Here is a 72,089-nt window from a genome sequence, read left to right as displayed (position 1 = left end):
GGAAGGATATCTTAGAACCTCGAACCTCGAACCATTTGCCTTATGGAGCTCGTAGCTTAATAATACTATTGGGACCATGATTTCCAAAAGGTATGCATCTCGATTCACAAGATATGCATTGTTCGGACAGCACTTCCTAACATAGAAAGCTTCTAGCCTCTCGTGATTCCCGCTTCTACCAACACTATTTCATACTTGTGACAGCTTGGACACACTTTCCCAGTCAACAAGAAGTGAGAATGGGATAACAGTAAGACGGAATATGTTCTTTGCGACTCTTAAAGCGAGCTAGAAATGGAAGCATTAGTAATAGATTCAAACTCCCAGTGACAATCTCCAGCTCTATTGATTGGCAGGATGCAAATTATAAGTCATTCACTTGCTTAAAGCTCTTATTTGTCATATTCAGAAGGACACGGATGATTTTCCTTGCTACAGATTTAAATAGACAGGAAATCATGACACAGTATTCAGGTCTTTTTTGTTCTCTTTCACGGCTGACCTAGTCGATTATTGTTTTCAGGAAGCCTGAAGGTTTTCCTCAATGCTGTAATGTAAGTTGCGATGCTCAAAATAAATTGATCTCGTGATTAACAATAACAGAGAAGTTGTGAGTGTTGCGTACGTTCTGAGCTATACCTTATGTCATACATGTATGCATCTAAATAGATCAATAATCATATGGAGTGTATGGGTCTCATTTTGTCTTCTTTCCCTTTCTCCACTTGAGCACGTACTTAAATCAAGTAAGATCAAAGAGAAATTATACTCTACAACTAACACATGATTACAAACATGGAAACTAAAACTTTATAGGACCAATCTATGCAACTTAAAAAACAAACATCAAAGCAATAACAATCATATCTTTTTTCCAGCATTCCTAAACAATTCTACAGATAAATTAAATCCTGATCTTGGAAAAGAACCAGAAAAATATTAGTCCAATTCTTCGACTAGAAAAGAAAAGACCAAGCCCAAGAAGATAGTTATGCATTTTGTTGGGGTTATGGGGCCATTTAAAGGTCTTATGAGAGTATTTAAAACTATGACTATAGCGATATGATAACACCAGTAGGAGTGGGGTCTAGAGGGTTCAAAGGATTGCGGTTCTGAGGGACTAAAGGAGGCATTTTTTATGCCAAGACTCACTTGAGTTTCGGAGGGCTAGGCTCAGGTTGATGTCTAAAACCCTTAACCCTGGGCATATGGCACAACCGATAAGGGTTTGTAGAGTCATCCTTTGATGAGGTCGAAGAGATGTCCAGGGTGATTGGATAAGGGACTAGATGTGACCCCTGTGTACGATGGTTCGTCAAAGAGCAAAAGGGCCAAAATCCTCATCATTACCATCTCACGGCATGTAAACTAAATAGTTGTTTGGGAAGCAGCCCATTACGACATATCATGTACAAGTACGATAGAGATATCTCCCAGCAATAGCGGAATGTGTTGGAAGGTCAAATGAGATAGACTGATAAATGGGCCTTGGACTTACCCTAAGGAGGAACCTGAAATCCATGGAATAGAATCGGGTACTTTTCATTTATTGGCTGCATTGATGGACCAATCATGAACCCTACGATGGGTTGTGGGTCATGGGCACTATTGAGTAAGTTTGAGAAGATAACAGAAGTACACAATTTGCCTCAATAAATTTGTGTTATACTTGATCCTATGGATCCAATTCCAAACAAATTATCTATCTATCTATCAATATATATATATATATATATATCACGTATTATTTAAATTATGGAACATTAAAGAAAATTTTTAAAATGCCCGTACATTTTATTTTATCTAAAAGCGGTTTTAGAAGGATAAAAAATTGATTTTTCAGGATTTTAGAAATATAGAGAATTGTAAAAATACATCTTGGCTTTTAAAAATTCTTTTATGAATTTGAAAATTTTTGGGAGAGTGTGGGGGCCCATTTGGGATGGGGGCCACCACATGGAACCCACCTTGATGGGGGGCGCGAGGCCCACAAGGTGGCACGCCCCACGTCTCTATGTTTTTCTCTCTTTCTTGTGTGATCTATCTTGTTAACCAAGTTATTTGGGTTTGAATTTAAATATTTTAGAAATATTGTGTTTGAGAGAGAGAATGGTTTGATTGAGATAAATTTTAGTAAGTTGTTCCCTAACTAGTGATTTAATGACACACTTACTTTATATATATAATAAATATTTGATGGGAATGGGTTAAGGAAATTGAGGGATAATGATTCTAGTACCTTCCCTTATTCATGATGGATGATCCACATAATAGGTGTTAATATCACTTCATCCCCCAGGTCTCCATATGGCAAACCCTAGATCCCAAAACCTTAGTTTTGTATCAAAAATATTACTAATGATGTAGAGAAACGACATCTGTCTCAAAACCTCTCTCTCTCTCCTCCCTAGAGTGGGACGTCACTCTCACTCATTGTTTCAAAACGCGGATCGCCCAATGCCTAGGTAGTTCAGAAGGCCTGGGCGCATCGCCCAAGCCTAGGCGGCATAACGAGGCGAGGTGGTCCCTGGGCGGCCGCCAATGCAATACGACACCAGCCTAGGCAGGCGCCCAGCTCCCAGCCCTAGGCGGCTGTAAATCCAAAAGAGTAACATGCAAGTCCACTAATTTATACTCCTAGTGTACAGAAGGAATTAGGGCTCATTCTGAGTTTTGTTACAGTTCTATGACTCAAATTTATGGTAATAAAATTTCAGAAAGAGATCCGCAAGGTTTGGGAATTATAAAATCCAATGTGAAGGGTGCTCAGCCAAGAAAACTGCAGGAAATCAAAGTAAAGGATTGCATGATGCACTTGTAAAAGGCATCTTGACTGCTCTTTGTTTTGGAAAATAAAGGGACTTGTAGTGAAACTTAGAAGCAGCGTAAATCACCAAGATCAGTGGCAAAATCAATGGCGTTACTTCTGTAGTGATGGCATGTAAGGGAAAATTTCCTCGTTATAGAGTAAGGATAATTTCCTCGTTATAGAGTAAGGATAATCTAAAGGCCGAAGATTAGAAGCTTCGGTAACAAGTGAAGATGACCAATGCGATTCTCCCTCACTCGTATCTGACCTGCATCTGAAAACACAAAGTTTATCAGCAAGCAACGCAAAGATCAAGGGAGGCCCAGTACCCTACTATGCGACTTGAACAGTCGAAAGGTACAAAATCTATCCAACATTGAATGGTTAGGTCATCTAGAACAGAGGATTCAATAACTAAAAGCCATATGAGTGTAACCTGACTTTTATCTTTCTTTTGGTTACATGTTGGTTGTTTTTAAGTATGTATTGGATAGCAAGGAAAATAGTTGATAGGTGCTACAAGCTTGGAAGAGCCGGTTTTGAATACTCTTCAAGTGCATGTGCCTTCTTATTCTTGTGTAAGCTACTTAAGGTAGTGAGCATACGAGGATATTGTTTTGGTGTTTTGTTCAAAGGTTCATTGCCAAGTATCAAACACTAGAGATGGGTACGGCACAAACAAACATGTAGCACGCAGGGAGTGATGTGCCCATTTTTTATGTTATATGTCCTACTGGTAATGTTCAGTGATGTTATGCTTTGCATGAGAGCAAGATCTCATCCTCTTTGGGTTGCCAAGAAAATGTGTAGTTGAGTTAGATACGAAGAAAATGTGTACTTTGTTTGGATGTGGTGTTTTTGGTAACCTTCCATTTTTTAGTCATTCGTTTCTGGATAAATCATAGATGGCCTTTTCTTTGACTCATTTTTTAATGTGTGCAGTTTGTATAGGGCCCAGGCTCTAAACAATCAAAGTACAATGCACCTTCAAATAGTGTCGAGAAATGTGGTTTCAATACTGAAACTCTTTGTGGCAGCCTTAAAATATATTTTATCATTAATTATAAAATTTGAAGCTTAAAAAATAGTGTGAATCGAGCAGATCTATGAAAACTTGAAAATATTGAAAATTAATGGTAAAAAATTGTGTTACAAGATGCATTATTTCAAAAACTTGAAATCCATTTTTTCTCATGTCCATGCATCTTGATATCGAGATGATCAATTTGAGGATATTTGGGCATCAAAACAATGTCTTGTAGTGAAATTTTTGAGGTGGGCTCTAATTTGATCGTTTAGAGCCTCAACTCTATATAAACTTTTTCCTTTTTTAATGGCTAGGACATGACTTGGTTAAATTAAAGTGAATGCGGTAAAAAGTGACTTTTCAATTATTAAATACTGGTTTATCAAAATTGAATTAAATTGAGGACTTTTGGTGGTGAAAAGACTAGATTGATTTAAACAACCCATAGTCTTGCATGGTCCATCTTGTTTATGAAAACATGCCAAACTGTTGGGTTGTTTAGAGGTATTCCTTATGAAATTTATACCAAGTCAGAAATTTTGATGAAAAGGAAAAACATTTTAAGTCTTGAAATTACTTTTTTTTATAAAAAGGGAGGCATGTCATTCGTCATTGCATCTGATTTGGATACCCTTAAGTCTTGACTCTTGTTTATTATAGTATCGATTGTGTGATCTGTTAGTTAATTGGAATCCTCAACTACTTAAGACCAAGAACCATAGGGAATGTCTTGGGATGCTGGCCATGTCAGGCTTCCTTGGACAAGGGTTTGCATATTGCAAAACATGGGCAAGGGCATTGAGAGAAGTACTTTATGCATGCATTTCTAGCTTGAATGGGAGTTATTGCATGTACCACAAGTACTTTTGGATGCTCAGATATTCAGATATACATGTATTTTGTTATGAACTGACTAAGGGATCCAGATGACTTAACATCCCAGTGGCAATACCTGCTTATGCTTCGTGGAGCAGCCGGAATAACATAGAGTGATGTTGTCCACCATGGAACCTGGATATGTAATCAAGTTGTCTGGCAACGAAAGAAGCAACATGGTTGATGAACTTCCTCAAACTGCCGAGATAATACCCCATGCGATGAAGGATTGGCTTTATGTACAGATTTAAAACTTCGGAGGCAGTTAGAAAAACAGAGAATAACAGGGAGAAAGGAGTTAGGAGATTTCTGCAAACAGTTTGGATATAATACCCTACCCCCTTCAAAGCCTTTCATATAGAAAAACATGAAAAATTTAGAAAGAAAAAATTTAGACATTCTTCAAAAACAAAAGAAAAATTTTCCAAGAAATTCTTACAAGATAAACTATCTTTTAAAAATAGGGGAAAAAGGAAAATCCCTGTCTGTTATAATTGTGGAAAAATAGGCCATTACAAAAATAAATATAGAGTTAAAAGAAAAATTAACTATCTGGAGATAAATGATAATATTAAAACTAATTTGTTTGAAATACTCCAAATAAAAGATGAAACCTCTGATTATTCTGATTCAGAAGATGAAATGTTAATTGGAGAAATAAATGATGAGGATATCATTATTAGCTGTTCTGATTCAGACTCTGGTAATGAAGAAAACCTAAAAGAAGAAAATTGCCAATGTGATTTCTACAAGGCAATAATGGATCTGAACGGATTAAACATCAATACCCTTACAAAAGAAGAAGATCTGATTATAGACCTTATCGACAAAATATCAGATCCAGAGGCTAAAAGAGAAGCCTTAGTTCAATACATCAATATGTCAAAAAACCCCATCAGGAAAGACCAAGTACTCTCTTGTCCCAACAAAAGAGGATTATAGTTTCCAAGACATTCTTAAAAGAGTACAAAATAAAACACAAAAAGAAAAAGAACCTTCAATATCTGAGCTAGAATCCTATGAACGAAGGAATTGAAGGAGATAATATAGAAAGTGAGTTTGATAACCTGGTAACTGAATATAATATTCCTTTACCACCTGAGATTGAAGATACGCTTCCTAAACCTGAAACCTCCAAAGCCGGTATGAATGTGATAGAAAAGGTCCAGGATTGTAAATATGTAAACCTAGTAGACTCTCTACTTAAACATGCTCTATCCAATCAAAATTGATGACACCGGGATAGAAGCTAGTATTGAAGGGCATAAAGTTAAATTCACCTTTATTGATAAACCTAGAGTTCATGAGATCAATAACATTAAAAATAAGATTTCTTTTAAAGAAAAATTTCTTTATTATTTGAAAGAAGAAATAAAATACAAAAATGTGGAAAAAAAATTCTCTTCTTGAGATTCAAAATAAAATTAAATCTCTAAAAATAGATATGGAAAGAAATATATGTGCTGATATCCCCAATGCTTTTTGGGACAAAAAGCAACATATAGTTGAACTTCCTTGTGAACCAGATTTTCGAGAAGGAAAAATTCCTACTAAAGCAAGACCTATTAAAATGAACAATAGGCTACTCGAAATCTGTAAAAAGGAAATTTAAAAATTATTGGACAAGAAGCTTATCAGAAAAAGCTCATCACCCTGGAGTTGCTCAGCCCTTTATGTGGAAAAGGCCTCCGAGATAGAAAGAGGGCCTCCGAGACTGATTATAAATTATAAACCACTCAACAAAGTCTTAAGATTGATCAGATATCCAATCCAAAATAAAAGAGACCTCTTAGATAGACTGGCAAACGCTTGTATATTTTTAAAGTTTGATCTTAAATCAGGCTATTGGCAAATCCTGATTACCAAAAAAGATAAATATAAAACTGCTTTTAATGTTCCATTTGGACAATTTGAATGGAACGTTATGCCTTTCGGTTTAAAAAATGCACCATCCGAATTTCAAAATATCGTGAACGGAATTTTTAATCCTTATACAAAGTTCATGATTGTCTATATTGATGATGTACTTGTTTTCTTAGAATCAATTGATCAACATTGGAAACATTTAAGTACACTTGTAAAAACAATAAAAAATGTTGGCTTAGTAGTTTCTGCAAGAAAAATAAATCTATGCCAGACAAAAATAAAGTTTTTAGGATACAATATTTTCCAGGGAAGGATCGTTCCCATTGGTAGAGCAATAGAATTCGCATCTAAATTCCCAGATGTGATCACAGAAAAAACTGAATTACAAAGATTTCTTTGTTGCTTAAATTATATTTCTGACTTCTACAAAGATTTGGCTTTAGATGCAAAACCTTTATTCCAAAGCTTAAAAAACATCCTCCAGAATGGACCGAAGAACATACTAAGGCAGTCAGAAAAATTAAAACAAAAGCTAAGGAATTACCGTGCTTAGCTCTCTCGAGTCCTACATCGTTTAAAATAGTAGAGACAGACGCCTCAGAACAACGACTTGGTGCTATTTTAAAACAAAAAATGAATAATCAACAGCAATTGGTCAGGTTTACCTCTAAAACCTGGAACCCAGCTTAACAAAATTATTCAACAGTGAAAAAATAGATACTTGCTATTGCCCATGCTGTTACAAAATTTCAAAGTAACATGCTTAATCAATCATTCCTCATAAGAACCGACTGTAAAGCAGCCAAGAGCATCCTTCAGAAAGATATAAAAAATCTCGTTTCAAAGCACAATTTTGCAAGATGGCAAGGCATTCCCTCTGCGTTTGAATTTACTATTGAACATATTAATGGTAACACTAATTCAGCTCTGATGGAAATATATATATATATATATATATATATATGCATATTTAACACATATAGAGGCATATACCTGTGTTCGGATAGCACATATATGTATGCACGTGTATATTTCCAATCTCTAGGCACCTGAGGTTCTGAGTGGCTTCGCCTGCCTAGACGCTAGGCACTGGAGAACGTCGTGGGCGCCGAGGAACCGCTCAACGATTGTTGAAACTTTGCTAAGGGGGTAATCTTTGGTAAGGCAATTTAGTATTCTAATGGTTCCATGTTTCTTGATTCAATCTCATGTATTATATTAGTCTGAATGTAAGAAATGTAATGGCATGCAAGTGAAATCCTAGATTGTATTAGGGTTTATTTCTGTAAATTAATGTTGTATTTTTCGACACAGGTAAGTGCTCTAGCCAGTATGAATAAAACAAACGTGAGAAAAATTCTGAACGATATATATACTTGCCTAGATCACATTGTCCACCTTTTACATGTGAATTTCAACATGCCAATGTATAATTGTATGATCTCCTTTGTTCGATGGTTTTCCTTTGGGTTCCTTATAATACAACTTTCCTCAGTCACCTATCAGATTCAAGGAAATTCAAATTTTTTTACAAATTTGTTGATCATGCACAGTTAACAAAAAGTATTCATACGCGGTAAAGTATCAAGTCGCAGTGCGCATCAAATAAGTAGGGTTGGTTGCGGGAACAAGCAAAGAGTCTCTGCAATAATAAGCCGAATATGCCTGACAATATGAAAATATATGCATGCGTCAAACTTTATCTATCTATTTATCTGTACAGGGATTGTCTACAAAGAAAGCATTACCTTCTATACAAGGAGGTCACAGTCATTCTTGTTTTTTATATTTAAAATAGTTGGTTGTAAGAATGTCACTGATTAGACACAAAGTTTAAACAAATTTCTCGAACATCGTGACTCACCTCAAGCTATCCAATTTGACATCTAATGAGTGGAAATAGTTATGATCTCCTTGTAGAAAAGGTAAATGGTCTCTTTGTATACAACCCCATATATATATATATATATATATATATATATATATATATATATATATATATTTCTTCTTTAAGAGTCATATTATCATGTTCAGGGATTTTTGTTTTCCCTTTATCGTTATCTGGTATAATAATATTTTCTTTAGGTTTGGGCTCTTTTATTTCTAATTTGGATAATTTGAAAATTAATTGATCCATTAGTGATTTATTATCATCACCTATATGAAATTTTTCTTTATTTAATTCAGGAGGAGGTTTAAAGAATAATTGTTTCTTTTCTTTATATGTGGGAGGATGTAATAAGTTTTCTATTCTAATAGTTTGTTGTCCAATAGTTTGAAGATAGAGATTTGTATAATTGTTTTGTTCAATTATGTGTGGGAGTAATTCCATACGAGCTAAATTCGCGTTATTTAGATTGTATGGTGTAGCTATTGTTTCGTATACAATCATTTGGGTTGAGGATCATATATTATGCTCTGTGTTTGATTATGTTGTGGTGGATCCAGTAACTGTTTCAGCTATTCCTTGTATTTTCAGACTTTGTTCCGGAGGATGTATGGCTTTGATTGTGTTTCCTTCAGTAGTATTGAATAATGTATACTGGGTATCTAGTGTATTTATTTCAAAGTCGGGAATAGGAATTTGGTGTTTGAGTAGGATGTCTTTTAACCAATCAAAAAAACATGGTCCTTTATTTCCTTGTTTTCTCCATTTGTTGAATCTTTTATGAAACAAAGATACTAATTTATGATCAAAAGTTGCTACATACCATTCTTTGATATTTTTATTTTCGTGGGATAAATAATCATTTATGATAAATTCTTTATCCAATTGTTCTTCAAGTTGTAATACTTGAATAAATTCTGCTTCCTCAGATCCTTTCTGAGCCTGCTTATATTGAGGGATAATAATATTATCAGATGTGCGTAATAGTCCATCAATTTGAGGTTTTATTGGTGTTGATGGAATAGTTATGATGGGAGGAATTCTATTGTAAGTAGTAACAGATTTTCTTGCTGGTTTTGGTTCTCGAAAAGAGTAAGTACTTGAAGTACCTGAGATGGATGAATCATCCATTGGTTGTAAAGTTCTATTATTTGTGAATTGGATTTCAATATTTCCATCCGTATATTCAATAATTTTATCTGGAATATTTTGGATAGATGTTTGTGATGGTTGATTTTCATTGTGGATGGACCATGTTTGTGGTAAGATAATATCTGACCATGATATTGTTTTTGGTATAATCGTATTGAATTTTTTCATATTGGTTTGGAAAAATATTGTTTGCCCTCTGGTATCTATTTGAAGTACATTTAGACATAATGTATTCATAACTTTATAATAAATACGACAAACGATAGCTATATTTTGAGAACCTAACTTCATATTAAATCCTTGAGGTTTTAGATTTAAAGATAAAACATTTAAAATATTTGGATCCGTAAGAGATACAGAATAACTTGGAAAACAATTGAAATATATTGGTCCACTACATAAACTAGATTCGACCATCCCTAGTAACGAATCAGAAAATCTGTTATGCCTAGTATCTCATAAGCATACTAAGATAGAATTATTTAATCCTAGACGAGTTAAGGGTTTCACAGCTATTTAGATTAATCCTACGTATAAATATTTATAGTTTTTTGTTTTATGGACTTGTAATATTTTTTGGGATAATAATTGAAAATCTTCTTGATTACTTGTAACAGATAGAGTCTGTTCTACTGTTTTGATAGCATATCCGATTTTTAGATCGAATGTGCCTTTCTTATATACATCTGATATTGGTACTCTGGGTATGTTCCAATTTTGTATTTGATTTTAAATATCGTTAATAATAATTTCTTCTTTATTTTTTATCCTTAGAGTTCTATTAGTTGCATTGGTTGTTTTATCCGTCAGATTCTTAATAAATTTCTCCATTATTAGGTTGCGGTTGAGTGTTATCTCAACAGTCCTCTTTGACTACCTCTTACGTCTTCTAGACCTCAACGGCTCTTCTGGCCTAAACGGTAAACTGACTAGGTGTCTGAGCGTCTCTAACCTCAATGCACGGACCAACTTTCTTTAATGGATTAATTTGTTAAGTTTCTTAAGATAAAAGACCTAGTAATAACTCTTAGTACTCTAATACAGGGTTGGCTCTGATACCATAAATGCGCCAAGATCACCCTATAGATACTAACAACTCCTAACAACTCAAATACAGGACTTATCTAAAAAATTGAAATATTAAACTATGATAAGGTACTACTTGTTGTAATATGTTAACATAATATAAAAATGTTAAGATGATAACAATAACAGATACAATAGATATATCTATGACTATCCAAGAAGTATGAGTATAATTACGAATTTTTATGCTAAATACTAATTTAAATTGCATCGTGGAACAAACATAATATTCACATATATTGATTCAGAAAAGGAAATACAAGCAAACATACTTACGGATTATTACAAATACATAAGCTGGAAAAGGACTGCCATTCGTGAGGGCAGTAAGAAGGTAGAGTTGATAAATTACAATCACACATGTAACAAATAAAGAAGAGTAAGGAGTTACCGACTTGAGATACGGTAGATTTACAACAGTACTGAGCGAAAAGAGTAAGAGAACAGAAAGAAGAGAAGAGCAAAGGAGAAGAGAAGAAGATGGAGGAGAAAAGAGCAAAGGTTTGAGCTTGATCTTCTTTTGTTTGCTGGAAATCCTTGCCGACCTGTCTTCTGGTAAGCGAAGGGGTTTATTTATAGAGGGCGAGAGGTAACTTGGTGTCGAAGGTATCATTTCTGATTGGCGAGAGGTAACTTGGTGTCGAAGGTATCATTCTGATTAGTTTCTGGAGAGTTGACGTGACGGAGGAATCTTTATAACTGTGCTTGAGACTTCGTGGCGAGTATCCGAGGGAGGTGTGAATGTAGTTGAAGTCACATCATGCATAAAGTGGAGTCATGTCGTGCATAAAGTAGAGTCATATCACAAATAAAGGTAATATAAGAATCTGCTTTTCGAGTGGTGTCATGTCACAAATAAAGGAAAAGATAAGAATCTGCTTTATGTCATATCATGTGAGCTGCTGCTGATGCTGATTGTATTAGTCGGGTCACTGTATCGGGTCGCAGTATCGGGTCTGATTGTATTAGTCGGGTCGCCATATCGGGTCGCAGTATCGGGTCGCAATTATGTTATTGGTCAGGCCTTTGGCTGAAGTCTTCTAACAATGGATTGCAAGATTGAAATGTTTCTTTTGACGTAGTCGGTGCAATGGTATCAAGAGCAAAGATATTGAGAAGATTTTGCTCTAATTCTTCAAGGGTAGCATTAGGGTGTGCGAGTCTCATCTTTTTCAAATAAGCAGAGAATGTAGGTAAGCTGACTATATTATGTGCTTGTGGGTTCAAGATATTGTTTTGAGGAGGTATGAGTTGAAGGAGTAAGGAGGCAGGATCAGTACTAAGTTGTTTTATCCGTCAGATTCTTAATAAATTTCTTCATTATAAGGTTGCGGTTGAGTGTTATCTGGACAGTCCTCTTTGACTACCTCTAAGGGTACCATGGGTATTTGTTTCAATACCTGTATGGGAAATAGTAATTGGATATAACAGAGTGAGGAAAGGTACGCCAAGGATTATAGCCTGGCTGAGTCCCTTGACCATAATAAATGGAATAGGAAAACAATGTCCTTCAATACAAATTTTAGCATTAGATAACTTGTATTTAATAAATAGTCTACTTCCATCGGTAGTGTTAAGGATTTGAGTAGTTTTATCGAAGTATTTTGTATGAACTAATCCTTCATTGAGGCAATTAAGATCAGCACCTGAATCAACTAACACTAGAGATTGGAATTCATATTCATTACTTATGACAATGGTTACTAAGACAAACCATTTTTGTGTGATTACTCTATTTAATACATTTACTGATTTCCTGGTAGATGATTCGCATTGATTTATATAATCATTGGGATGATATGATTTGAGAAAGTGGTCAAATTCAATGACATCTGAATCAGTGTCTATTTCAGAGGTTTTGTTATGGAGTTCAAGGATTTGAATTCTATTTTTTAATTGGGTTACTTCTACCTTGACTGTATTTGCTTCAGCTTTGAGTTCAGCAATAGTGGGTTCTTTTTGTGTGGCTTCATGCTGACTGACACGTTTCATTATATCAGAAAAGTTATAATTATCAAGAGGTTTGACTAATGGCATATGTTTTGTTTTTGTTTTAGTCAAATTAATAAACTGAGTAATTATTTCTCTTTTTTCATCAGGATCAGCAATTTTTTCTATTAGGTCTAAAATAAGATTGTCTTCTTTTGTTAGCGTATGGATATCAGAAGTTGTAATAGGACATTTACATATTTCTTCATCTGTGTCAGAACTACTATTCGTGGACCAATAGAAATCATCATTATGCATGGTGCCTACAAAAGATGTATCACTACTTGTTGAAGTAGTGTCCGTATCTGAGCTAATAGATGAATCATATATTTGAATAATGTCATATATTTTATTTATGATGTTTTCATCTAATGTAATAGAGTCTAATTTTTGTTTGACTTTGCATTGGCTTTTATAATGGCCAACTTTTCCACATTTATAGCAAACAGGTAATTTCTTACTGTTTTGTTGGAATTTTTTAGATGCAAAACATTTAGTAAATTTCTTATATTTTTTATGTTTGGTTGGAAAAGACTTATGTGTTTTTTTCGGTTTATTAATGCGATGTTTTTTCTTTCTATATATTTTATGTATTTTATGTGGTTTGTGTTTATCAATATGATAGCCAATTGTTGGCAGAAGTCTTCTAACTCCTTTTTACCACTTATGTTTTGTTTATCAAGTTGCTTTTTAAGTTTCATATCTGTGCATAGGGCTAAGCCTTCAGCACATATTTCAGAGGATAATTCACCTAAAGTATATTGAGCGTAATTGATTATACCACTATTTTTATTTTTCAGACGTTCTTTGACCTTTTCAGCGAATAGATATGGTAATCTTGGTACGAACTTTTCTTCCCAGGGGTCAAGATGACTATCTTCTCGTATAAGTAAACGAGTGAAAAAGACGTCTTTATATCATTTATAGTGAGATAGTGTAGGACAACGTAAATTAGATAAAAGATCAGCAGTTCGAGCTGCAAGTGTTGAAGTATTTCCTATAAAATGAAGAGTAATTGTATAAATCAGTGAATTGACAACATCACTTTCAGAGTATACCATATCTTCGTTGTGTTCATTTTTTGCTGTCCATTGACGAGTATTTGTTAATATTTGTTGTTTTGTTTGTTCATTGAGATAGGAATCCCACCATCCTCTTAACCATCCAGTAAATTCTGAAACTATGGCTTTCGCTATTTCCTGATCATGACTACCAACCATTTTACATGCCGAAGCATACATAGTCATATGTTTCATTGTATCTAATATTCGGTGATCAGAAATTCCATCAATGTTTCAATTTATAATAGTTCGACCAGTATATGTAGAGGTATGACTTGTAAGGTTTTCTTCTAATTTGATATCAACTGGGGTTGGTCTTTTATAATATGGTCGGGAATTTATTGGTTGCCAATTTTTATTATAGTTGACTCGATTTATTGTATCCGGAGTAATATGATGTTCAGAAAATGCTTTTTGTATATTTGATATTGTGTTGGCAATTGATGGTTCGATATTTTCATTTTCTTGGAACATTATTTCTTCTTGAAGAGTCATATTATCATGTTCATGGATTTTTGTTTTCCCTTTATCGTTATCTGATATAACAATATTTTCTTTAGGTTTGGGCTCTTTTATTTCTAATTTGGAAAATTTGAAAATTAATTGATCCATTAGTGATTTATTATCATCACCTATATGAAATTTTTCTTTATTTAATTCAGGAGGAGGTTTAAAGAATAATTGTTTCTTTTCTTTATATGTGGGAGGATGTAATAAGTTTTCTATTCTAATAGTTTGTTGTCCAATAGTGTGAAGATAGAGATTTGTATAATTGTTTTGTTCAATTATGTGTGGGAGTAATTCCATACGAGCTGAATTCGCAGTATTTAATTTGTAAGTTAAATCTTTTCCAAACAAAAATTAGATTTTTAGGACATAATATAAATCAAGGGACAATTATCCCAATTGATAGATCTATTCTCTTTGCTGATAAATTTCCTGACAAAATATTAGACAAAACTGAATTACAAAGATTCTTAAGATGTCTAAATTATATAAGTTATTTTTACCAAAATCTAGCTCTTGATGCTAAACCTTTATATGACCGATTGAAGAAAAATCCTCCACTATGGACTGAGATCCATACTTTGGCTGTACGACGACTTAAATTAAAAGCCAAAGAATTACCATGTTTAACTTTATCTAATCCTACAGCTTTTAAAATAATTGAATGTGATGCTTCTGAATTAGGACTTAGTGGTATATTAAAACAATCAGTTGATTTTAAAGACAATTAATATGATTTACTTCCAAAGCTTGGAATCCTCCACAAAAAAAATATTCTACTGTGAAAAAAGAATTACTTGCAATTATTCACTGTGTTTGTAAATTTCGAACTGATATTTTAAACCAACATTTTCTTATTCGCACCGATTGTAAAGCCGCCAAAAATATTCTGCAAAAAGATGTTCAAAACCTTGTTTCCAAACAAATTTTAGCCCGATGGCAGGCCATTCTATCTGCCTTTGATTTCTCTATTGAGCATCTTCACGGCTCTGCTAATTCTTTACCTGACTTCCTTACCCGTGAATTTTTGCAGGGGGGACCGTACATTACCCACACTTTCTGAAGAAGATTCACTTCCATACGGTTTGCAATTATTTCTTGCCAATAAGAATACCAATATGAATAATCCTCCAAACAAAAAAGGAAAACAACCCATGGACTTAGTACCAAGCAATATGTTCGGGCCTCTAATGCCCATCCATTCCTCTTTGAATCTGACACCTGTCACCTCTCAGATCTACAAACATACCTGATTATTTGATTCAAACTCCTCCTCAAAGTCCAATACAAACTCCAAGTCCGGCATTTTCCCCAGCAACATACCCAAATAAGCAAACCTCTACCTCTGCTAAGTCAGTCTATATAGATACATCATTCCTAGCAGATATACCCATTTTTGATAACCATGCACAAATTGACCCAAATAAATTGGCTCCCCTTTACCTTGTAAACCATTTAAATCCGTCATACGGAGTCAAAACCCTAGAATGGTATGAATCCATTCTCATGGAAACTGGTTCGGTTTCGATTGTTCATTTTTATCAAGGAACTACTAAAGTATATGCTTATTCAAAATTTCAAATCAAAAAATTACTTTCTTATGACGATTGGGGATGTAATCCTCTTCAAGGGAAAAAATTGTTAAATCCAGAATTCCAATATAAATATTATAAATATGCTAAGTACATAGAAGCCTGGCATAAGGTATTCTCATACCAGAATCCAAATAATACTCACTCTTGGTACTTGCAATTTAAACTCCCTATTTACGAAAGATTCCCAAACTGGTTCCGCCACTGGTTTTTATTATGGGGATCTCAGACACAAATCTTACCAGACTCTTTTCAAGCCTTTCAAACCAAATTTGCACATCATAATACTTGCACCGAATTGGATGATTTCCATCTTTACTTCACGGCCATCTACCAAATACCCTGGATCCTAAAATGGAATTATGCCATCTCTGAAAATAATACGCATAATTATGAGTACATTCTTAAACTTGGCAACACCATCAAAGTTAAAAAGCAGAGCAGCTCCATGGAGATGAACTGGGACGAACAAAAAGAAGATTTTATATGATCGTTACAACTTGAAATCAAACATAAGATTATCAGTGAAAAACTCCAAACTAATGATATAATACAAAAAATACAACTCAAAAGTTTTATTGAAAACGAAATATGTAATAATTTACCAACCGTTTTTTGGCATAGAAAACAACATATTGTTGGATTACCATATGAACAAAATTTTAATGAAACAAAAATACCAATAAAAGCTCGACCGATTCAAATGAACACGGAATTATTACAAACATGTCATAATGAAATTAAAGATTTACTTCAAAAAAAACTCATACGTCCAAGTTCATCTCCATGGAGCTGCTATGCTTTTTATGTCAATAAAAGTGCCGAACAAAAACGAAGAGTTCCACGATTAGTTATTAATTATAAATCTCTCAATAAAGTATTACAATGGATTAGATATCCCATTTCAAATAAAAAAGATTTACTCGATAAACACTTACATGCAGTAATCTTCTCCAAATTTGATTTAAAATCTGGCTTTTGGCAAATACAGATAAAGGAAGAAAATAAATATAAAACAGCATTTAACGTCCCTTTTGGACTATATGAATGAAATGTTATGCCCTTTGGTCTTAAAAATGCTCCATCTGAATTCCAAAAAATAATGAATGTTATATTTAATCCTTTCTATAAATTCATGATAGTTTATATTGATGATGTTCTAGTATTTTGTGAATCTCTTGAACAACATTGTTCTTTAGAATCAACTGATTGTTTTAATATACCACCAAGTCCTAATTCCGAAGCATCACATTCAATTATTTTAAAAGCTGTAGGATTAGATAAAGTTAAACATGGTAATTCTTTGGCTTTTAATTTAAGTCGCCGTACAGCCAAAGTATGGATCTCAGTCCATGGTGGAGGATTTTTCTTCAATCGGTCATATAAGGGTTTAACATCAAGAGCTAGAATTTGGTAAAAATCACTTATATAATTGAGACATCCTAAGAATCTTTGTAATTCAGTATTGTCTAATATTTTATCAGGAAATTTATCAGCAAAGAGAATGGATCTATCAATTGGGATAATTGTCCCTTGATTTATATTATGTCCTAAAAATCTAATTTTTGTTTGGAAAATATTTAACTTTTTAGTAGAGACTACTAACCCAGCATTTTTAACTCTGTGAATGAAAGTATGAAGATGTTTAAAATGTTGTTCAAGAGATTCAGAAAATACTAGAACATCATCAATACAAACTATCATGAATTTATAGAAAGGATTAAATATATCATTCATTATTTTTTGGAATTCAGATGGATCATTTTTAAGAAGTTGTAATAGGACATTTATATATTTCTTCATCTGTGTCAGAACTAATATTCATGGACCAATAAAAATCATCATTATGCATGGTGCCTACAAAAGATGTATCACTACTTGTTGAAGTAGTGTCCGTATTTGAGCTAATAGATGAATCATATATTTGAATAATGTCATATATTTTATTTCTGATGTTTTTATCTAATGTAATAGAGTCTAATTTTTGTTTGACTTTGCATTGGCTTTTATAATGGCCAACTTTTCCACATTTATAGCAAACAGGTAATTTCTTACTGTTTTGTTGGAATTTTTTAGATGCAAATCATTTAGTAAATTTCTTATATTTTTTATGTTTGGTTGGAGAAGACTTATGTGTTTTTTCTGGTTTATTAATGCGATGTTTTTTCTCTCTATATATTTTATGTGGTTTGTGTTTATCAATATGATAGCCAAATTGTTGGCAGAAGTCTCCTAACTCCTTTTTACCACTTATGTTTTCTTTGTCAAGTTGTTTTTTAAGTTTCATATCTGTGCACAGGGCTAAGCCTTCAGCACATATTTTAGAGGATAATTCACCTAAAGTATATTGAGCGTAACTGATTATACCACTATTTTTATTTTTCAGACGTTCTTTGACCTTTTCAGCGAATAGATATGGTAATCCTGCTACGAACTTTTCTTTCCAGTGGTCAAGATGACTATCTTCTCGTATAAGTAAACGACAGAAAAAGACGTCTTTATACCATTTATAGTGAGATAGTGTAGGACAACTTAAATTAAATAAAAGATCAGCAGTTCGAGCTGCAAGTATTGAAGTATTTCTTACGAAATGAAGAGAAATTGTATAAATCAGTGAATTGACAACATCACTTTCAGAGTATACCATATCTTGGTTGTGTTCATTTTTTGCTCTCCATTGACGAGCATTTGTTAATATTTGTTGTTTTATTTGTTCATTGAGATAGGAATCCCACCATCCTCTTAACCATCCAGTAAATCCTGAAACTATGGCTTTTGCTATTTCCTGATCATGACTCCCAGCCATTTTACATGCCGAAGCATACATAGTCATATGTTTCATTGTATCGAATATTCGGTGATCGAAAATTCCATCAATGTTCCAATCTATAATAGTTCGACCAGTATATGTAGAGGTATGACTTGTAAGGTCTTCTTCTAATTGGATATCAACTGGGGTTGGTCTTTTATAACATGGTCGGGCATTTATTGGTTGCCAATTTTTATTATAGTTGACTCGATTTATCGTATCCGGGGTAATATGATGTTCAGAAAATGCTTTTTGAATATTTGATATTGTGTTGGCAATTGATGGTTCAAAATTTTCATTTTTTTGGAACATTATTTCTTCTTGAAGAGTCATATTATCATGTTCAGGGATTTATGTTTTCCCTTTATCGTTAGCTGGTATAATAATATTTTCTTTAGGTTTGGGCTCTTTTATTTCTAATTTCGATAATTTGGAAATTAATTGATCCATTAGTGATTTATTATCATCACCTATATGAAATTTTTTTTTATTTAATTCAGGAGGAGGTTTAAAGAATAACTGTTTCTTTTCTTTATATGTGGGAGGATGTAATAAGTTTTCTATTCTAATACTTGCAGCTCGAACTGCTGATCTTTTATCTAATTTACATTGTCCTACACTATCTCACTATAAATGGTATAAAGACGTCTTTTTCTCTCGTTTACTTATACGAGAAGATAGTCATCTTGACCACTGGAAAGAAAAGTTCGCAGCAGGATTACCATATCTATTCGCTGAAAAGGTCAAAAAACGTCTGAAAAATAAAAATAGTGGTATAATCAATTACGCTCAATATACTTTAGGTGAATTATCCTCTGAAATATGTGCTGAAGGCTGAGCCCTATGCACATATATGAAACTTAAAAAACAACTTGATAAACAAAACATAAGTGGTAAAAAGGAGTTAGGAGACTTCTGCCAACAATTTGGCTATCATATTGATAAACACAAACCACATAAAATACATAAAATACATAGAAAGAAAAAACATCGCATTAATAAACCGAAAAAAACACATACGTCTTTTCCAACCAAACATAAAAAAATATAAGAAATTTACTAAATGTTTTGCATCTAAAAAATTCCAACAAAACAGTAAGAAATTACCTGTTTGCTATAAATGTGGAAAAGTTGGCCATTATAAAAGCCAATGCAAAGTCAAACAAAAATTAGACTCTATTACATTAGATGAAAACATCAGATATAAAACATATGACATTATTCAAATATATGATTCATCTATTAGCTCAGATACGGACACTACTTCAACAAGTAGTGATACATCTTTTGTAGGCACCATGCATAACGATGATTTCTATTGGTCCACGAATAGTAGTTCTGACACAGATGAAGAAATATGTAAATGTCCTATTACAACTTCTGATATCCATACGCTAACAAAAAAGGACAATCTTATTTTAGACCTAATAGAAAAAATTGCTGATCCTGATGAAAAAAGAGAAATAATTACTCAGTTTATTAATTTGACTAAAACAAAAACAAAACATATGCCATTAGTCAATCCTCCTGATAATTATAACTTTTCTGATATAATGAAACGTGTCAGTCAGCATGAAGCTACACAAAAAGAACCTACTATTGCTGAACTCAAAGCCGAAGTAAATACAGTCAAGATAAAAGTAACTCAATTAAAAAATAGAATTCAAATCCTTGAACTCCATAACAAAACCTCCGAAATAGACACTGATTCAGATGTCATTAAATTTGACCACTTACTCAAATCATATCATAATTTAAAGTTTTTTGTTTTATGGACCTGTAATATTTTTTGGGATAATAATTGAAAATCTTCTTGATTACTTGTAACAGATAGAGTCTGTTCTACTGTTTTAATAGCATATCTGATTTTTAGATCGAATGTGCCTTTCATATATACATCTGATATTGGTACTCTGGGTATGTTCCAATTTTTTATTTGATTTTAAATATCGTTAATAATAATTTCTTCTTTATTTTTTATCCTTAGAGTCCTATTAGTTGCACTGGTTGTTTTATCCAACAGACTCTTAATAAATTTCTCCATTATTAAGTTGCGGTTGAGTGTTATCTGGACCGTCCTCTTTGACTACCTCTTACGTCTTCTAGACCTCAGCGGCTCTTCTGGCCTAAACGGTCAATTGACTGGGTATCAGAGCGTCTCTAACCTCAATGCTCGGACTAACTTTCTTTAATGGATTAATTTGTTAAGTTTCTTAAGATAAAAGAACTAGTAATAACTCTTAGTCCTCTAATACAGGGTTGGCTCTGATACCATAAATGCGCCAAGATCACCCTATAGATACTAACAACTTCTAACAACTCAAATACAGGACTTATCTAAGGAATTGAAATATTAAACTATGATAAGATACTACTTGTTGTAATATGTTAACATAATATAAAAATGTTAAGATGATAACAATAACAGATACAATAGATATATCTATGACTATCCAAGAAGTAGGAGTACAATTACGAATTTTTATGTTAAATACTAATTTAAATTGCATCGCGGAACAAACATAATATTCACATATATTGATTCAGAAAAGGAAATACAAGCAAACATACTTACGGATTATTACAAATACATAAACTGGAAAATGACTGCCATTCGTGAGGGCAGTAAGAGGGTAGAGTTGATAAATTACAATCACACATGTAACAAATAAGGAAGAGTAAGGCGTTACCGACTTGAGATACGGTAGATTTACAACAGCACTGAGCGAAAGGAGTAAGAGAACAGAAAGAAGAGAAGAGCAAAAGAGAAGCTGAGCTTGATCTTCCTTAGTCTGCTGAAAATCCTTGCCAACCTTACTTCTGGTAAGTGAAACGGTTTATTTATAGAGGGCGAGAGGTAACTTGGTGTCGAAGGTATCCTTTCTGATTGGCGAGAGGTAACTTGATGTCGAAGGTATCATTCTGATTGGTTGCTGGAGAGTTGACGTGACGAAGGAATCTTTATAACTGTGCTTGAGACTTCGTGGCGAGCATCTGAGGGAGGTGTGACTGTAGTTGAAGTCACATCATGCATAAAGTGGAGTCATGTCGTGCATAAAGTGAAGTCATGTCGCGAATAAAGGTAATATAAGAAGCTGCTTTTCGAGTGGAGTCATGTCACAAATAAAGGAAAAGATAAGAATCTGCTTTATGTCAGATCATGTGAGCTGCTGCTGATGCTGATTGTATTAGTCGGGTCGCCGTATCGGGTCGTAGTATCGGGTCTAATTGTATTAGTCGGGTCGCCGTATCGGGTCGCAGTATCGGGTCGCAATTATGTTATTGGTCAGGCCTTTGGCTGAAGTCTTCTAACAATGGATTGCCAGATTGAACTGTTTCTTCTGACGTAGTCAGTGCAATGGTATCAGGAGCAAAGGTATTGAGAAGATTTTGCTCTAATTCTTCAAGGGTAGCATTAGGGTGTGCGAGTCTCATCTTTTTCAAATAAGCAGAGAATGTAGGTAGGCTGACTGTATTATGTGTTTGTGGGTTCAGGATATTGTTTTGAGGAGGTATGCGTTTAAGGGGTAAGGAGGCAGGATCAGTACTAAAAATATCCCACCATTTAACTTTGATGGTTTTGCCAAGTTTAGGAATGTACTCATGATTATGCGTATTATTTTCAGAGATGACATAATCCCATTTTAGGATCCAGGGTATTTAGTAGATGGCTATGAAGTAATGATGAAAATCATCCAATTCGGTTCGGTGCAAGTATTATGTTGTGCAAATTTGGTTTGAAAGGCTTGAAAAGAATCTGGTAAGATTTGTGCCTGAGATCCCCATAATAAAAACCAGTGGCGGAACCAGTTTGGGAATCTTTCGTAAATAGGGAGTTTATATATATATATACATATATGGGTCGTTGGGTTTATACTATTCCATCAGCTAGTGGGCTTACATAATCTTTTCCCATATATATATATATATATATATATATATATATATATATATATATATATATATATATATATATATATATATATATATATGTATATATACATATACATATATATATATGTATATATACATATACATATACATATATATGTATGTACATACATATATATGTATATATACATACATATATATATATATATATATATATATATATATATGTATATATACATATATATATATGTATGTATGTATATATATATACATATACATATATATATATGTATATATACATATACATATATATATATGTATGTACATATACATATACATATATATGTATGTACATACATATATATGTATATATACATACATATATATATATATATATATATATATATATATATATATACATGGGAAAAGATTATGTAAGCCCACTAGCTGATGGAATAGTATAAACCCAACGACCCATATTGAATCTAAGCCGATCTGATGGTCACAATTGCATTTCAATTAATATTTTTTTGTTACAAATCCAAATTACTTGAAATTTAGAGCGTCCACTCTTCACATCAAGGCGCATCAAACAAAATATTAAAAAATTATTGAAAAAACTAAATTGACCAAAATACCCCTGTAACTTTTTAGGGTATTTTAGTCTATTTATTTTTTGTAAATTATTTTTTTAATATTTTTATTAGCTTCTCCTAATTTCCAGCGTAGACGCTAAAAACTTCAAATGAAATGGATTTGTAAAAAAATTTCAAATTTAAATATAAAATGTAGTCATGACCTTTAGATCGACCCAAATTCAATCTGGGCCATTGGGCATTTACTATAGTTCTCAGGTAGGGCTGACCTCATAAGAAGATGCAATAGAAGTATTATGAATATGCAATAAAACCCAGAGAAAAAAAAAGGTACCTGACTTGATTGGAATAGAGAGAATCTAAATTTTTATAACAAGTAATGATGGATTGTGATAAAGATTTATATAGGATTTGACCATGGTGTGCTTGGGTATGATGCAGTCCTACTGATGCAATATCCATGCAATACATCTCCTATTTCCATGCATAGCTACAATATAATATATTCTATTGTCTTTTAATAATATTCCTAAAGAGTATGCTCACCAGGTGCACGACATTCTTATAGAGAACATTTTCAAGATCATCAAAAAATCATTCAGTTTCATAGAAGAATAAAATTTATTTAATTCGCACATTCCTAAATGTTCACCTTTTTATCATCATCCTTCGAAATTTGGATTAAGTGTGCCAAAAGCATGAAGTAACTCTAGAAACTTTCAATTTATGGGACCAATAAAAGATCATGCTTTGGCAAGTTAAGAGAGTTTATGAAGATCTGTTGAATAATGCCGTTGAGCATTATCAAATCCCAAAGCATTTGCAATACTAGAAAATTGAAAGGGTATGTAATTTGATAAAGGGTGAGGTGACCCAACAATCACATACTGGATATGAACATGGATTTACTTTTGGAGAATGGTACGTGGAACACACTGTACAGCTAGTACAATTCAAGGTTTAGTTGGATCACCTCATCATCATCAAAACCTTTTCCCAACTTATTGGGGTAGGCTATAAAAATCCTGGTCAGCCATTCTACTCTATCAAGCATTATACCCTCAGTGAGGCCATAAATCCCCATATATTTTCTCACTACTTCCAGCCATGTCCTTTTGGGACTACTCCTTGCTCTTTTTAGCCGTCCACTTGAACTAACTTCCACCTCCTAATATGTGTTGTACTGGATCTACGCGGCACATAGCCAATCCACCTAAGTCCACTTTCTTTTATCTTATCACCAATTGCCACACCTAACTCTCCCAAAAAAATTTATTTCGAATTCTATCCCTTCTTCTCTTGCCACTCATCCATCTCAATATCCTCCATAAAACAAAGCCGGTCTCACAGTTGTCCTACAGAACTTGCCAAGAGAACATGGAAACCATGAGTTGTTAAACACAAGGAACCAAAAACACCATAGGAATAGTTTTGAAAGTAAAGCAGTAAATTAGGGGCATAAATGGAACAATTAAGTCTACATGTTTAGCACACGTTATAAGCTCACACAAGGGCATTTCTATAATTTGATCATTAACTATAATAATATTTATTACATAACTTATCCTAGAAAGGATCATGTCATTTCTATCTCTCATTCTCATGCAACTCCCTCCCTCTCTCTCTCTCACACACCCCTATCTCTTTTTCCTCTAATCTCTCTCTATTTCTCCTCCTCCTTCCAGTAGTGGCTATTTATAGTAGACGTACATCAAATATCTTTCAACTTGGTATTCAAGCAAGGTTAGATTGAAGAAGTGAGAGTTGGGTGGTAAAATACAGGGCAATAACTACTGGTTTCAGCAATATGTCCAGACAATGGAAGAAAATTCAGTAACGAAGAAATCCTTAAAAGGCTACTTTATGAAGATCGTGGTGAAGTGTCTGTTGAAAGAAGTGTTATTTTTTTGGGGGAAGAAGTGTTATTTTCAAGGGTTCATTCTTATATCTGATTTCTTCGGTGAAAAGTACACATTTTTTAGGGTTCCACCCAACAAGAAAAAAAGGGGAAAATTAGGGTTTTTTCATGAACCATTGATTAGGTTTTTCCTTATGAAAAACCTGATGTTTGATGTAGATGAAATAGCATTACGGTTATGGTACATTTGAAATTGGTGGCTATAAGTGTAAGATTGATTGGCCAATGCACTTTGTTGTGCTTTTTGTGCTCATGATGAAGAGTGTTTAGAAAGAAATCTGTGGGTGTATCCAGATTTCAACAACAATATGATTTGTTTTTCTTGTGCCTTAAAAAGGAACAACGTCACAATAAACATCAAGTATGAAATACTCTAGACACCAAATCACTACGGTTAAAATTTATGGTACAAACTATCTAGAATGAGCCCGATCTATTAGGATACGTCTTGAAGGCAGGAAACAAATCGGGTTATATTGACAGTCATATAGGCAAAACCTATGTAAAGAAGCCCTCTTATGCTATTGGGAAGCTGAGGAGATAATTATTATGAATTAAAGCTTGAACTATATATAACCAAATTTGAGACGCACATTTATGATTTATAATACTTCAAAGGAGGCATGGATGCAGCAGCTCAGGCCTATTCACAAAAGGAGAATACAGAAAAAATATGAGTTGGAAGGTTTCTAGGATGAGCTGAATCACTACCAACCCATAGACTGCTCCCATTGGGAAAAAGAGCATAGAAAAAATTGACTGGAGACTACAAAATGAAATCACATAACATTCATTGATAAGAAAATTCACTTGTCAATTTTAGTTGGTTGTGGGAGTGGTGAGACACAAGTTTTCCAACACAATGACATCTACTCTGACACACATCTAATAAGGTTTTCTGTAATGAGCATAAACCGGAGACTACGAAATGAAATCACATAACATTCACTGATAAGCAAATTGACTTGTTTATTTTAGTCGGTTGTGGGAGTGGTGAGACAATTTTTTGAACACAATGACATCTACTATGTCACACATCTAATACGGTTTTATTGACAGTCATATAGGGAAAACCTATGTAAAGAATCCCTCTTATGCTATTGGGAAGCTGACGAGATAATTATTATGAATTAGATCTTGAACTATATATAACCAAATTTTATACGCACATTTATGAATTATAATACTTCAAAGGAGGTATGGATGCAGCATCTCAGGCCTATTCACAAAAGGACAATACAGCAAAAATATGAGTTGGAAGGTTTCTAGGAGGAGCTGAATCACTACCAACCCATAGACTGCTGGGAGAAAGAGCATAGAGAAAATTGAGTGGAGACTACGAAATGAAATCACATAACATTCATTGATAAGAAAATTCACTTGTCTTTTTTAGTTGGTTGTGGGAGTGGTGAGACAGAAGTTTTCCAACACAATGACATCTACTCTGAAACACATCTAATAAGGTTTTCTGTAATGAGCATAAACCGGAGACTACGAAATGAAATCACATAACATTCACAGATAAGCAATTTGACTTGTTTATTTTAGTCGGTTGTGGGAGTGGTGAGACAATTTTTCGAACGCAATGATATCTACTATGTCACACATGTAATACGGTTTTCTGGGATGAGATTAAACCCAAACGAGAATTCGCTAGTCACATCAAATGCCATTATATACAGTATTTGTCCTCATGATTCAATACGATAAATTTCTTACTATGCTTCCTTTTCCTCAAAGCAGACGGCTTTAATTAAATAAAAAGCTTCAGACTGAACAGATGTAGAATTTCCAAGATGTATCCAATACCAATCATGTGTCGAATGGTCAGAATGGCTTACTCTAACTTCTTAATAGATTCAATAGTGATCTCAGTTGATTCAAGAACTTTATGAATATCTGATTGGGCTTTCTCCATTTTCGAGGGATGGTACATTGAAGTAAACCAGATCTTATCAGTATAAAAGCAGCACCACAAGATACTATTCAGCAAGTCCGCCCTTCATTAGAGTAAACGAAATGAACATGAAAGTTATCCATAATAGATTCCAAGAAATATCATACAAAGGGTGCAATTGATTACATACTTGAGCAAGTAGAAAAACAGCCCATGTAAGAACTGCTGCTGTTGTTTCATGTCCAGCTATAAGCATAGTCATGAGATCATCTCTAAGCTGTTAACAAATATTTCAAGGAAAATACGTTCAACATACTAATAATATCCCAAAAAAAAAACGCTGGAAAGCAACGACAAAACAAGTTGAAAAGTGAAAACAAGGCTACACTTTATTTTGTGTGTGTTTCTTTTTAGGAATTGGTGACATGTTATAATTACATAGGAAATAGATTTACAAAAACCCATGAGATGTGTTTATGGGCATCCCACGGACCAGGTGCTCTAAAACTGTACAATTAAAAAATCAACTATCAAGATAAATAAAGGAAAGATTAGGGACGTAGTCTGGAGATGAAGAAAGAGGGGGGGAACAGCAGAGAGAGGATGTCAGGAGGGAGAAGTAAAGTAGGAATGTGGGGTAAGGGGTAAAGAAGATTCCTTGGAGAGAGACAAAGAGTGTAACAAAGCAAAGAGTGAGAGAGCAAAGCGGAGATGAAAAGAAAACAGAAAGCAGACACAAAAAGAATACATGAAGGAAGGTCAAAGGAAAAAAGAAAGGAAGGCATTCCACAAACCGGAGCTCTATCCAAAAAAAGGTTACAGGGTGGCTGTACTGCAGCATGTGCAAGTGTAGCCAGTTTTAGGCGGTGTGTGTATTTTTTTTTTTAAGAAGATCCAATAGAGTTAACATGTATTACTATCTCTTCTTACCTGCCGATCATCGACATCCTCTCCCCTCATGTCATCAAAGAACCTGAGCAAACTTGCGTCCTGCGAAGATATCCAAAAAAAAGTAGCTATAGATTCATACTATATTCTACATTGAAACTATTTGTCTATTTTCTGATACAACAATTTTGAAAATTGCAGAGAAGGCCACAGACCTTTAATGTTGAGTAATCTCTTTGTTGAAGTTTCTCAACATCAGTTTCCTACAATTATGCAAAAGAAACCAAGTTAAGGCATTCCAGAACATATATTATCCAATACTGAGAATCTCATCTCAGAAGAAATCACTGCTTAAAGGATAGACTGATAGAGCACAATAACCTAAGATTTCTTCAAAACTAACTGACCACATCACCAATGAAATAATGACTTACTCAACAATACTACATTCTTTCTTTCTCAGCCCAGAGAAACCTGTTCGCTTATCTGATGTAAACATTCATTATGCTTTTCCATACTAATCAAGATGATATAATACTATAGTATAAAAATCATGGTTGTTGGCGAAGGGGCTTTTATCCTGATTCTAGAAAAAAGGGAAATTTAGCAAATACCAAAGCAAAGGTATCCTACTCCAAACCACTCCTGGCACAACTCAAATCAATGTTAACCCCACAACGATGGCTTGCCAGGTTGGCTTCATTCAAGTGAGGAGTTTGAGAGATTCATTTCTTACTTATGAAGGGAGATAGAAGTTAACTTCTCTGGAAATATGAGTGTTATATAAAGCATATTATGCGATTTGAAAACTCTCTAAATACAAAGGTTGCATCAACAAAATGTAAGCGAGACTGGTGGCAATTCAAAATTGAAATCACTAAAAATGAAATAACAAACACAAACTGAAATATGAAAAGACTTCTATATGACAGAAGTTAGAGGCAAACTGTGGAAGAGCTCTCAAGAGCCAGAAAAGTTACATAGTGGCAAGACTTTGATGTTCTTATAAACAGGAGGTTGTGAATTTGAGGGACTTAAAACAACAAAAATTTGGATGATAGACAAAAACCTCACTTCCAACTTATGTTACTGCCTACAATACATAGGTGGAGATTTTGTCTTCAACATTACCCGTTTAAACTCATTACTGATGATTTGCTGTTTTCCACCACCACATGCCTCTCTGTCTGCTCCAATTCTATTTATACATCCAAATATGTCCCCTTCAACAGAATTTCGTGAATCATGAAAGAATGTTGTTAAGGATATAACGAATGATGTGCAAGGGCAAACATGTAAATAGGCATTTATATTTTGCCTTAGTTATTTTATGTTCATAAGATATAAGTGACATTTGCAATTGGCATAATTGTAATCTTACATTGTTTGTCTTGGACGATCCATTGTTCATGCACCCATTCTCCTTCTTTACTTGTGCATGTCTTCTTTCCTTCATGAATAATTTTCATGGTATCAAAACATTAGTTGGAGATCGATCCAAAAGGTTTTAGTTGAACTGTGATACTGATTCTATTTCCTTCCCTTCTTGAATACCAAACACTACTCTTTTTTTTCCTTCTCAATTCTAATTCTCTCTTCTCCTATCCTAGTATCTTTAATATCAGTTCTAAATCCTATCCTCCTTCCTTGATACTAATTTCTTTCTTATCTCCAATTTTATTATTTACAATCCCTAACCTCTCTTATATCATCTCAATTTCTTTCCACTTTTAATCAATATTATTCCACCTTATTCATTATCTCAAATTCGAATCTCAAACTTCCTTTATGTCTCAGATCTATTAACCCTAATTCCACCCTTTGATTATCTGAAATCAATATACGGACTTAAACAGTCTCCTAGAACAAGGTTTAAAAAATTCAGTGAGGCTCCGCTGAAAGTTGGGTTCATAAGGAGTAATGTTAATCATACACTCTTTATAAAGACAGATATTGCTCGAATTACTGACCCTGTTGTGTATGTTTATTATATTGTTGTGACAAGGAATAATGTGAAGGGCACTAAAGATCTTAAATCTTATTTAAGCAAGGTGTTTGATATCAAAGATTTAAGACCCTTTAAGTATTTTTTGGGAATTGAAGTGGCGAGATCAAAGAAAGTAATAGTCATCTCCCAGAGAAAATATGTGCTGCATATCCCAACAAAGAAAATATGCGTAGCATATTCCAGAGAAAATATGTCTTGCATATCCCAGAGAAAGTTTTTTTTGGGAATTGAAGTGGTGGGACCAAAGAAAGGGATAGTCGTCTCTAAGAGAAAATAGGTGTTTGATATTCCAATAAAGGGGGATGTTGGGATCCAGAATTGCGAATACTCTATTGAGTCAATCATAATATTCATGGAGAAAGGGGAGAGCTAATCAAAAGATCTTAATCAGTATCAAGGAATAGTGGGCAAGCTTATATATCTCACAATCACTCGACTAGACATTTCTTTTGCGGTTAGTGTGGTCAGCCAATTTATGCATGCACCACGTAACCGCACCTCGATGTGTTTAGAATATTAAGATGTCTCAAGTCTCCATCAGGGAAAGGGATATTTTCTCCAATCAAGGATAACTTGATGTTGCAGTTTACACAAATGCTGATTGGGCTAATTGCCAAACTGAGAGAAGATCTACAACTGGCTATTGTACCTTCGTGTTGGAAAACCTGGGTACTTGGAAAAGCAAGAAGCAAAATGTGGTAGCAAGATCAAGTGTTGAAGCAGAATACAAAGCAATGGCTCATAACACACGCAAAGTAATGTGGATCAAAAGTGTTCTTTTTTATTTAGGTGTTAGAGTTAACCTTCCCATGACTCTATATTGTGACAATGAAGCAATCATTCATATTGCAGAAAATCTTGTTTTTCTTGAAAGAACTAAACACATTGAAGTAGATTGTCACTTTATCAGAGAGAACGTTGTTGCCAAGTTCAAACTCCTCATGTGAAGTCTAAAGATCAACTTATAGATATCTTCATCAAAGTTATTGGACGGAACAAATTACATGATATCACAAGGAAGCTGAGCATGATTGGTATCAATGCACCAGCTTGAGGGGGAGTGTCGAAAATAAAAAGAATAAGCTTTATTGTATTTGATGGACAGAACTGCCATTTATCTTTTGTTTACTCCTTCTCTTCCATATGTTTCAAAATAGGGGCAATATTGTCCATAAGTTACTTAATGTTATAGGAGGGGTAGAGGTCATAAGTGACCCCTAAGCCACTCACTTTCCCTTTATATCTCTCACAACTCTCTCTCTGCTTCTCTATCTTTATTTTCTTTCCTCTCTTTCTCACTCTAGATCCTACCAACTGTTTTCTTTTCTACTTTAATTTCAACTCTATGCACCATCTTGCGGGAGAGTGTTGTTAATCATGTTCTATAACAACCCAGTCGGAAGATGAAATATCAACAAGAATCTATGAGTCACAGTATACGCACCTGCCTTGTTTTTTTTGCATTGCAAATGAGCTCATCAAGACAATCATTGATAACTTTGAGGTCACTATGGAACTTCCGCTGACGTGGAACTATCCATCTTGCAAAAGGAAACTTCCAATAAGGAACATAGAAAGTGGAGCGATGTTCAGCTTCAAACAAAGTACCATAGACTGACTGAAAATCACAAGATTCCCATGACATTCTAAAAACCATAAGCATTTGCACTAACAACAAAATTGCAAGGTACTTAAGTCAATGAGAAAAATCTCAATAAACAAAAAAAATTTCAAATGCATCCTAGACATGCTAATCCATTCATTTAATATAATTATACCCAAGCCGAACCATGTAAAATCAAAACAACAATGTAAGCAGGCAGAATTATCGAGATAAAAAACCCAATCACTTGTGTGATGAATATTTTATTGCACCACGCTATATACATAGTTTTGAATTTAGGCGTGGTACCAATAAGCGATAAAATGGGAGAGGATAGACTTAGGTGGGATGGCCATGTGTGGCACGACCAAGTACAGCACTTGTTAGGAGGTGTGCGTTAGTTCAAGTGAAAGGACTGAAAAAGACAAGGGGTAGGCACAAAAGGACTTGGTTGGAAGTAGTCTGAAAAGATACGGGGACTTAGGGTCTCACTGAGAATATGGCCTTTAATAGAGCAGAATTGAGAACTACGATTCATGTAGCTGACCCCAATTAATTGGGAAAAGGCTAAAACGATGATGATGATATGCATAATTTTAGGTCCTCAATCTAAATAGGTATTTTATTTGACGGACTAAGTTTACGATGTACTCCCATGGGAGCACACTATACTCCCTCTTTTCAAGGGACTTCATTTTTGTGCGTTTTATACAGTTTGGATCTTGAACAAAGTCAGTCTTTATCTCATTAAAACTCACATGACTTAGTTCGGACCTTCATGATCCGAATAGGTCAATCACTCAAAAATGAGAACAAGTGATCTGGATGAACATGTCTATCACTCATAAAAAATTACAAGTGAGCCGCTTACGAAATCGCAAAAATAAGATACATGAGCGTAATCATCATCATCATCATCATCCAAGCCTTATCACAATTACTTGGGGTCGGCTACATGAATCTTGATCCTCCATTCTTCTCTATCAAGGGCTATACCCCCAGTAAGACCAAAAATCACAGTAGGTTTTCTCACTACTTCTATCCATGTCGTTTTGGGCCTTCACTTTGCCCTCTTAGAGCCTTCCACTTGAACCAAATCGCACCTCCTAACCGGTGTTACATTAGATCTATGTTGCACATGGCCAGTTCACCTAAGTATACTTTCCTTGCTCTTATCGCCAATGTGTTTAGCAGGACTCGCTAATACAACCAGTGTGGACTAGCTCGAACCCCTCAAACGATTTGATGGCCAATCTGGCCCTAATAACATTGAGACAAATCCAAGAAGCAAGGAGAAATACATACATTTCATACAAAGAAGAGATTCAAAAAGATATTCAATGCTTTTTTAATAGTAAAAAATTATTGTACAAGGAGGACCTTCCCTGTTTTATCTAACTCTGCATCACAACGAATTAAGCTGCTCATGAATTTTTGCCTGTGTACCATGAGGCTAACTTCCATCAACACCCCTCCAATTGGAAGTCTTTTCTCTAAAGAAATAGATATTCTAAAGCAATTTCACCTTCCATCCGCACATAAAATCTGGGAATTTATTTCTTATTTTGAATAATAGGTTAGTGCAGTCCCTATGCAGTTCTTTTCTAAGTGATAGATCCTCCATAATCTTTCCAGTTCGGCAACTGTTAATGAGTCATAAAGTCCAATGGTTTAAATGGGAAAAACAACAATTTTGAAGTAGTGGCAGTACCTCCTGACTAGGAAATATACATCTGTACACATTACAAGTTTATCTCAAAATGAATTCAACAAGTCAGCTTTTAATGTCACGTGTTTCATATGAAACAATTGATGAAGCTCAATATATAGTGCAAGCAGCCCATTAAGCAGGTTATAAAATTTAAGAAATGAATTTATAATACAACTGTAAACACCTTGATGATTGGTGATTCTTTTGTGACAGAGCCAAAGTCATAGTTGAAGACACCCAACCCAATAATGTCGAGAGCCAAGCTAGAAAACTCTGCTTCGAGATCCACCTTTAGATGCCCTTCAGGAGAATTTTCCATTTGATACATATTTTCCAGCTTCATCACCATGCTCTCTGAACATTTACTAAAAACTGACCATAGCTTCTAAAAACAATGTATGAAACCCAGGCACAATAGCTGAAACCAATGCAGAATAAAGGACAAGCATCAGATAAATGAGCACCCCAACACATATAACATCAGAATACTCCGAAAAATGAATAAAAAGAATATAAAGGAAAACAAGCACATTAAACAATTTACAATTATTAATTCTAACTTCTACTAATCTTAGAGAACTTCCCACATTGGCAGAGCACGAGCCATAACAGTTAGAAAGAAATGGCAGATAAAATATATGGAGATAATAGAATAATAGCGTGGACAATTTACTAACCCGGGATTCGTCTCATATAAACAACCAGTTAATTCTTGTTAAACAAACTCCAAGGATTATTCACAGTATAGTCTACCAGATTTATCTCTCTGTTTCCCGTTTGCTCAAGTATGTAAAAGCAGCGATAAACAGTTACTCCTTGTGCTGTATGTTGTATCTCATTTCTTTTCTGTTTGTTATATAAGGATAGGACCCTTGTGCTGTGTGTTGTATCTCATTTCTTTTTAGTTTGTTATATAAAGTCAGGAAATTCTAAGATAGATATTTCTATACTCATATATCTCAGAAAGTATGAAAAACCGACAACTCTCAAATGTCAAAACCAATATAAAAGTTACCTATAGAATCCGTTTTGAGGGAGAAAATTTTCATTGTTACATAATAAACAAAAAATACAGTCATAAAGATTTCTACTATTGCCAAAATAGTTATAAATTCTCTTTCTTTGCACTTCTTACTCAGCATGTCTTTAGTTCATCTCGCATCTTGGTACAAGCCTTTTGCGGACCTCAATGTGGATCCATGATGAAAACTAAGAATTAATCTAGAATTTCTCTTCTTAAAATCAGGTAAACACTAATGGTGAATGAAAGAAGTGGCTTTGTGGAATTCAAAGCAATAAAATAAATTTTTTTCTCTTTTTGTTTTATTAATCAATCTGAATTCTACTTAAAATTGTCTGTAAATAAGAAAACAAACCCTAAGCACAACCTGAGACCTTTGTTTTTACTGCGAAAATGAATAACCATAAACCAGGAGTGAAAAACAAGTTTCCACTAAATATTTAAGTACAAATAATATTCCTGAAAAATCAGAATAACTATGCAAATATGACTGAAAGACAAAACAATAGCTGGGAAGACTTACTCGAGTATGCCTAGGGTCAACCCCATAGGACTTAGTACACCTCACACCAAATTTCCTAACCAATGGAACGCTCTGATCCTATTGGTCTTGCTGACTTTTGCAATCTAAGAAGCATCGTTATGCAATATCTCACAAACTAGGGTTTTCTTTATGAGAGCACAACACTATTATGGTGTCTACAACCCCATTTGAACACTTACGGCATGCCACAAAGCACCTCCCTGTTTCTAGGGCTGGGCGTGCATCCCTCAAGACCATCCCTTGTTCCTTATGGGGCTGGAGAGCCAAAGAGAGAGCGAAAGAGAGAGAGAGAGAGAGAGAGAGAGAGAGAGAACTAGAGAGATGAAAGAGAAAAAGGGGCATGGAGAAGAGTCAAGAGAGAGAGAGAGGATAAGAAATTGTATGTTATAAGTAAGGGGGGTATTCATCTCCTTATATAGGTGACGCAGAAAAATAGAAAAAAGAGGCAAAACAATTCATTAAACCATCAAAACAGGCCATAGTTGAGTAGACATCGCTTTCCTTGTACAAAAAGGGGAACCTAAAACCCTAGATTGGGATTCTTATTACCACTCACAGCCTGTTTTTACTGTTCATACCTCAAAAGTGTTAGAAACCCTAAGACCCTAAAAAAAATCAAAACTAACCCCACTTAAAATATCATAAGATCAATCACCCATAAGTGCCTTCTCTTAAATTAAAGGAAAAAAGTTGATCTAGAGCCGAGGCTCTAAACAATCAAATTAGAGGCGAACTCAAATATTTCACTACAAGAGGTTGTTTCGATGCCCAAATATCCTCAAATTGATCATCTCGACATCAAGACGTATGGACATGAGAAAAAAATGGATTTAAAGTTTTGAAATAGTGCATCTTGTAACGCACTTTTGGACTTTATAGGTGCCCCCTCGCTAATATCATGGAAAAGATATTCAGGACAGGAGAAGAGGGTAACTGTCCCATTCTCCCATATGGTAATAGAAGGTTATTTAAAGGGGTGTTCCTTCAACTTCTTGTGTCATTTTCCCAATCCTTTTATATTACCTTTTTCTTCTTTTACTCTACAGGTAATGATTTGGTTATGCACTTATCGCAGGCTTGAGTAAACCTGCTAACCATTATCTGATAAAAAACTAATCCATAGATTGGAAAGTTAAGTATTTATTATAGTTATTTTACATAGTAAGATCTATATAATTTTAAGCAACATCATATGAATATAAATTACAAAGCCTATTTGAAAGTTTATTAATAGAATAGAGATAAACATGACAGCCAAAAAAGAAAGGATTACTACAAATGTGAATAGATGTATGTCCACATACGCATAGGTAGAGTGATAGAATTAGAAAGAGAGACACGTACCCAAATCGCACACACATATCTCATGGAATTTTCAGTGTTCCATGCCCATTGACAACTGTGGGAGTGACAACATAAGCAATTTCAATAAAACACTTGGGAGGAACTTCAGGCATTTTGAGCTTGTAGACAAGACCCACAGATCATGCAGACCAAGCTAATGTAGGTCATTTCAATGCTCACCCACTGGGTTTTAACACTTTGGACTCATATACTAATACAAAATGATTCTAACAAAAAATAGTGACTTATCAACTAATGCAATTTCTTTGCTTTTCGAGCTCTGAGCAAAATGTGAAGAAAGCACTTTGAAAACTTTGAAGATTGTGTTGAGTTGCAGAGTACCTAGTTAGGAAGCTTTGATAGTATGCTCCAAAAAACCTGTAGAATTTTTATCCAAATTCATCAAACAAACTTCAGTGACTACTTTCTAGATGAAATAAGGAATAGCTGTAACACACCTCTAGGAACCAATCATATAGAGAAAACAACAATGGGCGGCCAAACAGATCAGAAACAGCGCCTTCTGCCACAGGCATTCTACCAATACGACCCCCGCTCAACAAATTAGTCAGAAGATTACTTGCATTGTCCAATAGATTTTTTTCGAACTTTGTTTCATTTTTGCTGGTAGACTGGCATCTGAAAAACTATGGTTGGCAAACAACGTTACTTACGCAAAAAATTGATCTCAAATAAGCTCTTTTCCAAGAAATTTAGTGATCAGAAAACAAACGCTTTTATCAGAACTTAATAGAGGAAATAATAGCAATTTCAAGCATAGAAGTACTGGTTTTGATATATTTGCAAGGAACAATAGACCAAATAAAAATAAAATGGGAAAGACAACCAAATCAAACATTCATAAAATTGTCACATATTGGGAATTTAAATTTATAAACTGGTGACGATCACATGAAGTTCTAGAATACTAACTTTTTTATGTTCCAAACGCAATAAAAATTTTCCAAAAGAAGAAGACAAAAACTGAGCACATTAAGTAACTGAGGAACTTGAACAAGCTGTTCATCAAAAATTAAATGGAAATGAGTTCCATTCCAACTTTAACAGCATGTAAGAAAGGGAAAATTGGTTATCAGTCTATTGGAAAGGGAAAATTGGTATCAGTCTATTGGAAGAGGTTAATGCAGATTTCTCACATTAAATTCCATAGCACATGTCACTAAAATTAAAATAATATAAATAGATACAGAGATAGTGCAATCAGTCGAAACACTGAACAAAGTACCAACCTAATGTATCTATATAATTGTTAGTACCTTACCTTTTTTTGGTACCTAATGCAATTCATTTAAGTAGTAATAACAAAAATACACTGTAATCCTTGGTTTCTTTTCCTCTAACGAGAAATGTTGCTCGAGGCCATGGTTTAGTCATTCCATGGAATCCAAGTTGCAACTTGATCTACACATGAAGAATTCCGCTGTGTGAAAGTGTACATAGAATGTTATCGTTCAAAGTTTGATCCTTTTTATTTGAGTTTTCATTTCCTTCCTTGACAAGATCTACAGTACACAAACATTAGTATAGAAAGTTGCTGTGCTAGAAGAGATCGGAATTTATAGTAGATCTGGTATATTGGAGTTGGTGGTAAACAATTCAAGGGCCTTAAGATTTGAACGCAATTTCCAAGGGCCTAATGGGCCAAAGGAAGGAATAGTAATAAAGCAATTCAGTGAATATCGATATGCTGACCATCAAAAAGATTATTCAAGACCTTTTCATAAACCAAATCTAATTTTACAGAACAATGAACAATTCTGTAGAAGATTTAAGAATGTTCTGTACAAAGGAAAAAAAATGATTATCAGTAAATGACTAAAGAGTTGAGGGATTCAAAAGAAAAAAAAAAAAAAAACAACTAAATAGCGGTGAAGAGTTGATTATATGCATCAGTTAACTGACACAAAAGAAAAGACTACATGCATCCATGTGGGAATAAGAATTCCAAATTATTAAGACTAACGTATATGTCCAAAACTGGTACAATTTTTTCATGTCTCAGGATGCATGCATGAAACAGAACACTAAAACAAAAATAATTATTTGTGTGAAAATAGAAAGAAAATTATCGGGAAACCATTACACAACCTCCGGCACTGTCAAAACAAATCCATGAATCTGCTAATTATGCAAACAACTACCCCATGTATTAATACCCTGCAGCACTAATTGTTGGATTGCATCAACAAATAGTCAAAGCAATTACATACTTACTCTTAGTATACTAACCTTTTTTTTTTTTTTTTTTGATTAAAATAGTTATTTTGGGACACAGGAGAATTTCGTTTATGCCATTGAAAATATAAGATAAGTATCACGAATTGAGACCAGCCACCCACCGAAACAGTAGAAAGGAGATAGTACATGGTTTGTAACTCTAATGCGTGTTATGTTCCATCCATTGTGGAACAAGAACAAATGCCCAACTGATATTATGCAAGTTCCCATGTAATTAACCCAACCACTAAGGAAATGCTACCTTATTTATTAACATTGATCCATGTTCATAACAGACAGAATCCAGTGGAATTTAACCCATTGTGAAACAGGCTGAAATTCACCCCATTGAGATTGTCCACGTTCTAATTCCATCAAAGCAAGAGCTGGAAATCATAAACATAAGAACGAAAAGCCGAAAGGGCCGAAAATGTATATGGCGCGAACAAGAGAAACTCACCTTAGTATAAACCCATTGTTCCTCCTCTTCTACTGATACTTGCCAGGAAAAGGAATATGAAATATGCAATTCAGTGACCCAATTTCAGACGCACGACTTGTGTGAAAGCGGGAACGGCCATTAACAGTACTTGGTGAGAGAAGCAGAGCCATCGGGAGGGCTGAAAGTGCAAGGAACCACCGCTTAGAGTGAAAATGAGAAGATAATATTTTATGGACCCGGTTTCTATGAGTCCCCCGACCCATAGTGTTATCGTGTGCCCATTTCTCATGTGCCCATTTCTCGGGACCACAGTATTCTGGTGTGCCCATTTTTTATATAGATATTGCATCCAAATTTGTTGAGATCCATCATCTACACACTATGAATGATGATTGTGAATATAAAAAATAAAATTTTAAAACACTTTTTAAACAAATTTCCTATCCATTTGGATAGGATTATTTAGTTGGAGAGGTTCGAGCCCACAACAATTTTCAATATTATAGAGTATGGCTTCTATAAGGTTGCTGTAATCCAATTAAAGGCGCACCTTCAAATTTTATCCTTATCGTGTAAATTTGGTCTAAAGAAAATCTTCAAATCTGTTTTCATATCTGATTATAAAATTTTGAATTTCAAAAATATTTAAAAATAAAGATCTTGAAAATAGACGGCTTAGATAATGTATTGTAAAATGCACTATTTTTGGAAATCAAAATCTTTTTATTTTTTCATATTCATACATCTTGTTATCGAGATAATCAATATGTAATTCTACATTTGAAAGTTGCAACCTTATATAAACTTTTTCTCATATAAATAAATAGAGCAAGCCTACTCGCTGCAAAATAAAAGTAACACGTGGGCCGGCAAGTGTATTGCGCAATGTCTATCTATATATATATAAAAGGGTAATGGAAGACCTGTTGCTCGTTTATTCTCTTCCACGGAGTTGTGCAGAGAGAGAGAGATGGAGAGTGGATTGGCAGTGGTGGACAAAGTTGGTGGGCGATCCACTCTCACACGCTGCTTTGCTAAGTACCCACTTAAACTAATATCTCCCACAAAGGTAAATAATTATCAATTTTTTGGGTGTATATTATCTGTATGATCCTAAATAGTCGAAAAAAAGCTTTAATGATAATCATCTTTCAGTATAATGTTATTTTTAAAATTAAAATACTAATAAAGTAAATTTTTATTTGGGCAGGTGGGTTCATGCAAATCAGATGTAGTGTGGGTTTACATGGTTTCTTTTGGAGGGGGCATGGTATCGGTATGCAATTGAAATTTTTGCTCTCTTTTTGTCTTATGTTTTTTTCGGAGTAATTTACTTTTTGCAGTGATTTATGTATAGACGATAAAATTTAGATTACATACGAAAATGCTCCACTTATATACAATCCCAATATTTTGTAATTTTAGATAAAATACAAAATGCTTCACTTATATACAAATGAAGCATTTTGTAATTTTCCACCTATAAGCATAGCATATTGTATTTTTAATCGATAAATTCCTACTTGCACTTTTGTTGAGGAGCACAGGGTGATCATGTATCATGCGCGATGAGTGTGGGAGATGATTGTACGGCAGTCTTGACCACCCAAGCTTCTACAAAGGTTGGTGTAGTACCTGCAGTGCTTGCTTTTCAGTTTCGGTTTCGTTTTTGTTCTCTGCATTTCATCAATTACTTTCTGGGCCGATCTACAATTCAATTATGCAACAATCAACTTAACCCTAACCTGGCAAGCGCTTCATTTCCAAATTGACTTTGACTACGATTATGAATAGCAAATAAATTTTGAACGCCAATGGCGAATATCTGTGGTCTCTTATTTTTTGAAAAATAAATTAAGGGGAAAGTTTCTTACCTGTCCTATCTGTTCTGAGATTCTTGAGTGAGGATAAGCCACATTTATGTTCATACACTTGTAAGCAAAGATGTCAAATCTGTTTAGAGTGAAGATCTCTTGGAAAGCTTCTGATCTATCTATCTCTCTTTCTAGCTTCTTTCAATCTTTCCATGTTGATGTCATTAACGGCTTCCCTTGAGCATCTCGGGAAATACAGTCGATTTTTGTTCCAGAGAGAGAATGGGGGGAATAGGAGCTGTTTCTAGAGATAAAATGGTTCTTGGGGGATGAAGAGAGAGAAAATGGCTATCGGATTGAATTTGAGAAGCGTTTGGCTGGATCCTGACCGGTTCTGGCTCTTGAATTTGAGCGTTCGGCTGGTTTTTATATTGCTGGATTCCAGGCCAAATTTCAGATAGGGATGGTGGCTTCTTTTTTGGAATGAATGGGCAACAGTACCCTATTCCCCTGGGAGGCTGCTAATTTTGTTGGCAATATCAGAAAATGAATTTTTAAAGTCATCCAAATCACTAGGAACAGGACTTCGGCTTTAAGTGGTGAGATAACATTATCAGCCCTTGATTTCAATTCCTGCCACGAAGATAAATAAAAAATATATATCCAAATAACTCTAATATATCCACATCGATTGGGTAAAAAATACTGGATTTATGAAGTAAACTCCTTAGTTAGAATGAGAAATACTGTTTAATCTGGTTATGCACAAAAAGACTGGATAAGAGTTTCTTCAACTTTGAACTTGGGTATACGAGACAGCCTCACTTTTTGGGGAATGAAATAACGGACTTGGTGTGAGAAAAAAAAATGCAATGTAATTCATGTTGGCCCAAATACAGTTGTTAGCAATAATTTAAAAAGAGAAAGCTTATGTAAGATGCAACATGGTGTTGGAATTGATCCTACGATACTTGAGGGCTCTCATAGAGATGAGAGGGCACCTCGCTTACGCCCACCTCACAATGAATCATAAAGGAGAGAAAGAGGTTTTAGGGAGAGTAAGAGAGCTCGTGTTTGGTACCCCTGCCTCCCAAAATTATTTCCATAAAGAGGTTTTAGGGAAAGAAAGATATAGAGACACATGTAAAGAGAGAATTTAAAGTGTTGCTTCTCAATAGCCATTAGTCCCTTTCTGGGTCTTTCTTATTCTCTATATAAAGCATTAGCTTATTTTAAAATACATTTTAAGTAGAGTAGCAAAGAAAATAACTAAATTAACACGTTTGATTTTTACAATTGGATCATTAGAAACTCAAATATATATCATAGGAAAAAGTTTTTATAAGGTTGCAACCTTAAAATGTGGAATTACATATGCGCCTCAAAAATCCATCGGAAATTGTTGTTTTAATGTTGAAAAACCCTTTAATTGAGCATCTCGATATCGAGATGTATGAATATAAAAAAAAAATTGACTACAAAAAATAGTGCATCTTGCAACACATTATCTAGACCATCTATTTTCAAGATCTTCATATGTTTATCCTTTTATAAAATATAATTTCTCTCGATAAAAATTTTGAGACAGTTATCCCTCTATAAAAAAATTTATGTTTCTACAAATTTAATATTTGAGATAATTCCTCTTTCTAAAAATTATAAGATAAGTTTTTATTTTAAAATTTTTGAGATAATTTATCTCTCTAAAATCTCAAATTTTAAATTATTAGAGAGAGAAACTATCTTAAATATTTGAAAGGTACATTCATCATTAAAGAGCTACTTTCTTACTAGGGGGCTTAGATGCAATGGGCCAGGTGGCCCAACCTTGCCCTAAAAAACTAGGATATGGGCTACAAATGTGGCCCGAGGGCAAGGCTAAGACAAGTCCAGCCATGTCTTTATTTCCAGCCATGTCTTTATTTTTTTCTTCTTTTTTGCTTTGCTTTCCTTTAATTTTACCCATCCCAACATGGCTCCTGGTAGTATTAGAGTTGCATCCGGGCCTTCTCTCAGGGGCATAGTGTTGGACTGAGGCCAGGTACTTGTTGCGAGTTTTATAAATGATATTGAAGTTAGTGATGTGATTTGAAATCAAGTAGTCTAAAAAATGCTCCAGGATAAAAAAATATTGGGACGGAACATGCCACGAAAGAGTTAGAGTTATCTATAGTTATTCCGAACATTAATTGGGCAAAACTTTAGCCAAAGTCTCCTTTGAAGTTTGACTCGGTGATACTCTTGCACACTGTGACCAATGGACTTTGCTGTCAAGCGATGTAAGTCGGCCTTGACTCTAGTTGGCCTCCCCAATTTTTTTTGCCATGATTTCAATTTTTGGGAAGTTTATGGTTTGTTTATTAAAAAGGCTATTATGATAATGATGATTATTGTGGTCTCGCACGATCAAACTATAGTCCCATGGTTAAAACACCTAGTCAAGGGAGATTTTCTAATATCCTAAGATCGCTTAAATGATTTAAAGCTCGAAACAAACTTCGAAATAAGGGGCACAGAGGGAGACGTTTTCCATCCAACAGGCATCTATAATTTTGATTTTCACTATCTTGCAGGTTTACAGGGCGGTGGATTCAAAGAGCTCGGATCAATCTCTCCAAGTATTTCTCGCAATCCAATTTATCATTGCATTTTTTATTTTTCAAAATTTCAATACTTCGTTTGCGTTAAAAAAATTAAAAGATTAAACAATAAAAAATAAAAATATGTTCAAAAGAAACTTCTCCACTCCACATTAGAAGAAGAAGAAAAAGCAAAAATAACATCATCATAAACATCACAACTAGGGGTGTCAACAGGTTGGATTAGGTCCGAGTTAGCCCGTACCAAAACCCAAGTCGAATCCACGTGACTTGCTCCTAGACTTGACCCGACCTGGGTCTCGAATTAAAAAAATTAGTTCATGTATTGTATAATATATTTCTTATATATTTTAGACCAGATCGTGTCAACCCCGACCCAGGTTGGATCCAAATCAGTTGGACCTGGACCCCACCCTCCAAGTCTAAAAATTGAACCTCGACACAGTTCGGGTCAGGTCGACCTCACCCGATTGCCACCCCTAACCACAACCACTGGTTTGGAAGACATGCATCTCCTATATATATCTTCCGAATGGTACCGGCATCACATACATCCGATATGTGCACGCAAAGGCGGGGGAGGGTCTTCAAATTTTGTCGCCTTCTCCTCTCCAATCACATCCCACTAATAAAAGATAAAAGGTAAAAAGTTTGTTTGTCAACCTTTATTTTTCCTTTCTTTTTTTAAAATGTTAACAATCTTTTGAAAAAGGTACAAGTAAAAACAACACAAATGAAAAAGAAAAAAACCCGAAATACACCCAAAAAGACGAGGCAAATTCTAGTAAAGAAGGTGTAGTATAGGGTATTCATTCTCTTTGGCTAAGTTGTCTGCCGTACTGTTCCTTTCTCTGTTGACATGAATGAATTTTGTCTCTCTCCTAGATAGGTGAAACATAATCCAGTCCCTGATGGAAGCCCATAGCCAAAAGTGGTATCATGGTGCACGCACCAATTAAATATTGGCAAAATTACCCTCTACAGTCGATTCGTTGTAAAATTACCCTCTACAGTCGATTCGTTGTGCTTTGTAGAGAGTTTAAGCAAGCTTTATTTTAACCATTTGGGGAATAATAATATGTCGGCAAACCAAAATATCGGTAATAAATTGGTTTTATTTTAAAAAGTTGGAAAAGAAAATGGGGTTGAAAATATAGATTGATAAAAAATAAGGTAAATTATAGAATTGTGAATATTTCAGTCTTGGATAAAAAAAATGGAGTGAAAAAGTCATATATGTAAAAAATGGCACGATATAAGCTTATGATTTGCAATTATTGCATAGATACATTAAAGCCATTGAACAGTAATTATATGGCTTTACCTAGTGTTATTAGAGTAATATTGATTGTGTTTTTCGAAACTCTCAATAAATCGAACAGCAATGCTTACTCTATTGTCACAACACAAAACAAATAATAGATTTATTGAAGGCATAAAATGATATAACAACACCAATAAGACTAGAAACAAGAACTATATTAGTAAATTACAATAACTGTAAACCAATGTATAAAATTATTGTTCATAAATAAAAAATAAAAAAGACCCTGGGTATACAATTGTAGGTAACTAAAATAAAACACAAACATTCAAATAAGTAAAATAATGGTCCATTCAAAATGCTATTTTTATATACATCAATTGAATAAAAAATGAAAATAAAAATATAGAATTGATCAAACTTCTTTAGTCATTAAAAAAAAAAAACAAAATGCTTAAGCAAATTCAAATCTTACATTGAATTCCTAGTTGCCTACATCTTTAGTATCATTGAATCTCTCTTGCTCTTTATGAAGATGTTCTAGGTTTTAAGAAAAAAAATATTTTTGTTGAGTTACTCTTCTTCTAACTCTACCTATCATTATAAGATATGCAATTATTTTGATATCTTAGTTTTTGAGGAATATTGTTTGTATTTTTCGTAGACTTTTTTAAAGGGAACTTATTGGTGAAATTTTTTATGGAAATTTTTGTTAAATCAAGATTCTTAATTTAATGTGCTTATCTTTAAACCAAAATTGAATAGTAATAAGTTAGTGAAGAAATAAACTTATGAGGAAGAAGTTTTTTGAAATAAAATAAAATACAGATTTATATCGATCCATTAAAAAAAGTGATTTTTTTTAATATCTTTAAAAAAACTCGAAATTCTTAACGAATTTCAAACAATCGGAGATTTTTTTGAAAAAATCATATTTTAAACGGAGACTTGCTAACTACAAGTTTTAACACCCACAACTCCGCGCATGATTCACAAGAGTGCATTCGGCTATTATAAGTGCATATGCTATAACTAGTGATGCCCCTGACCCCCCCTAATAGCCACCCCCTTGCCCTTCAATCTTGGTTGACGAATCAACAATGGGTGGTTGCAATCATGTGGTCTGATGCAGAGAGAAAATAGATCGAAATAATAAGAAAAATAAAATAGTTGATAAAATATACGCTCTCTCAAGGTTAGTAAGGGAATTCACTTCAAAATCGATCTTTTCAGACTAAATTTACTTAATTATGCTTTACAATGAAGGGACATCTGCCTTTAAATAAACTTTGAAGAAAAAAAAACAAACCATAAAAACATGAAAAATATAATGTCTCCCTCTCTCTCACATGTACCACCTAGATCTCTCTTCCTATTTTCTCTCTCAATGAAAATATCATGTCTCTCTAAATGTCATGTACCATATTTTTTTTAATCTTTATCATTGTTGATCTTCTCCATATCTAAATTTCGTGTCTTTCTCATATTTAAATACCCCTTAAATCGCTCATGAAATCTAACTAAATCTTAAGCCACTTTAATATAAGATAAGCTTAGAAAAAACTAACTCACATTAATATTTACCTTTCTTAAAAACTCACATTACCCATTCTTAAAACGATAAATTCAAAAAATAATAAAGTTACAATTCTGAATTTTTATTAATTTTTATTTACATCATTCTCCTCAGGTTGGGAGAAGCTCGACTTCGAGCTTATCGAACTCAAATCTTTTAAAAGCCTTCTCAAACGTTGGTGATGCAATCCTGCCTCTATACTTTTTCTTCAATAAATAAACAATGATTTGTAGTGGAAATTTGAGACTCCGAACTCTGGAATACCAATCGGAATCTTGATTTCTCCTTTAGTTGATCTATCCCATATCTAAATCCCTTAAGTTCTCATTTAAATACCCCTTAAGTCTCTCACTAAATCTAACTAAATGTTTTAAGCCACTTTAATATAAAATAAGCTTAGAAAATAAAATTAACTCACACCAATATTTTTCTTTCTTAAAAACTCATGCTACACATTACTAAAAATGATAAATTTAAAAATTAATAAAATTACAATTCTGAATTTTTTATATTTTTTCTCTACATCATAGTCTACCAACTTTTACCTTGCCGAAGAGCAACTCATTAAAACTATTGTAAACAGATTCCCTAGGTACATCCTTGAAAGTTTTTTGTGCCTGTGTTGCCGTAAGAATGTAGTGGACCTCATGGCATTAATGACTAGATGGAGGTCCATTGTCTTTCCTTCCAAGGGCCTGTAATTCCTCTCTTTTACACAAGTTCCAACATGTTGCTGCTACGGTAATCCTCCATATAGCTATCGTTTAGTCAATAAAGGTGGGGACGGACTTTGTTAAAAGAAGTGGTATATAGCATCCAAGATTACCTAAGTCCATTGTAAAACTTTCTTTCTCTTTTATTATTAGGTGATTTGGCGTAACTGCTTTATTTATAGGATTGTAAAATAATGTGTGTTTTTTTTATTATTATTAATGAAAAATTCAGGTGGTGGCCTTCTCCCCGACTAACTTACCCAAAAAACATTCCATTGTAAAACAATTATGATGTATTCCTAGATTTTGCAGGCCAAAAGGGCAATGCATGAAAAGATGAGTATTGGCTGAGGTGCCAAAATTATACTATACAATAATGGCAGACCTAAAAAATCTATTGAAAAAGGTTGTCTCGGTATTGAAAATACATCTAATTAATCATTTCAAGACTTTTAAGGATTTCTAGATTTATGTGATCGTCACCTTTTTTGGAGATTTAAATTTCATAATTAGGGGGTGGAAACAAGTTTTAGGCCCTTGCAAGAGTTTTCAACATCAAAACTACATCTTGGCAAGGTTTGGAGGTACACTTTTTTTTTATTGTTTAAAGTGGGTGCCTCATACAAACTCACGAGATCCTAGGGCAGAGGTTGACCCACAAAAAAGGTTCATCATCATAGCTCTATGATCAACTTTACGGCAAAAATAAAAAGAAAAGGGTAAAAACATATCTCCGGTTCCTCATAGTTTTGTCACAAATAAACCTTGGCAAAAGTTTATATAAGGTTGCAACTTTTGTACTAGTGAAGTAAGATGCACATCGAAAATCCTTTAGAAAAGAACGTTCCAATGTTGAAGAACCCTCTAATTGATCTCGACCTCAAGATGTGTGGATACGAAGACGAAAAAGAATTTTAAGGCATAAAAATAGTGCATCTTGTAACAAGTTTTCTAGACAGTTTATTTTCAAGATTTTGAAGTGTTTTATAGATTTGTTCGATTTTTATTACTTTTGAAATTTTGAATTCCATAACTAGGTATAAATCTAGATTTCTAAGTCATCATAAGGTTTTCGATATCGAAACTACATCCCCAAACAAATAGTAGTGTTGTTCCTCACTTCTATAGTATAAGGAGGGCACCTTGTACAAACCTCACCCATAAACCTTTGGGTCCGTTAATAAAGAAATTATGGTGCTCACCCTTCTTTTAGCCTTTTTCCTGCCCCTAATTTACCATTACCACCCTCTCCCTCTACAAGAAGAAAAATTCATCCAAGTTAAATCTTCTCATGAAAATACACACTCTTTCTTTGCCCATGTATCCACCATGCCCAACCTTCCTCTCTCTCTCTCTCTCTGCCAAAAGGCAATCTCTATACCTTGCCTCATCCCCCTTACTCTGCTAGTGGCCCTCTCTCTCTCACTCTCTCTCCACTAAAAGGTTTGCTCTCTCTCTCTCTTTCTCCATTAAAAAGTTCGGCCTCTCTCTCTATCCCACCTCCTTTAGCTCCTCAAACACAAATGTGCTGCCTATCTCCCTCTACAATTCTCTATCTCCTCCTCCATGACTACCATCCGGGAATGGTCAATTATAGCTTTTAAGCTCTAACCATGGCTATCACTTCGCCTTTAATAAGGTTTCAGTTTCTGCCACTAATTTCTAATCCCCAATTTCTAAACAAATATCACAATCTTCTCTTTAGGAAATCACAAGAAGTTGATTGAACAAATTAATCGAACAAAGGAAACACATAATTGGAGAAAACTGAACCAATAAAGAATTGCCCATTATTCAATCCTTGCATCAACTCGGACATCTCTCTGTTATTCAAATGACTAAATAAAATAGGAAGAAGGAACAAAAAAAAATAAAATAATTTGGTGGTGTTAGAAAAAAAAGGAATCTCCATATACTATATCGATTTGCTAACAGATATGCACGAGGGAGTGCCAACTAATGTGCAAGCAACTAGTGGAGTAAGGAGTGAGTTTTCAGTGACAATAGATCTACATTAGGGTCAGTATTGAGCCAATATCTCTTTGTCTTAATTATAGACGAGATAACTAGGCACCTACAAGATGAGGTGTTGTGGTGTATGTTTTTCGCAGACGATATAGTTTAGAATGATGAGACTCAAAACGACATCAACACAAAGTTAGAACTATGGAGGAATGCTCTAGAATCCGAAGGTTTTAAAACTAGTTAGACTAAGACTGAGTATATAGAATGCAAGTTTAGTAATAATAAGAGTAGAGATGAGGAAGTAGTTAAGATTGATGATCAAGAAATGGAAAACAGAGTGCACTATCGATATCTTGGGTCAATAATCCAGAAAAGTAGAGAGATTGAGGAAGATATCACACATAAGATTACACCTAAATGGGCGAAATGGATGTGCAATTGGAGTTTTATATGATCGCCGCATATCAATCAAGTTGAAGGGGAAATTCCAAACAAGTGTGAGACCATTGTTGCTTTATGGGTTGGAATGTTAGGCGGTCAAGAAAATACATACCCATAGGATGGGTGTAGCAGAGATGAAGATGTTGAGATGAACAGTGGCCAGACAATAAGGGATAGAATTTGAAATGAATGCATTCGTGAGAGCTAAGGTGTGGCTCCAATATGTAATAAGATGAGAGAAAGTAGATTTAGGTGGGTTGGGCATTTGCAGTGCTAACCCAGTACAACACTTGTGGTTTGTACGCATTTTTGAAGCACCTGCCCCCCCCCCCCCCACCATGTGCATAACACAGGAGACAGTTGGCACTATAACTCTAGAGCATCAAATACACCTAAAAGCCATCCAGTGTTCGAAAATTCGGCCGCCCAACCGCCTAGGCATTGTCTGGGCGGTGGAATTATGTAGCATGTCTCTGGGCGCCCGCTTAGGCGTTGCCCAGTGCCAGTTTGCGGAAGGGTGAAAAAATTCCTCGGCGAGGGTAAAAACAAAATGCCATTTCCCCCCCCTAAAAAGGAAGGAAAGGGTTTTGGGGGGTAGTCTAAACCCCCAAAACAAAAACTGTGGCTTTTAGGGTGAGAAAACCCCCCCAAAAAACTACTCTTTTGTGATTTATCTAAAGATAGATCAAGTTTTAATTTTGCGGTATCTTCTCAAAACAAATACAATAGTTCATGGGGGGATTTAGAGCTTCTACTAGTTGATTTTGATGACTTTTGGCGACCCAATAGGTGAAGTTTGCACCGACATCGATTTGATTGTGATATTTTTAGAGTATTATCATATTTGAAAGAGGGTATTGATTTTATTTTTCTACAACGTATTATGTTGCGAATCATGTATTTTTTTTTTACCTTCCTTTTTCTTTTACGATATAATTACATGTTTGGTTGATGACTTGATATGTTTATTTTTTTTATTTTGCCTTGTTGACTTTGGTGAGTGCACTCTGTCTGTGAGAGGGTGCTTAGGAGGCCAAGAACCCAAAATGCCTAGGCATCCCAATCCACATTTTTGAACAACGAAAGCACGCGCGTTACAAGCCCGTATCATGAAGAACCTCTATATGACCTAATTCGAACCCGAGAAAGAGCACCAAGGTTGGCCCTATTACTCAAAAGATACTCTCCAAATTCCAAACCATAATTTTCGAAAAAGTGATGTTTTCATATTATTCAATATTTTAAAGCGTATACCAGTTACCAAATATAGTACAATCATGCAACACTTCCTCAAAATTGGGCAAATTTTACACCCTTAGATCTTCGGTCCTACAAATCAAATCGAGCTGAAATTTGGATATGTTGTGCTTCTCGATGAGCACATTCTTTTGGGTTAGGCCTTGCACGTGATCGTCGGTTCGATCGAAAAAAATCTCAGAGAGAAGTCCGCAAATATTGAAATTCATGCAAAAACCAGTTTGCTTTACCTTCTCTCTCTTCTTCTATCATAAATCAACATTTGACCGTCAACGTGAGCTCAAATTGGTGCATTTTGCTCATGACACAAATACCTTTGAAATGACATATGAAAGATGATGATCATGGTCCAGACTGCTAGCCATTCGAGACTTGAAATTGGGCAAGATTTTAGGTGTAGCAGAACTCTGGGTTTCTGACAACTTGTCGAAACCATAACTTGGCCGATCTGAGGTCTTCTCGTGCTCTTTTTTATGCAAAATGTTCGTGATGAGGTCCCTTTAGATTTTCTAAACAAAAAAAAAGAACCCGGCATTTCTGAAGCAAATGATCAAAGAGTATTTAAAAAGATTATCATAAAACCTTTAAACCCAAAACAACCAAAACTCCACCAAATCTTCATGGTTCTTTGTAAATTATATATCAAAATGATTGTGGAAAACTACAACGATTGCATAAGCCCATCAAGAATCACAAGCACACGACCCGTAGTCCCTAGTGCTACAAGACATGTGAGGGAGTGGAATCAAACCATGTCCCAAGCTCACGGGTCACGACAACATAAGTTCGGCTCCCCTCATGTTGTGGTGCTTGGCTCACAAAGCTCACCCGAGGAGAATTAGGGATGCTTGGCCCAGAAGGCTCATCCTTTTGGGAGCATCTCCGCAGCTCATATGCCCCCGTGCCCCATTGACCGACATATGTCAGAAGGCTTTCTACGGGCGATAATAAATCGGGATCTACGAGGGCCACCGCCCGAACACATCCTTAACTTAACCAATCTTTTGAGGTAATTCTTGTCTCGTAACTTTTAATCTATTGGTTTGCCATCGCACTGCATTGCACGCCTTATCCAGGCACACGGCATGGCATTGGGGTCATATCACATCACATGTGGGCGCATGAGCATGCATGTGTGGCGCGAGCTGGGATCTAACACTGGGGTTGGCTGACCAATTGTTAGGAGGTGCATGTTAGTTCAAGTGGAAGACTAAAAAGGATAAGAGATAGACCCAAAAGGACATGGATGGAAGTTATGAGAAGAGATACATGGACTAATGATCTCACCGAGGGTATGACCTTTGATAGAACGTAATGGTGGACTAAGATTCATGTAGCTGGCCCACAATAGTTGGGAAAATGCTTTAATGATGTTCATGATGATAAAGTGAAACTATCTCAATGTTTTAGAGAGGAAAGCTACTCAACTTTCAAATTTTTAGAGAGAAATTTTTTCAAAATTTTAAATAGATAAACTATGTGAAATTTTGTTTTGAAGAGAGAAATTATCTCAAAGTTTTTTTAAGGGAGAACATATATCAAATATCAAGTTTTAGAACAAAAAGCTATTTCAAATTTTTTTGAGAGAGAAACTATATCAAAGTTTAAGTTTTAGAGAGAGAAACTATCTCAAAATTTTTAGAAAGAGAAACTATCTTAAAAATGTTTAGAGAGAGGCACGATCTCAAAAATTTTAAAGAGATATACTTTCTCAAATTTTATGTTTTAGAGAGACAAAATATTTTAAAATTTTTAGAGAGAGAAACTTTAACAAATTTTAAGTTTTAGAGAGAGAAACTTTCTTTAAATTTTTAGAGAGAAACTATCTCAAATTTTAGTTTATACATTGGGGTATTTTTATCGTAAAAAACTACATTCTTATTTGAAGGTAGATGCAAAAATAATTATTATTGAGATTGAAAGTGTAGTTTAATAAGTACTATTACTAAGCATCCTTAGGTAGTATAGTCCAGGGGGTATGTATAATTTTCCTTTCTTTTTTCTTCTTAGAAATTCCATCAAACATGATTAATTGATTAAATTCGGGCTATCTTTCTATAGATGCTTGTATAAATATTTTTCTATACATATTTTCCAATGAAATTATTTCACCCGAACTAAAGGGCCCCTTATATTCAGATGACCATTAAGAGGTAAAGGTGGCTAATTTGGGTGTTTCTCCATTAGTTTTGAATAGGTATACTTTAACAGAAGCGCATCTTCAACTCTCTCTCTCGAAATATTTGTGGTCGTTTACTGTAGTTAGTGTCTGCAACTTCAAGTTATCCTTCTTTGAATATCAAGTATTGCCGAATGATTTTTTTAAAATATGAAGGGAAAATGGTAGTTGATAAGGGGGTTTGTATTGATTCTGAATCTTAGAAGCGAAAGGATAATCCAGTGATTAGCATGAATTTTGATTTCATCTGATAGCAGCTATAAATCAAAATCGAAGTCATAACTTAAGATAAAAAAATCTTATAGAAAATAGTGGAAAAAGATGGTGAAAAAAAATCCAAATTAGATCTTAAGGATTTTTGGTTTTCATAAAAAGGAACATTTTAAGCAAAGTTGAACGAGTTTGGTGAGAAATCAAAGAATCTTGATTTTGGGTTCAAAACTATCGAAATTTCAATTCTAGATCTCTTTGAACAAGGATTTCGATTCGAAAAATTGTGATACGGATTTGTAAGATGGATCCAAAACAACCAGTTGAAACGAACTTCAAAGAATTTGGTGGAGAACCAAGGGAGAAATTGAAAGGAAGTTTTTGAAGCTAGAAAATGATTGAGGTTTTGATTGAAAAATTTGCTTTTGGATAGGAAAGAGGGGTAAGAGATGCTCTTGGATGTCAAACAAGTTCAAATTGGGCTTCTAGGAACAAGATGCCAAATAAAATACAGAAAACACAAGGGCCAAAGAAAGCTATTTTGAACAATAATTGGGTGGCTCACCCGAATCTGTCATGTCTGACCCGGCTCGTCATGTCTGAATCCCAAATAGATAGATTTGAAAATATGAAGATTTTCTGTTGGAATCCATAGTAACAAGAAACATGCATGAGTGAATATTGTGTACTCAAAACATAATTTTGTTGGCAAACTCACAGGTAAGGGTTGGGTGCAACGCACTTGTGGCTGTTCTTCCTCATCCCGTGACATGCTTTGCCACTGCAAAATACAAACAGAAGCAAGTGTTCAGTGTCTCCCGGAGCTCAAGTCTGGTGGTCGTAGACTGGGTCACAAGCGGGCGTTATGAATGTGGAGAGAAGTGGGCATTCAACAGCTACAACAGCACCAATCACATCATCTCAAATGAAGATCAGCAACCTTTATTGCTTGATTCAGTAACCTTACTTGCTGTCTTTATTCCCCTGTATCAATTGCATACATACAAAAATTAATGCAGGTTCTATTGTGTCTTATGGGATTCTTTGTGATGCAGCTAGTATTGGAGCAAGGTAGTAGTATGAAGGGCACATATGGCATGCAAGATTACCAAGTCATTGCCATGATTATATTGTTAGGGTATTGTCTTCAATCAGAGTCTTGCTCTATTTAATTCTTCCTCTTCTATTGATTCTATGTCCCTTGTCTTTTTAACTAATAATAATTCAACTGACAAACTGTAGGCATAAGTTCGAGCATGTACAGAATGAGATACAAGAGAAGGTTAAGAAGAAAATGTCCGAGGAATTTGGTATGCGTCTAACAAGCAAAAGACAACATGACAGAGATATGAAACCAGACCTCACCTATGGAAGATCAAGGCCAGAGCTGATTGCTTCTTGTAGTACGTTTGGTCCGAAGGTATTCTTAGGAAAAAATAGTGAATATTTTTTCCTACTTCATATATGACCTGACAACAATTTGGCACCTAACAAATGGTTTTCAGGATGCGGGATTGGTGATTCGAGTTGCTGCGACAACTACTGGATTGGTTTACAAGTTTTTGAAAGAACACTTAGCTAGTCTAGAGCCTCTTCTAGGAGCATCACCATATTACTAACCCAATTCAAGATTGTTTGTTTCTCTGTAGTAAGGACATTGAGAGAGCATGATTTGCATATCCAGGAAGGAGCATATACAAGTTAACTAGTCTGAGAATCTATGCTGAAGAGTGTGACATCGACAATTCTCACTTCAAGAGACTTGGCGCTTTTCATTGCACATCAATTACAGCTTTATTTAAAATTCTTAAAAGTGTATGAATGTTATCTAAAATTCTCGAAAATATTCACCAAATAGATTTCACAAACTTAGGAAATATTGGGGGAACATTTTGTTATTGATGTCAATATTTCATACTAGTTGTTTAAGACTAAAGAATAACATTTAAGTGCAACTCAGACAAATGTTGAATTAAAATTTGAGACTGCTGTGGTGTCGTCCTTGCCGCTAGGCATGCCAACAATAGATTGAATGAACATGATTGAACTAATAAACTTCTATCTGTGTTACTCATAAAAATGCATAAAAAGGGTATCTTCAACCTTGGAAGTTAAAGATGTAAAACAAGTATGATGTTGCACTCAGGCTCAACATTCACTGTCTGCTTGTCGGTAGAGGGTAGAAGACGAGTTGTTTTTCTCTTTTACTCGCAAAAATACATGAGTTGTTTTTCACTTTTACTCATGTGAACTATAAGATATCTCAATTTCATTTGAAGTTACCATTTTATGCTACAAGGCTAGGTATTATACTTCCAACAACTATAATATGGCATACAGTATACCAAAATCACCTCGGCCCATGCACTCGCCATTGGTCCGAGGTTTCTTGGCCGAGTCCAATTGACTCACCCAAATAGTGGCCAAACAATAGATAAAGTAAAAAGATACTAAGAAAAACATGTTAGTCCCAATAAAAATAATAATAACAAATAAATAAAATTCAAATCGATTAACAACTTACTCGGATCTGTCTTTAAATCACACGAGAGACCTAAGGTTTCATATCAAATTCGATAGACCAAGCCAGTCGGTGATAGGCTACCTTAAGAGTCTTCATGGTGAATCTCCTTCACCAATTTTCCATCCTTCTCTATCTTACTTGAGAGGTTAACTTCTTTTTATACAGAACCATATTTTTATAACTCTCACATTCATGGTCTACAGAAGTTGAGATCTAAGTATAATTCCTGTCTTGATTTCCTTAAGTGCAGCCAATTAGGATTAACAAGTTGTCACCAAACTATTAATCCTATGCAATGAGTTAAACCTGTCATTAGTGCACTAATGAATCTCATATAGGATGTCATCCAAGCATTCCTACAACTTGATAAAAGATATTTAGAAATTAAATACTTTTGTACATCTATAATATAAAACAAATTCTTAGAAAGAATTCAAACACTTCACTGGGTTTTCCATCCAGTGGCACTAGGTTTCCTTCCAATGCAACATCCTATAAAAGCTCCAAAATGGATCTTAGTATAGGGCATTGCCTCATGTCAACCACATGGGGTTTCACATATACTATTCAATATGGTTTTTGTACCATTATTGAAAAATTAAATTTTTGGGATAAAAGGGCCTGATATGCCATATTTCCAACATTTTCCACTTGGCCTGAAGGCCCTTTAACTGCTTGTACATGATATTGCCTCATGCTTTCTACATGTGATTTCCATATACCCAGCCTGAAGGCTCTTTGACATCTTATATATGGTATTGCCTCATGTTTTTCATATGGGATTTCCATATACCCACCAATATGATTTTATGAACTATTATTGGGTTTTCATTTGGACTTATCTCAGTCTCATAGTTGTTATATGTTTCTTGAAAATTTCCTGGCTTAAAACCTTAGTCAATGGATTTGCAATCATCTCATTTGAAGGTATATAATCAATTATTATATCTTTATATTCCACTACGTCTCTAATATAGTGGTAACTCCCGCGAATGTCTTTGGATTTAGAGTTTATTTTTGAATCCTTGAGAACGGCAATGACTACTTGATTATCACATAACATGTTTATAGGCCCATTTTTAATGTATTCCAATTTTAAATCCATGAGGAAATTTCTCAACCAAACAGCCTCTTGTGATCATAAACTGCAAGCCACATATTATGCTTCGATGATTGATAAAGCAACTCAATCTTGTTTTTTACTGCACCATGATACAACACCTCCACTAAGCGTGAAAATGAAATCCGAAGTGGATTTACTATCACCATAGTCATCACTCCAATCAGCATTAGAGTAACCCTGAGGCCTAAGGGAAGAACCTTGATAGTGCAACTTGTATTTGTTTATTCCTTGGATATAACTTAATATCCTTTTTACTGCTTGCCAGTGTATCATTATGGGGTTTCTTTGATACCTGCTAATAAGTCCTATAATAAAACATAGATCTGGCCTAGTGTATGATACAACATAATTAATGCACCCAATTGCTTGAGTTTATGGAATATTTCGCATATCATCATTATCATTAGAAGGACGTAAATCAATAGATAATTTAACTGCTTTATCAATAGGGGTGGAGATCCGCTTGCATAAATCCATTTTAAACTTTTTAAGAACAGATTCTAAATAATTCTCTTGAGATAAGTTGAGCACCCTTTTATATCTATCTCTTGTAATTTCAATTCCTAAAACAGATGATGCAACCCCCATATCTTTTATTTCAAAATTATATTTCAACCACGATTTTGTTTCATTAATCATATCTATGTCATTTCCAACAATCAAAATATCATTCACATATAAAGACAACATCACTATCTTACTCCCACTAGTCACTAGTCTTAATGTAAATACAATGATCACTTTCATTAGAAACAAAATGAAGTTTCATAATTGCATCATGAAATTTTAAATACCATTGTCTAAAAGATAGCTTCATTCCATATAGTGATTTAATTAGATTGCACACTTTATTTTCTTTGCCTTCAACAATATATCCTTCAGGTTGTAACATGTATATCTCTTCATTTAAATTTCCATTGAGAAATATAATTTTAACATCCATTTGAATCAATTCTAATCATGGTTGGCCACAATCGACATCAAAATTCTAACAAAAGGAAATCTTACTACTGGAGAAAAAGTATCAACAAAATCTATACCTTCCTTTTAGTTACCCCCTTTAGCAGCAAGTCATGTTTTATATTTATCTATACTACCATCAACCTTGGGTTTTCTTTTTAATATCCATTTGCAACCAATGGGTTTTTCTCCCACTAGGTAAATCTACCAACTCCCATACATGGTTTTTAGTTATAGAATCCATTTCTTCATTGATAGCATTATTCCAAAAATCAGATTCATCAGAATTAATAGCTTCTTTACAATTGGAAGGTTCAGGAATATCTTGACAAGCAAAATTATAGTATTGGTCAAAAGTGTCCATGCAACAAAACTCTGATATGGTTCTAAATGATATGGTGCTCTTCTGTTCCTAGAACTTCTCCTAGGTTCACTGTCATCTACATTAGTAAGTTTAAATGTATCTCTCCCACTATCTATGTAGTTATCAAGGTTTTCTACATTAGATTCATAACGTTCTATGTTTTCATTTACTCTTTTATTATTGTCTAATTCATTTATACTTATAAGAGAGAGTTTGCCTATATTCATATGTTCTTCTAAGAAATGTGCATCTCTAGATTCAACCAAAGATTTGGTCTCATTGTCATAAAACCTATAACCCTTAGAAGTATTAGAGTACCATATAAATGAACATTTTCTAGTTTTAGCCTGCAACTTAGATCTTTCATGGCTCGGGATACGTACATGAGCATCATAATCCCAAAATTTTAAATGTTCCAATCAAGGTTTACGTCCAGTCTATAACTCATAAGGTATTTTTTCTACTGATTTTGAAGGAACTCAGTTTAAAATATACATAGCAGTATGCAATGCTTCACCCCAAAAAATTGAGGACAAGTTAGCATGATTCATCATTGATCGCACCATATCTATAAGGGTTCGGTTACACCTTTCAATAACACCATTTTGTTAGGGTGTGTGGGGCATGGTCTTATGGTGTATTTTCCCATTTTCTTTACAAAAATATCAAACAAATTAGAACAGTATTCCCCTCATCGGTTTGTTCTAAGGATTTTCATTCTTTTATCTAATTAGTTTTCAACTTCTAATTTAAATCCTTTAAATACTTCAACTGCATCAGATTTTCTACTAATCAGATAAATATAATCAAATCTCGAATAATCATCAATGAATGAAATAAAATACTTTATACCCCTATGTGTTTTACGTTAAGTGGGCCACAGATATCAGAATGAATAAGAGACTATAAGTCATAAGATCTAGTTGCCTTACCAAAGGGTTTTCTACTCATTTTACCAGATAAACATGGTTCACAATTTTTAAAATCAAAATTCGTCATTTTAGGAATCAAGCCATCATTAACAAGTCTATAAATTTTATTTATACTAATATGACCCAAACGAATATGCCACAAAAAAGAAGTTTCATCATCACACACATTCAAGTAAGCAGAAGAAGATGAAATTTCATTCATTTTATCAAGTAAATACATATCCCCTCGAGCTTTCCCCCATACAATGATTTTCCTATTAATCTCAATTGAAACTTTCCCATCCTTGAAATGAACTTCATATCCCTTTGACATCAAGTCCCTGACTGACAACAAGTTACAACGCATCGAAGGAGGATAAAGAGTATAAAAAATGAGCAAGAAGTTTCCATTTGGGATGGCTAGTTTATAAGTGCCAATGCCCAATACATCAGACTTGGAATCATTACCCATAGAGATGACATGTTCACCAACTTTAAGCTTTTTAAGTTCCACAAAGCCTTCTCTAGACTTGGATATGTGTTTAGTGGCCCCAGAGTCCACCCACCAATCATCAATGGACACTAGCTATTAGACAATCAACTACTGCACACAAGTAGTCACGACCTTGATTGGGTGTTTTGGGTTCCCGAGGAACCAGTGGCTCAGATGGCTATCTCTTCAACAAGCCCAGTCCCTGTGGCTGAGGTGTCTTCAGTAGTGCTGTCCTCAGTAGCACCGTCTAGACCTATTTTCGGTGATGTTTCTAGCTTGATTGAAGACATGTTTAGAGCAGGCCTTAAGGGCTTGAGGGATGCCTTTCAATGAGCTGGGAGAAGGTTTGGCCAGGCTGAGGTAGTTTGTTGCGACTAATGCGGTCGGGACGGTGACAAAAGTGCTTTCCCATTTCGATGCAATTTTAATCGAGTTAGAGAGCTGGCAATTGGGACTGCTGCATCATGAGGAAGAAACTAGAAGGGTAGCCTACTTGGAAGAGTCGATCTTGCGCAGTCGCGAGGAGATAGATGCTTGTATTGAGAAGCATGCCTTGATAACTGGGCGTTAGTAGGACTTCAAAAGAGAGGCACAAGGGAGCTTGAAGAGAATGATCGAAGTTAGAGAGGCAATGTGAATACTGAAAGAAGAATTCACGGGCCTCGAGACAGAGATGGCTCAAAGAAAGGCCATGAAGACCTCTTTGGTTGCAGATTTGTCCGAACTCAATGGCACAATTGAGTCAAAAACTGTGGTGATGACAAAGGCGACTCAAACAGTCACAGAGCTGAAGGCACATGTTCAAGGCACCGAGACTTCTCCTGAAGCACGTAGCACAAAGATCAATAAGATGATTGATTGTTTCTGAGCATGTCATTCCCCCTTTTTTCAGTACTTGTAAAAGTTTTGACTGATGAATAAAGCGCTTCTCTTTTTTATTGACTTTACTGCATGATTTCATTTTCTCTTTACTTTTGCTGTGCTTCATGTGATTCTTTTGAATGCCTCTCAACACTTTCATTGTCCCAAGAGACTAATATCGTAGGCCTTGTTTAGCCCCATGGTGGGCTGCCGCGGCTTGGATAGCTTCAAAATATGCAGTCAGTGCTTTTTCTCCTTTCATTGTCTGATTGGCCAAGGGCTCATAGTTCATTTTCCTCATGATTTGGTGAGCCTGGTTACTATAGATAGTACAGTCAAGTGGGGCTTCGGCCTCCATTAGTGGGGAGATTACTTCAAGTTCATCATAGTTTTTAGTCTTTGGCACAAATTACTTAAGATGTTTTGATGTGATACACATGACCTCCAGCTGACTCTGGAGACTGCGAACTTGAGTTCTTAAGTTTGTTAGGGGATTCTGCCGCTGAGGGGAAGAAATTTATTCTTTATCGAATTGCTCTCCTCTTGAGAGGTCGGGGAAAAGTAAAAGTTTCAGCTGGTCACCAGTCTGAGGAGCATCGTCTATATTTATAACAACCGGATTTTGAAAGACCTTTCGTGGCGATTTTCGTGCCGCTTCGGCTTTTAAGAGCGCTACGGGGATATGCAGGACTTTCCGATGGTCTGGCGTATAGGTGATCCTTGGAGCCTAAAATTCTACCCCCATGGCTTGCTTGATCTCAGAAATGACTTCTGGTTCATTTTCCAGCTAAGGTGGCTCAGAAATGGGGTTAGAGGGTGATGACTCTTTTTCAAATGAAGACGGAGTTTCTTGAGGGATGATTGTTGGGATGTTGGAATGAAAAGTAGTTAGGGGTAAAATTTTTCCCTACCTTTCTTCCTCCTTGAACATATTGACTAACATCCTCCTAATATCCTCAACATCTTCATGAGACAAAGATGCAGTGTTGCTTGTAACCTCGTGACCTTCATCACTCAGCTTTTAAGGCGATGCTAGAACTGTGAAATAATATTTTTCATCTGCATAGTGAGTTTCGGCCACTGTGAATGGTCTTTTGTTAGCATAGACAGTATGTTGTCTCCAGTCTCGGCTATACTTGAAACATTGGTGCAATGTTGATGGAACTGCCCCTTGATCATGGAGCCATGGCTGACTGAGGAGAATATTGTAAGAAGTGTTGGTGTCAATTACATGAAACCGGGCAAATCGTTCAGCTCGCCGATCTTAAAACGAAGGCATATTGTGGCAGCCAACTTCTCTTCTGATTGGATAAACCCCTGAACTGTGATGTGGGTCGGGGTAAGATCTTTGGACGCCAACCCTAATCGAGTAAGGATCCTTCTTGGAATGAGGTTGATTGTCGACCGTCCATTTAACATGATTCGTTTGATGGGGCATGCATGTAATTCGTCAGCAACAAGCAGAGGGTGATTATGAAACTTTTCCCCTTATTCAAGATAGTCCTCTGAAAAGGTGATTGGAATACATCCTTGTAGAATTTCCAAGTCTACCTCGATAGGTTCTACTTCGGTCTCATACACTTTTGGGTCCGAGAGAGCTTGAACAAAAGCCATCTGGTAATCCTTTGAAAGCATGAGGCCATCGTAGACACTGAGAAGGGAAGGAAGCTTCCGTAGATGCCCATCATACCTCAACTTCTCTTGATCAAGGCCTTATGCTCCTGGTCCGGCCATTGAATTGGTGAGTATATTGGGTTGAGGGGAAGGTTTGGGTAAAGAGGGTTTATTTTGGCTGGCTGGCTAACTTGATTGCACAGCGAGCTTGGTTTGAGTGATATAAGTTTGGGGTTCTAGAAGAGACTGAGTGTATGGGATAAAAGGGGTCCCAGAAAATTGGAGGGCAGGGGGAATCCTTAAGGTATTGGGCTTAGGAAGAAGTCTATGGAGATGTAGGATAGGCAGATTAGTCTTTGGATTAAGGGGCAGTGGCGAACTGAGGAAGTTCAAGGTGCCTGACTTCTGTGGTGGAGGCTACAACATCCTCCCAGATCTGAGATTTATCAGCCCCGCAATGGGTATTGCTCTTGAAATTTGCACCATGTGGCAAGCTCCTTAAGAATAAAAGCTTTGTCCCCTCGCCATCTCTACTCGAAGTCAGGCTCAGGGGGCCATTGAGGATTCTTTGGCTTCGTCTTCTTACGCTTCTTTGTGGTAGGTGGCTCTGCCTTAGCTTTAGCTGGCAGGGCATCAGCAACTGTTGGGAGTCCTGCTGCCTGTGCCAGGGTCTTTCTCAATTTCTTCCGCTGCATCTTGCTTATATTGATTCCTTTGAATTCCCGGTCGAGAGCCTCGAAGTTTGGGCACATCAAGGTCGTACCTACAAGAGACATTGATGAGGAAGAATGAGAAGCAGGAGAAGGAGTAGGGTTAGAAGGTGGGGGAGTTTTAAGGTCGTTCCCCTCATCAGACCGATCTGGGTAGCTTTTTACGTCATCATCAGGATTGGACGGTTGCAGGGGGTCTTTTAGGTATTTTCCTTGCATAGACCGCTGGGGAATGCTTTTAGCGTCATCACCCTCATCGAATGTTTGCTGAGTGGAAGATGGCATGAGGATGTCTTCTTGACAGAATGAAGAAGGAAAAAGGATCGTGCCGGGGATGAAGTCCAGCAAAGTTGGCAACGGAGGAAGGGGCCTGAGAATTCCTGCTCGATTGTGGGTTGAGTGGTCTTGTTTCTTTAGCGAGCAGCCCTTGGTACCCATCTCTTTCTGGTTTTCTGAAGTGATGTTTCATTCGTCTCGCTGGGTTGGCAAACAGCTCTAGCTAGGTGAACTGCTTCTCATCTTAAGAACTTGAGTCTGCTTCGGTCATGATAGATCCTCCATGGCTGGGAAGTCGAGGGTTCTACAGAGTCTGAGTCATTGATCAGAAGGTCTTGCCTTGTGAGATCTTCTTGCCCCAATGAGGAAGTGATTTGGGGATAAATTATGGGGAGGTTGTAACATTCTTGACACTCTCGTATCTTCTTTACGCCATACTACATGACCCTAAACAGCTCAGCCGCTGCCATACTGCTTGACCCGAAATTGCTCAACCTCGGTCCATACTGCATGAACCTTAACTTCTCAGCCTTGGTCCATACTGCATGACCCTAAACCGCTTAGCCTCGATCCATACTGCACGACCATAAATAGCTCCGTCTTAGTCCATGCTGCATGACCCTTTCTGCTCAGCCACGGTCCATACAGTATGACCCTAAACAGCTTAGCCGTTTCTTAGCCTTGGTCGATACTACATGACCCTAAACAACGCTGCCTCCATCCATACTAGATGACCCTAAACTGCTCAGCCTTGGTCCATACCACATGACGCTAAAGTTCTCAGCATGGGTCCATACTGCATGACCCTAAACAGCTTAGCATCAGTCCATACAATACCCTAAACTGCTGAGCCTCTGCTCGTACTGTACGAACCTAAACGATTCATCCTCAGTCCATACTGCATGATCCTAAACTGCTCAACCTCGGTTCATACTGCATGATTGTAAACTGCTCAGCCTTGGTCCATCATGCATAACCCTCAATTGCTCATCCTCGGTCCAAATTGCATGACCGTAACTGCTCAGCATAGGTCCATACTGTGTGACCCTAAAAACCTCAGCATCGGTCCATACAGCCTGACCCGATACTGCTCAGCCTTGATCTATACTGCACCACCTTAAACTCCACAGCCTCGGTCCATAATACATGGCCCTAAACTGCTCAGCCTCGGTCCATACTGCAAGACCCTAACTGGTCAGCCTCCGTCCATATGGCATGACCCTAAACTGCTCAGCCTCAGTCCATATCGCATGACTTTAAATTGCTCAGTCTGGGTTCATACTTGATGATGCTAAACTTCTTAGCCTCGGTCCATTCTGCATGATGCTAAACTGCTCAGCCTCGGTCCATACTACAATACCCAAAACTGCTCAGCTTAAGTTCATAATGCATGACCCTAAATTGCTCAGCCTCGATCCATACAACATGACCCTAAACTTCTCAACATCTATCCATACTGCATGACCATATACTGCTCAACCTCGGTCCATACTGCATGACCCCAGATTGCTCAGCCTCGGTCCATATTGCATGACTCTAAACTGCTCAGCCTCGGTCCATACTACATGACCCCTAACTGCCTAGGCTCGGTCCATAACGTACGACCCTAAGCGACTCATCCTTGGTCCATACTGCATGATCCTGAGCTGCGCAGCCTCGGTCCACACCGTATGATTGTACATTGCTCAGCCTAGGTCCATACTGCATAACCCTCAACTGCTTAACCTCGGTCCAAAGTCCATGACCGTAACTGCTCAGCATAGATCCATATTGCATGATCCTAAAAACCTTAGCATCGGTCCATATTGTTCGATCCGATGTTGCTCAGCCTCGATTTATACTGCATGACCCTAAACTCCACAGCCTTGATCCATAATGCATGACCCTAAACTGCTCGGCTTTGATACTTACTGCATGACCCTGAACTGCTCAGACTCACTCCATATTGCATGAACCTAAACTGCTCAGCCTCAGTCCATACCGCATCACCTTAAATTGCTCAGCCTAAGTTCATACTTGTTGATGCTAAACTTCTCAGCCTTGGTCCATACTGCATGATGATAAACTACACAGCCACGGTCCATACTACAGTACCCAAAACGTCTCATCTTAAGTCCATAGTGCATGACCATAAACTGCTCAGTGTCGACCCATACGGCATGATCATGTACTGCTTAGCCCCGGTCCATACTGAATGACCATAAACAGCTCAGCCTTGGTCCAAACTGTTTCACCGTAAATGCTCAACCTCGAGACATACTGCATGACGTTAAACTCCTCAGCCTCAGTCCATGTTGCATGACCCTAAACAGCTTAGCCTCGATTCATATTGTATGACCCTAAGCATCTCAGCTTCGGTCCATACCCTAAACTGCTAAGCCTTGGTCTATACTAAATGAGCCTAAGTTGCTCAGCCTCGGTCCATACTGCATGACCCAAAACTATTCATCCAAGATCCATACTAGATGAGGCTAAATTGCCCAGCCTCGGTCCATACTGCATGATGCTAAACTGCTCACCCTTTGTCCATACTCATTGACCCTAAACTGATCAGCCTCGATCCATACTGCTTGACCCTAAACTGCTCAGCCTCGATTCATATTTCTTGACCCTAAACAGCTCAACCTCCATCCATACTGCATGACCCCAAATTGTTCGGCGTCGATCTACACTTGATGATGCTAAACTTCTCAGCCTTGGTCCATACTACATGAAGCTAAACTGCCCAGCCTCGGTCCAAGCTGCAATGCTCTATACTGCCCAAGTTAAGTCCTTACCGCATGACCATAAACCGCTCAACGTCGATCCATACTGCATGGCCCTATACTGCTCAGTCTTGGTCCATACTGATAAACCCTAAACAGCTCTGTCTCGGTCCATACTGCATGACCCTAAACTGCTCAGCTTCGAGCCATACTGCATGACCATGGACTCCTCTCCCTCGGTCCATACCGCATGACCCTAAACTGCTCAGCCTCTGTCCACATTGCATGACCCAAAACTGCTCAACATCGGTCCTTACTGGATGAGCCTACACTGCTCAACCTCAGTCCACACCGGCTTGACCCTATATTATTCAACCTCGGTCCATAGTGCACGACCCTAAAGTGCTCAGCATCGATCCATATTGTACGACCCTACAATGCTTCACCTCGGTCCATACTGCATGATCCTATACTTTTCAGCCTCGTCCATACTGCATGACCCTAAACGTCTCAGCCTTGATCTTTACAGCATGACCTTAAACTGCTCAAACGCGGTGCATACCGCATGACCCTAAACTGCTTAGCCTCGGTCCACATGGCATGACCAAAACTTGCTTAGCCTTGATGCATGACCCTAAAATTCTCTGACTCCTTCCATCCAGCATGACCCTAGAGTTCTCAGCCATGGTCATTACAGCATGACCTAAATTTCTCATCCTTTTACCATACTGCATGACCCTAAACCGCTCTACCTCAGTCTGTACTGCATCACCTTAAACCACTCACCCTCGAACAGCATTGTACGACCCTAAGCTGTTCGGCCTCTTTCCATACTACATGACCCTATACTGCTCAACCTCAGTCCGTACTTCATGACCGTAAACTGCTCAGCCTCGGTCCATTATGCATGATGCTAAACTGCTCAGCCTCGGTATATAATGCATGACCCTAAACCGCTCAGCCTCGCTCCATAATGCATGACCCTGAATAGCTCTGACTGTTCCGTACTGCAAGACCCTAAACTGCTGAAAGTCGGTGCATATTGCATGACCTTAAACTTCTTAGCCTCGGTCCATACTGCATGACCCTAACTTGCTTAGCCTCGGTCTACTCTGCATGACTCTAAATTTATCAGTCTCGATACATAACGGATGACCCTAGACTGCTCAACCTCGGTCCATATTGCATGACCTTAATATCTCAGCCTTGTACCATACTGTATGACCTTATACTTCTTTGTCTCGGTCCATAGTGCATGACCCTAAACCACACAGCCTTGGTCCATACAGTAAGACCAAAAAGTGCTCCACCTTAGTCCATATTGCATGACCCTAATTTGTTCAGCCCTGGTCCATATGGCATGATCCTCAACTTCTCATCCATGGTCTAGAATTCATGACCCTAAACTGCTTGACCTCAGCCCATTCTGCATGACCCTAACCTCCTCAGCCTCGGTCCATACTGATGCCCCTAAACTACTCAACCTTAGTCCATATTGCATGACCCTAAACTGCTCAGCATCCATCCATACTGCATGACCCTAAACTGCTCAGTCTCGGTCCATACAAGAGGACCCTAAACTACTCAACCTCTGTCTGTATTGTGTGACCCTAAACTACTCAGCCTCGGGCCCTATTGGACGATCCTATGCTGCTCATCCTCGGTCGATACTGCATGATCATAAACTGCTCAACCTCAGTCTGGTGCATGACCCTAAATTGTTCAGCGTAGGTCCATACTTGATGATGCTGAATTTCTCCGACTTGTTCCATACAGCATAATGCTAAACTGCATGACCCTATACTGTTTAGCCTCCGTCCATACTGATTGACCCTAAACTGCTCAGCCTCGGTCCATACTGCATGACCCTAAACAGCTCAGCCTCGAGCCATACTGCATGACCTTAAACTCCTCATACGCGTTCCATACTGCGTGATCCTAAACTGCTCTGCTTCGAAACATATTGTATGACCCAAAATTGCGCAGCCTCGGTCCATACAATGTGACCCTAAACTTCTTAGCCTTGGTCCATACCGCATGACCGAAACTGCTCAGCTTCCATCCATACCACATGACCTTAAACTGCTCAGCCTCGATCCTTACAGCACGACCCTAAACTTCTCAACATAGGTTCATACTGAAACTGCTCACCCTCAGTCCATACTGCATGACCCTATAGGGCTCAACGACTTTCCATACTGCATGACCTTAAACTGCTCGGCCTCCGTACGTACATCATGACCCTAAACTTCTCAGCACGGGACCATACTGCATGACCCTAAATGGCTCCGCATCGGTCGATACCGCATGGCCCTAAACTTCTCAGCCTTGGTCCATATTGCTTGACCCTAAACTGCTCATCCTCCGTCCATACTGCGTGACCCTTAAATGCTCCGCCTCGATCCATAAAGCATGACTCTAAAATGCTTAGCCTCTGTCCATACAGCATGATTGCAAACTTCTCAGTATTGGTCGATAGTGCATGACCCTAAACTGCTCAGCATCGATCTATATTGCATGACCTTGTGCAGCTCAGCCTCGGTCCATACTGCATGACCTGAAACTGCTCAGCCTTGGTCCATTCTGCCTTACCCTAAACTGCACAGCAAAAGTCCATACAACATCACCCTAAACGGCTCAGCATTGGAAAACAATGCACCCTAAACTTCTTGGCCTCGGTCCAAACAGCATGACCCTATACTGCTCACCCTCGGTCCATACTACATGACCCTATACGGCCTGGTTGCATTCCATACTGCTTGACCATAAACGGCTCACCTTCGGTCCATACTACATGACCTTCAACAGGTTTGCCTCAGTTCGTAGTGCATGACCCTAAACTGCTCAGCCTCGGTCCATATTGCATGACCCTAAACTGCTCAGCCTCTATCTATACTGCATGACCCTAAATTGTTCAGCCTTGGACCATATTAGATGACGCTAAACTGCTCAGCCTCGGTCCATGGTGCAATAAACTAAACTGCTTAGCTTATGTTCATACTGCATGAACCTAAACTACTCAGCGTCGATCCATACTGCATGACCCTATACTACTCAACCTCGGTCCACAATGAATCATACTAAACTGCTCAACGTCGGTCGATACTGCATAACACTAAACGACTCAACCTCAAGCCATACTGCATGTCCTTAACTTGCTTAGCCTCAGACTGTACTGGATGGCCCTAATCAGCTCAGCCTCGATTCATATTGCATGACCCTAAACTGCTCAGACTCAATCCATGCTGCATGACCCAAAATCTACTCCGCCTCGATCCATATTGGATGAGCCTAAACTGGTCAGCCTCGGTCCATACTGCATGAACCTAAACTGTTCAGCCTCGGTCCATACTGGATGACGCTAAACTGCTCAGCCTCGGACCATACTGCATGATGCTAAATTGCAGAGCCTTGGTCCATATTGCATGACCCTAAACTGCTCAGCCTAGGTCCATACTGCATGGCCCTAAGTGCTCAGCTTGATCCATACTGCATGACGCTATACTGCTCAACCTCGATCCATATTGCATGAGTCTAAACGTTTCAGCCTCGATCCTTACTGGATGACGCTAAACTGCTCAGCCTCGGACCATACTGCATGATGCTAAACTGCGGAGCCTTGGCCCATACTGCATGACCCTAAACTGCTTAGCCTAAGTCCATACTGCCATCAATCCGTACTGCATGACCCTATACTTCTCAACCTCGGTCCATATTGCATGGCCCTAAACTGTTCAGCCTCGGTCCATACTGCATGACCCTAAACTGCTCTGCCTCGGTCCATACTGCATGATCCTAAACTACGCTGCCTCGATCCATAATGGATGACCCTAAACTGCTATGCCTCGATCCATACTGCATGACCTGAAACTGCTCAGCCTCGGTCCTTACTGCATGACCCTGAATAGCTCTGCCTCGTTCCATATGATGAGACCCTAAACTACTCAAAGTCGGTGCATATTGCATGATCCGAAACTCCTTAGCCTCGATCCACATTGCATGTCCCTAACTTTCTCAGCCTCGGTCCACTCTGCATGACCCTAAATTCCCAGCCTCAGTACATACCGCATGACTCTAGAGTGCTCAACCTCAGTCCATACTGCATGACCTTAATTTCTCAAACTTGTACCATACTGCATGACCCTAAACTTCTCAGTCTCGGTCCATAGTGCATGATTCTAAACCACTCAACCTTGGTCCATATTATATGACCATAAAGTGCTCCGCCTCCATCCATACTACAGGACCCTAAACTGCTCAGTCTTGATCCATACTTGAGGACCATAAACTACTGCGCCTTTGTCCATAGTTCATGACCCTAAACTACTCGACGACGGTCCATATTGCATGATCCTATACTGGTCATCCTCGGTTCATATAGCATGACCTTAAACTGCTCAACCTCGGCCCATTCTGCATGACCCTAAATTGTTCCGCATAATTCCATACATGATGATGCAAAACTTCTCAAGCTCGGTCCATACAGCGTGATGCTAAACTACTCACCGTCGATTTATACCGCATGACCCTATATGGCTTTGCCTCGGTCCTCACTGATTCATCTAAACTGCGTAGCTTCGGTCCATACTACATGGCCCTAAAATGCTCAGGCTTGAGCCATACTGCATGACCTTAAACTCCTCAACCTCGGTCCTTACTGCATGATCCTAAACTGCTAAGCCTCGATTCATATTGCATGACCCCAAACAGTGCAGTCTCGGTCCATATTGCATGACCGAAAACTGCTCAGCCTCGGTCCATACTCGATGAGCATACGCTGCTCAGCCTTGGTCCATACTGCGTGATCCTAAACTTTTCAGCCGCGATCCATACTGAATGATGTTAAACGGCTCAGCCTCGGTCCATACAGCATGACGATAAACTTCACAACCATGGTCCTTCGGTCCATACAGCATGACGATAAACTTCACAACCATGGTCCTTACTGCATTGTCATAACCTGCTCAGCTTAGGTCAATATGAATGACCCTAAAGTGCTCAACATCGATCCATATTGTATGACCCTAAACTGCTTAGCCTCCGTTCATACTGCATGACCTTAACTTGTTCAGCCTTGGTCCACACTGCATGACCATAAACTTCTCAGCCTCGATCTATACTGCATGACCCTAAACTCCTCAGCCTCGGTCCATAATGCATGACCGTAAATTGCTCAGCCTCGGTTCATATTGTATGACCATAAATTGCTCAGCCTCGGTCCATACTACTTCACCCAATACTGTAAACCTTCGGTCCCTACTGGAAGAGCATAAACGGCTCACCCTTGTTCCATACTGCATGACCGTAAACTGCTCAACCTCTTACCATACTACCTGATCATAAACTACTCAACAATGGTCCATACTGCGTGACCTTATACTTCTCAGCATCGGTCCATACCGCTTGACCTTAAACTGCTTGACCCAGGTCCATACTGCATGACCCTAAACTGCTCAGCCTCGGTTCATACTGCAGGACCCTAACTGCTCAAAATCGGTGCATATTGTTTGACCCTAAACTGCTTAGCCTTGGTCCACACTACATGACCCTATCTTGCTTAGCCTCAGTACACACTGCATGACCCATAAATTCTCAAAAACGGTACATACAGCATGACCCTAGACTGCTTAGCCTCGGTCCATACTGCACGACCTTAGTTTCTCTGCCTTATATTATACTACATCACCCTAAATTGCCCAGCCTCGATCCACAATGCATGACCCTAAACCACTCAACCTCGGTACATACTGTATGACCAAAATGTGCTCCGCCTTAGTCCATACTACATGACCCTAAATTGTTCAGCCTCGATCCATATGGCATGATCCTAAACTTCTCAGCCACGGTTCAGACTTCATGAATCTAAACTACTCAACCTCAGTCTTTACTGCATGACCCTAACCTCCTCAGCCTCGGTTCATACTGAATGCCCCGAAACTGCTCAGCCTCGATCCATATTGTGTGCCCCTAAACTGCTCAGCCTTTGTCCATACTGCATGACCCTAAACTGCTCAGTCGCGGTCCATATTAGAGGTCCCTAAACCACTTAGCCTCAATCCATACTGCGTGACCCTAAACTTCTTAGCCTCGGTCCATACTATATGATGTTGTACAGCACAGCCTCGATCGATACTGCCTGACCCTAAATTACTCAGCCTCTGTCCATACTGTATGACCCAAAGCTGCTTTGCCTCGGTCCATACTGCAAGACCCTAAACTGCACAGGCTTGGTCCAACCTGCATGACCCTAAACCTCTCTGCCTCGGTCCATACTGCATGACCCAAAACAGTCCATGCCTCAATCCATGCTGCACCACTCTAAGCTGCCCAGCCTCGGTCCATACCGCATGACTCAAAACTGCTCAGCCTTGATCCATACTACATGACCTCCTACAGCTCAACTGCAGTCCATACTTCTTGACCTTAAATTGCTCAGCCTCAGTCTATACTGCATGACCCTAACTCCTTTGCCGCGATCCATACTGCATGACCATAAAGCGCTTAGCGTCGATCCACACCCGTGACCCTAAACTGCTCAGTCTCGGTCCATACTGCATAAACCTAAACATCTCAGCCTCGGTCCATATAGCATGACCCCAAACTACTAAGCCTTGGTCCATACAACCTGACCCTAAACTTCGCAGCCTTGGTCCATACTACATGACACTAAACTGCTCAGCCTTCGTCCATACTGCATTACCCTAATTTGCCAAGCCTCTGTCAATACAGCATGTCAGCATAGGTCCATACTGCATGACCCCAAACC

At 36.6% G+C, this 72,089-nt stretch overlaps 2 protein-coding genes and 1 long non-coding RNA gene across 53 annotated transcripts; 2 read left to right on the top strand and 1 right to left on the bottom strand.

Moving 5' to 3' along the window:
* Positions 1–19,757: 19,757 nt before the first annotated feature.
* Positions 19,758–41,459, bottom strand: LOC105420044 (cytochrome P450 97B3, chloroplastic-like). 50 transcript variants are annotated; one of them, XR_016050530.1, is made up of 13 exons: positions 40,638–41,156; positions 40,287–40,470; positions 38,782–38,941; positions 36,542–36,730; positions 36,426–36,461; positions 36,084–36,138; positions 33,359–33,592; positions 31,305–31,401; positions 28,068–28,115; positions 27,895–27,954; positions 27,155–27,241; positions 26,909–27,067; positions 21,180–21,671 (listed from the first exon to the last, which is right to left on the bottom strand). XR_016050530.1 is itself a non-coding variant. In XM_088859977.1 (12 exons), exons 7-12 carry the CDS (start codon positions 33,521–33,523, stop codon positions 19,923–19,925), a joined length of 612 nt encoding a protein of 203 aa, XP_088716103.1. In that variant the 5' UTR covers positions 33,524–33,592; positions 36,084–36,138; positions 36,426–36,461; positions 36,542–36,722; positions 38,782–38,941; positions 40,399–40,470; positions 40,638–41,357; the 3' UTR covers positions 19,758–19,922. The 50 variants fall into 50 exon arrangements, 45 of the variants coding, with proteins under 45 accessions (XP_088716103.1, XP_088716100.1, XP_088716122.1 ...); XR_016050526.1 differs by lacking the exons at positions 21,180–21,671; positions 36,084–36,138 and adding exons at positions 28,984–29,075; positions 29,234–29,302 and having other exon boundaries at positions 26,668–27,067; positions 31,305–31,478; XM_088859977.1 differs by lacking the exons at positions 21,180–21,671; positions 26,909–27,067 and adding an exon at positions 19,758–20,000 and having other exon boundaries at positions 31,305–31,478; positions 36,542–36,722; positions 40,399–40,470; positions 40,638–41,357.
* Positions 39,510–54,760, top strand: URED (urease accessory protein D). Of its 2 annotated transcripts, XM_088859970.1 has the most exons (9): positions 39,523–39,832; positions 39,974–40,039; positions 40,311–40,385; positions 43,151–43,195; positions 46,132–46,191; positions 53,503–53,739; positions 53,838–53,920; positions 54,025–54,202; positions 54,288–54,760. In XM_088859970.1, exons 1-9 carry the CDS (start codon positions 39,734–39,736, stop codon positions 54,399–54,401), a joined length of 957 nt encoding a protein of 318 aa, XP_088716096.1. In that variant the 5' UTR covers positions 39,523–39,733; the 3' UTR covers positions 54,402–54,760. The 2 variants fall into 2 exon arrangements, with proteins under 2 accessions (XP_011620459.1, XP_088716096.1); XM_011622157.3 differs by lacking the exon at positions 46,132–46,191 and having other exon boundaries at positions 39,510–39,832.
* LOC148783188 (uncharacterized) lies at positions 46,671–47,099 on the top strand. Its single transcript, XR_016050531.1, has 2 exons — positions 46,671–46,758; positions 46,963–47,099. It is a non-coding gene; the product is annotated as an uncharacterized LOC148783188 (long non-coding RNA).
* Positions 54,761–72,089: the final 17,329 nt, after the last annotated feature.

The sequence above is a fragment of the Amborella trichopoda genome, chromosome 2, assembly GCF_054954075.1.
Source record: "Amborella trichopoda isolate Santa Cruz 75 chromosome 2, AtrichopodaSantaCruz75HAP2 v2.0, whole genome shotgun sequence".
Classification (NCBI taxonomy): Eukaryota; Viridiplantae; Streptophyta; class Magnoliopsida; order Amborellales; family Amborellaceae; genus Amborella; species Amborella trichopoda.
Note: the sequence above shows the minus strand (reverse complement) of the source record. Positions and strands in the feature narration are given on the sequence as shown.

Excerpts from the sequence above, each read along its gene's own strand:
- LOC105420044 (XM_088859971.1), bottom strand. The coding sequence starts at position 33,523 with ATGGTGATGAAGCTGGAAAATATGTATCAAATGGAAAATTCTCCTGAA. Across the intron at positions 31,479-33,358 it reads AAGAATCACCAATCATCAAG|TCAGTCTATGGTACTTTGTT; the intron begins GTGTTTACAGTT and ends TGTGATTTTCAG. Across the intron at positions 27,242-27,894 it reads AGGATGTCGATGATCGGCAG|CTTAGAGATGATCTCATGAC; the intron begins GTAAGAAGAGAT and ends ATTTGTTAACAG.
- URED (XM_088859970.1), top strand. The coding sequence starts at position 39,734 with ATGGAGAGTGGATTGGCAGTGGTGGACAAAGTTGGTGGGCGATCCACT. Across the intron at positions 46,192-53,502 it reads TTTTAAAAGCCTTCTCAAAC|GTAAGGGTTGGGTGCAACGC; the intron begins GTTGGTGATGCA and ends GCAAACTCACAG. Across the intron at positions 53,740-53,837 it reads AACCTTTATTGCTTGATTCA|CTAGTATTGGAGCAAGGTAG; the intron begins GTAACCTTACTT and ends TTTGTGATGCAG.